This window comes from Rhinolophus sinicus, linkage group LG01 (genome assembly GCF_036562045.2).
Source record: "Rhinolophus sinicus isolate RSC01 linkage group LG01, ASM3656204v1, whole genome shotgun sequence".
NCBI classification, from domain to species: domain Eukaryota; kingdom Metazoa; phylum Chordata; class Mammalia; order Chiroptera; family Rhinolophidae; genus Rhinolophus; species Rhinolophus sinicus.
The window spans coordinates 157,036,441-157,108,529 of NC_133751.1; the positions used below are offsets into that span (position 1 = coordinate 157,036,441).

Here is a 72,089-nt window from a genome sequence, read left to right on the forward strand (position 1 = left end):
TCTTTTCAGTTATTGCCTCTGCCTTATTCTCTCTCCCCTTTCCTTCTAGAACTTTATTAGATACTTATTAGACCTCATCCACCTATCTTCTATATTTCTAAATCTTTCACATATTATCTTTTTGTCTCTGTACTGCATTTCTTTAGTACTATCTTCTAATACACAAATTTTCTCTTCTTGACCTGCCACTAGTATTTCTAGGACCTTGGGAAAGAGTACAAAAGGAAGGTTATATGGTATATGGATATATTTAAAAGTTAGAAATCAAGCTAACAAATAATTAAATAAAGCATATTCCATCCTCCTATCCTGACAAATACCATGTTTGAATTTAAAATTCTTGGATACCTAGAGCACTTCCTTATCATATAGTGGCACAGGGACAGCTACCCCCTAACTGCGAGGCCCAAACCCCTGTTTGTATCCTCAGCTCCATACCACACTGCAAGGGACAACAAGTATACACATCTAGACACCCAACCTACAAATCCATCCATAGCCCCACAAGAGCATTTCTTGGCCACCCTTGAAAGCTCAGTCTACCCTTAGGAGAAAAGACCTGGGAAAGAGGTCTGCGTAAGGAATTGGAAGCAGGCTTGGGACCATTGGAGCTGGGAATTTCAGGGTCCCTGCTACCAGAGTTATGATCTAGAAGGGGGCATGTAGACGCCACATAACCACTTATATCCTTAACCATGCAGGTTCCTTGTGATTAGATGAAGGCCAGAACGAACTCCAAAGTACAGGGCCCAAGCCCGTATCTGAGGGAGCTACTGTACTACTCTCTTTAGCTATGTTAAGCCCATTTATTGAGTTTTTTATTTCAGGTACTGTATTATTAATTTCTAGAAGTTCTACTTGGTTCTTTTGACAATCTTCTGTTTTAGTCATATGTTCTGTTCCTTTTATTTTTTTCTACATGTTAACCATTTTTATTTTATAGCCTGTGTCTGATGATTCTAATATCTGAAGTCTTTGTGGATCTTATTCTGCTGTTGTTTTGGTTGATTGGCTCTTGCTTTTGGTGCCTTCTTTTTTTGTGTTTTGTGATTTTTGAGCCCATATTTTCTGAAATTTATCTATGTGGAGTTTCTCAAAGCCTGGAATAAGGATAGGTTCCTACAAAAAGCTCCATATTTGCTCCTCCCAGGCACCTGAGTATATAACAAGTCTGAGACAACCTTAAATCAAATTTTCAGTCTATATTTTTATAAACCATTCAGATAATGAAATTTCAGGCTGAAAAATCCATGTTAAGGCCCACTTGTGACTGAACATTCTCAGAGGAGATTTGTCTCCTCGTTCCCATCCCACTCAGTGCCAAAGTTATTGGGTAATTTTCCGGGAGTGGAGGTGGATTTCTTACATCCAGGATTTATTGGGAAGTTATTCAAAATCCCAGTCTAGAGTAGACTTTTGGCTTTGTCTCTTGTGATTTGACTCCTATAAGGCTGTGAAAATTCACCAGATTAGGCAACTGTCCTCTAAGTTTCCACCTTCTTTTGTCTTAAGTATTCCTTACTTTCTTGCCAGTTCATTGAATCAAGAAGAAAGGTATTTTATTCTGCATTTTTAGTTGTTTTCAGTGGGCAGATCAGTTGGGGTACCTGCTTTGTTATGAAAGTCTTACACTATCTTAACATTTCTCCAATCTATTTTTCTTAATTCTCACTGCTAATGTGTTGGTTCATTCATATGTAATTTCTGGCTCCATCCAAAAGCCTTGTAATGGCATTCCCTGCATCTAGTCTCTACCCTGCCTCTTCTCTCCATCTCCCATTCCTCCAACCAAGTTGTATTAGTAAGGGTCTCAGCAGGAATCAGATTTCACCCAAATAGCTCAAATGAAGATACTTTAATGAAAGGACCAGTTACAGAAGGGCTAGCAGAGATAAGGAAGTAAATAAGAGTTGACGATGCACTTAGAAACTAGCTACAAAGGAGATGTGTTGTGCAGGAGACCCTGCTCGCAGTGCCATTTTTCAGGCGGGGCGGCCTGCGGGGTCTCTGCTCCCGCTCCCCACACAAGAACGCAGGATATGGTGAGGCCGAAAAGGAACACCCATGGAGCCATAGGTAGGGGAGTCATACCACTATGGTCTCACTGGAAGCTGGGTTCACCGGACATGCAACCTGCCGTCAGCCTTTCCGCCAACCGACCGACCGACGACTCTCCTCCGCTCTCTCGACTCTGTTCCTCTCCTCTCTTCCCCTCTCTTCGGCTCTCCTCTTCCGCTGTCCTCGGCTCTGCTCGGCTCTTCGGCAATCCTCGGCAGTCCTCGGCTCTCCTCCGTAGCCACAGCAGTTATACCAGCGGCCAATCGGCTAACCGGCCACAGCCGACAGCCAATGAGCCACAGCCGAGCCAGCACCTTTCCACGTGAGGCCGAGAGCCTGCAAACTACTCTCTGGGGCTCTGTCCCCACAAGATGCTAAGAGACAAAGAGAGAAAATAAAGTTTCCAGAGCCCAGTGAAAGGTAGAGTCATGGAGGAGGGGCCACCCGGCAGAAGCTGTAATCAATAGAGGGATGAAGCTGCTGCTAGAGATGTAACATCAAAGGAGAGAAGGAGTAGGGAAGACATGCCCCATTTCCTTTCCCACCTACCTTCTGATAACTTTGCCTAGGCCTCTCTTCAGTCAAACCTAACCACAAGGCAGTCTTCAGAGAAGCTGAGATCAATCCTCAGAGGCATAGAACTTGAGAAGGGAGGGCAGAAAATCAGTCTGATGGCCAAAAAATACCAGCACATCAGCCTTTTGCAGACCACTTTAAAAGGTCAGTGGTCTAACACGCTAACCGTATCATACTATCCTCCTACTTAAAAGTCTCTCAATGGAATTACACCACCTTCAGGACTAAATCCAAACTGGGATATGTGATTTTGCCCCTACTTATGGCTTCATTCCACAGTCCTTGTCTTAGCCTGCAGCCGTTCTGAATAATGGACAGATTCTCCTGTAGTCCATGCTCTCACACCTTTGTACATTGGCCACATTCTTTCCTCTTCTTTTTTTTTTTTTTTAAATTTTATTTTATTAAATTTATTGGGGTGACAATTGTTAGTAAAATTACATAGATTTCAGGTGTACAATTCTGTATTACATCATCTATAAATCCCATTGTGTGTTCATCACCCAGAGTCAGTTCTCCTTCCATCACCATATATTCGATCCTCCTTACCCTCATCTCCCACCCCCCACCCTCTTTCCTCTTCTTAAGGCACCTTTCTGCATCTTCTTTGCTTGGTTAATTTCTACTAAACCTTCCAGAATCAAAGACTTAGCTCTGGAATCCTGAAAATTTTCTTTTCCAAAGTGTTTCGATCATTTCCCTACTTAATTAGATCATAATACTTAGTTGAACTGAATATCCCTTCTATCTCTCTTCAGAACAGAGATATGCATTTTAGCTTGTACATATAGCACCCACCACATTCCTGGTACATCATAGGCAATCAATAACAATTTTTCAAATTAATACTGTGTTTCTCCAAAAATAAGACTGGGTCTTATACTAATTTTTGCTCCAAAAGACGCATTAGGGCTTATGTTCAGGGGATGTCATCCTGAAAAATCATGCTAGGGCTTATTTTCAGGTTAGGTCTTTGTGGGGACAGAGTCCCAGAGAGCAGTTTCCAGGCTCTCGGCCTCACGTGGAAAGGTGCTGGCTCAGGTAGTAGATGGCTATCAGCTGTGACTGGTTGGCCATCAGCTGTAACCAGTTAGCCATTAGCCACTGATATAACTGTCGTGGCTGCATTGGTTGGTTGGCAGGCAGACAACTGGGTGGCGGATTGCAGATCATGTGGATTCTGCTTTCTGTGTCTCGCCCGGCTGCCAACGAGACTGGGGTGCAGGAAGACCCCTTGTTGGGGTACTGGCGGATGTTTGCTCCCTGTATCTCCAACCCAGCTGCCAGCAAGAATATAGTGGTATGACTCCCCTATCTATGGCTCTGTTGGTGTTCCTTTGGGCCTCACCATATCCTGCGTTCTTGTGCGGGGAGCAGGACCAGAGTCCCTGCATGACAGTCTTATTTTCGGGGAAACAAGGTAAATGAAAACTAAGTGTTAGGAAAGAAAGAAGAAATAAACAAAAAGGTAGTACAGGAATACCTCGTTTTATTTTACTTGTTTTTATTGTGCTCCACAGATGTTGAGTTTTTTAACAAATTGAAGGCAAGACTTTCCACCAGCAAAAAGATTATGACTCACGTTATTGTGATACTCATTTTATTTCTGTGATCTGGAACCAATCCTGCAATATCTCCGAGATATATCTGTATAGGTATAAAGTTCTCTGAAATTTTAGATTATGGGGAAAAGTCTCAGAATTTGAAGGATTTTCTTTCTCAAATTTCTTTCTGAGCTATTGATCTTGTATATAGGCAGAGCAAGCTAAGTAAAAGACTAGGCACAGGCCCAAGGACTTAAATTTGAATCCTGAAGTTTAATCCTAGACTTGGGCAATGTCCTTCTGGAATATAAAAAAGACACTGCTTTGGTGTTAGCTTTAATTCTTGCCAAATGATGCTTTAGTTTTAAAAAATATGTATCAACCCATAAATTTTTGGTAAATTCATATTCCAATAACTTTTGCTTTCTTTGTATATTAAATAACTCAACAACTGTGGAAACCATTTTTGCTTGGTTTAGATTTCAATAGTATAAAATGCTTTCTTTTCACAAATTCTTTGAGAGAAAATTTAAATGCTACCGACCGCAACAAAGTACTGGAGAATTATTTACTATGCTGATTAATATAGTCTTATTTATTTATTTATTATTTTTTCCAACGGTATTTTATTTATAGGCTCAAATGAATATTCCATATGCACATGATGAAATTTAGGAGGAAATATAGGAATCAGAAGTTTTTATTACTAATTTTCAAAACTTTACTACTCCAGCTAAGCAAGTTTACAACAACGAATACTAGTAAAAACTAAGTAAAGGTTTACAAATCTTTTCCTAATTCAAGACCATTTCTCACATTTTTTGACAGAATGGGTTTACACTACATTTTCAAAATTTAGATTTTTGCCTAAGATGCCACATGTAACCTCTATAAGTAATTTTTTTTTTTTTTTTTTTTAAGGAGGGCGCAGCTCACAGTAGCCCATTCGGGCTTAAACAGGCAACCTTGGTGTTATTAGCACCACGCTCTAACCAACTGAGCTAACCGGCCACCCATACAAGTAATTTTTTAAAAAAACTGGTAAATATACCCTAAAAAGTATTCTTTACCAAAATGTGCAGTGCAATATATAAAGTCACCACCTGCTTAAAATGGTGGTCCAATGGTGAGTCAAAGATTTTAAGATGTAATGTACACCATTGTCAACACCCATCAAAAAACGGAAAATAGAAGTGCTGGAAGCTTCCCACTGGAATTTTGAAGGAAGAAGGCCTCCAAGCGGGGAAGCACAAGACTATGAAACTACATGTCCCAGCATAGTTTGCGAGTACTATTGACCACAACTCCCAGAATGCACTGCTCCCCGCACGTAGGTTTTCCTTGGAGCTGGGGCTTGTAGTTCTGCTGGGTCGTGTCTGCCGTGCAGCGTATGCAGTGTGCAGGTTGCTTACTATCCAGAGGATATTAGCAATAATCTCCCACTGTTTGGCAAAGTGGAAACACTTCGGTTCCCCGGGCCGGCTGTCTTCTTTTGTCTCATCTGTTCGATTCTGTTTTACACAGGTAAGTCTCGGAGGGGCTACATTCCCGGCAGCAGGGCCCCACCCCTTCTTCCTGGGAGCGACCTCGTTCTGATGAAGCCTTTTGTCTCTAAGCTCTCGCCGTAGCAGCCGCCGCCCATCCCTCTTTGTGTGCTCCGGGAAGCCGAGGAGCTTAGTAGCGGTGACTGTTGGTGTCGGGAGTGAACGAAAGGGACGGTACCGGGAGCTTGCAGGCGGGAGGACTCTTCCTCATCCCGCCACCTGACAGGTGGGTTGACTGTTCTTTCCTCCAGGCCCGCCTGTCTGCTGTGTCTCACGTTAGGACTCAAAAGGGCGGCTTGGGAGTTCCTACTGACATTGCCGCCAGGCCTGGCTCCGGGAAGGGAGGCCGGGAGAGTGAGATGTGGTGACTCAGGAAGGCCAGGGCGATGAGTTCCCTTCTTGACCCTCTGGAGGTGGTTCGAAGAGCCTCAAGACTGGTCGGGCGCCCAGCGGCCCCTCCCCTGGACGCACTGTGCTGGTCGGCGCCCTCTTGGCCGTGACGCCAGGGGAGGAGTGCCTCCTTATCGCCTTGCTCCATTTTACACATAGAAATCAGTACTACTTGCATTGCGTTTTCCTTCACTGTTTGTGTGTTGGAAAGTACCCGAACGCGGAGGTTGTATCACAAAATTCCAGGGACGTTCCCTTCCTGGGAGTTTTAAGAAAGTGAATGTGTCAGTCATTGAGGCTCCGCCTTCTGTGAGGATGAGCGGGCTGGTCAGCTGTCTGTATAATAGTTAAGCCGGTCAAACTTTGTTACTGGGCTTTGACTAAAAGTATATTTACTTTAAGTATATTTGATAGCAAATGATGGTTATTTCTGTGTTTCGTTTGTGCACAGTATTACTAGTACATGGCTCTTTTAGAATTGACAGGAATTTTGTGTCCGACCGCATATTGTTTTTATCAGATTGCGAGGAATGAATACAAAACTCTGGTAATAGATTTGATCTGTATGGTATAACCTAAGTTAAGGTTCTTAATGCGAACCAGTGTCTTTTGTTTTAAGAGCCAGAGACATGTTACATTTGGGCGTGTGAACATTAAAAAGCTATGTGCTAGCTACTGTGCTCAACTCTAAATAATATCTATTATAAACGTTTGTTTTTCAAGTCTTAGTAATTGATATGCTTCCATTATTTAAAAATTACAGCTTATGTATTCTCTTTACATAGCATTGAACTTCATAGCCTCTTGAGACGATTCTCTTCTTGAAGACAAAATTTTTAAGAGCGCTGCTTTTACCAATGTAATGGTGATTCTGAATGTTTATATGCTTCTTAAGGTCACAAACATGTCGGACAAAAGTGAATTAAAGGCAGAGTTGGAACGAAAGAAGCAGCGGTTGGCCCAAATCAGAGAGGAAAAGAAGAGAAAAGAAGAAGAAAGGAAAAAAAAGGAAGTATGTTTGATTTTAAAAAAATAAGTTTAATATAAAGTAATTGAATTTTATTTCAAGTACTTATACCTGTGTATAGTACTTCCAGAATAGTTAAAATATCCAGCAGTTGCGACTGCAAATTATAGCACTATAGGTGATTCTTATTTTAAAGAAGCCAGGTATTTGAAAATGACAAAATAGTAAGTTAAACTATGATGTTTTTACTGAATAAAAATATTTCATATAGATTGATGTATTTCTATATTTATAAAAGATCAATTTACATATTTAGTCTTTTAGGAATATGTTTATTATATAAAGGGGCATCTGTTCATAAAATGTGGCATATGTATGTCATAACTTAGTTTGGATTTTGAACTTATCTTAATATTTTAATTAGTCTGAACTGCTAATAATTTGTCAGAGTAGGTAGTATTAATGACAGAAATATGTAATAGAGTATTTAATTGATGAGGTGATTTGTTATTTTCTTTATCATGAGTTAGTCTTTGAAATAATTTAACCAAGTAATGGGTTTGATGGCATCATAAAGGTGGACCAGGTAATTTATGTCTTCTGATTTTTGTTATTACCATTTATTTACTCATGTACAGGAAGTATACATTAACCATGAGCTGGAGATATTTTACTTGCTCCTATGTTGAAAGGTACATTTATCCATACAGAAACTTTCTAGACAGATTTGTGTACTTTCATCACAGATGTTTTGAATGGCCAGTGTAAGAGAATTTGTCCTAAGTGTGACATTAGTATCCAGTTTTTCTATGTGATAGCTTAAACAATAGCCAAAACTTGTAGAAATCTCTTAGGAAAAAAGAAAAATCAAAGATAAGATTTATGTGCAGCATTGGTATGACGCCGTAAAGGCCTGTAATTAAAGACTTTTCTGGTTTATTCTGACTCTTTCTGTGATACATTATTATAAGAGGTTTGGAGCTTTAAGTTATTTATTTCATTAAAAGCTAACTGGTAGAAGCATAAGTCAGACTTGGAGAACCGTTACAATGTAATATCTATAGCCTTAAACCCTTCAGTGTTGAGAGCAAATTTAATTTTTGTTTTATAAGGATGGCCATAAGTGACCTCTAAGGATTTTCTGTTGCATGGTTTATATCTAATTTAAAGTTTATAAAACATTACAAGAGATAATAGTATTAAACAACGAGTTTACAAATATATTCTTATGTATAGATAAACTGTCAATTTGATAGTATAGTCTTCTTGGCTATTTTGATGAAAATTTCTGATGCGTTTTCTTAAGTTAAAATGGTATCATAGAATATCATGACTAATGAAATTCACTGCAGATAGTTGTGTGAGTAATAGTTGTTCAGTCAGAATAGGCATTTAAGATGCACAGTAGTCCCTCCTTATCTGCAAAGGATATGTTCCCAAGACCTCCGGTAGATGCCTGAAATCACGGCTAGTATCAAACCCTATATATACCATGTTTTTTCTTGTACATACATACCTATGATAAAGGTTAATTTATACATTTGGCACAGTAAGAGATTAAAAACAATAATACCATTATGCACCACTTAATGACATGTATGTGTTTTGAGATGAATGTGTTCTGAAAAATGTGTCATTAGGTGATTTCATTGTATGAACATCACAGAATGTGTACTTACACACATTAGATGATATAGCCTACTACCCACCTAGGCTACAAAGGTTATATGGTGTAGCCTGTTGCTCCTAAGACTACAAACCTGTACAGCATGTTACTTACAAAACAATATGACATTAAATCAGCGTGGTACATACGTGTAAACACATGGGAAATGAGATGTACACATATGTGGCTGCTGCTGGCATAACTGTTATGTGTGCTGTTTTACGGCACATTTATTTTTTATAAATAGAAAGAGTACACTCTAAAATGATGTTAAAGTATAGTATGGTAAATATATAAAGCAATAATAGTCATTTATTATTATCAAATATTAAGTACTGTCCATAATTGTATGTGCTATCCATTTATACAACTGGTATCTTTATTTACACCAGCATCGCACAAACACGTGAGCAATGTGTTGTGCTACAACATCACTAGGTGATAGGAATTTTTCAGCTCCCTTATAATCTTATGGGGCAACCGCCGTATTTCTAGTCCATCGTTGACCAAAATGTTATGTAGCACATGACTGTAATGAAATGGAAAAATTATAATGTACTGTAATAAAAGTTATGTGAATGTGGTCTCTCAGCAAGCTAGCATAAATTTATTTTTCCCTCTTTACAATTACACGGATAGAATATTCTTACCATAGATCTTAGCAACCTCAGCATACAATTTCTTTTTCTTATTAAGTCAAGAATTTTCACCTTTTCACTTAAAGGATACACTTTATGGCTTCTCTTTGGCATATCCTATATCTTCGGCTTTGGGGCATTATTAAGTAAAATAAGGATTCCATGAATACACGCACTGTAATACCACGATAATTGATCTGATAATCTAGATGGCTGCTAAGTGACTTATGGGCGGGTATCATATACAGCATTAATATGCTGGACAAAGGGGTCAGTCACATCCTAGGCTGGCCGTAGTGGGACAGAGATTTCCTCACGATACTCACAACAGCGTGCACTTTAAAATGTACAGATTATTTATTTCTGAAAATTTCCACTGAATAGTTTCAGGCTGAGATTGACCATAGGTAACTAAAGTCACGGACAGCAAATCTGCAGATAAGGTGGGACTACTATATATATGAAACTTTCCTTGAAGGCTTAAATTTCACTTGGGATGTTTGGGATGATCTGAGAGTATTGATGCTCATCTAGTTTAACTGGAAGATTTTGCTAACACTAAATGGCTAAAATAAAAGCTGGCAAGAATTCCATTTTAAAATGTTTTGTGATTTCACTGATATGTGGTATATAAACCAAAAACAACAAAAGAACAAGACAAACAAATGAGAAACAGAAACTCATAGACACAGACAATAGATTAGTGGTTGCCAGAGGGTAAGGGGGGGTGGGGAGTGGGGGGTGGGAGATGAGGGTAAGGGGGATCGAATATATGGTGATGGAAGGAGAACTGACTCTGGGTGATGAACACACAATGGGATTTATAGATGATGTAATACAGAATTGTGCACCTGAAATCTATGTAATTTTACTAACAATTGTCACCCCAATAAATTTAATTAAATAAATAAATAAATAAATAAAATAAAATAAAAAAATGTTTTGTGCTATGCAAAAGTGAATTTTACCAAACCCAACCATGTTTTTATCATAAAAATAAAACCTATAGTTTATAAAATGAAAATACTTTTGTCTAGATGCATTTGTGACAAGCATCCTTACCTAAAGTTGCATAAATACAATGAAACTGCCTATAGAAGTTTGAGGTACTCGTACTTTTTCAACAAATTGAATTGCCTGTTAACTTAAAATTGTTATCTTTTAAATAATTCCATTTTTTTCATAGAGTTATAATATTTATATCTAAGATTTTGTGCCATTGGGGCACAAAATTCCTGACTCTGGATAGCAATTGAAAACTGTAGATAATTACAAGTTGACAATACTTTTAGAATTTATCTGTTGGGAAAATTTTTGTGGGAACTCTTTGATTACATACAAAAATGGATCAATTTAGTACATACCTGTAGTTTGGAGATTACTTATTAGAACTCTGTTATGAAAGATTTTCATTTAAGGACTATGTGTATTCAAAACTAAGTCTACCCCTAAAAGTATACAGTGTTAGCACATTTTTAATATATTTTTTGCAAATATTGCATACTATACATAAACTTACGTTTTTAACTTAAAAAATTTAGACTGATCAGAAGAAGGAAGCAGTTGCTCCTGTGCAAGAAGAATCAGATCTTGAAAAAAAGAGAAGAGAAGCTGAAGCATTGCTTCAAAGCATGGGGCTAACTCCAGAATCCCCCATTGGTAAGGATAAGAATATATCCATTTATAAGAGATAGATGTATTATCTGTTCAGCTCAGATGTACCTGGATAAGTTAGTTCACTTAATAAATTTACATATTTTTCCTATTTGTGTCTCTTAAATATTATTAACCTTATAATTTATTTGGAATTGTCTGTTTTCATATGTGCTAATACATGGTTATTTTGTTTGTTCAAAAGAGCTGCAAGATTATGTTTATTAACATATACTGAACCACCAGTTTACTTTTCTTGTTAAATCAGTAATTTATTTCAACAAATATTTGTTGAACAAGTTTTCTCTGCATACTGTATTAAGCTCAAAGATGACTGATTCCTGATCTTAACTCTATTTTCCTGTCTGTAGGTTAGACAGGTATAATCAACCAAAGTTCTAAAAGTATATTAGTGTTCAAAGGTGTAGGAGGGGAACGAGAAGCTTATGGCCTTCTGCTTTCAATACTAATATGGAAATAATATTGGTAGCTAATTTTGACAGTGATTGACTTAATCCTATTCTTTTTTTGTGTTACTTCATTTTGATAGCAGTGCTAGACCAAAAAGCTGAAATAGTAGAGATATTGAAGACAGGTTCATATCCGAAAGCATTAAATATGTTTACTTAAAACAATTTTGAGCTGGGTGTTGTTACATTGTACTTTAGTTTGAAATGGCTGTTGTCCTTTAGGAACCTAAAATTTCAGGGGTAGCTTGTGGGCTAATTCTGTCTAGTGCAGGGAACAAATACTAGAGATGGTAACTGCTGTATCCCTGTTGTGAAACTGCAACATGACTGTCCTTAGAGCTGTCCTTATTTCTAAAAGGTTTCAAAATGAAAAATCTCGTTATTCTTATGGTCGTCTTGTTATTTCTTTCAGTTCATTTGCCTTTTCTTTATTGGTAGAGTTTGAAGATTGAAATATATTAATTTTTATATCTTTATTTAGTAAGCTTATGTTGCATATTGCAGTTTTAAAACTAAATGAGTCAGAACACTATTATCTCGTTTTAAAAAAATACCAAGTTGCTTGTTAGTTGTATAAGTCTTCGAGTGATTATTTTTTCCAAGCCTTTGGCTTTTGTTTTACTCCTGTAGGATTTTTTCCTTTTCTGTTCTTTTCAGGACATCAGTTTCACTGAATTCACTTGCTCCTATTTCTTAATTCATAGCCCACCTCCATCCTCGATTCTTGAAAGATCATTCTTTAGTTGTGTATATGTGTTTGTGTGTGTTTTTCCCTTATTCCCCATCTCCAATTTCATTCTTCTTTCCAGTCTTACATTAAATACTTACTCTTGCATTTTTAACTTACGCCCTTTTGATCTGTCCTACATGTGTTTACATTTTTCAAGGTTTTTATATATGTGTGTTGTTTTATATACATAAATGACATTGTGCAGTATGTCTCATTCTGTTTATTTTTTTCCTGTCAGGCAGTATTATATTTGAGATCTATCCATGTTGCTGTATACAAATCTAGTTATTGATTTCTGACTCATGCACAATATTCTGTCATATACTGCGCCATATTTTACTTACCTGTTGCCAAGTGATAGGCACTTAGATTGCTTCTATCTCTTTGCTTTGCTGTCACAAACAACACTGCAAAGAATATAATCTTTCCCTTAAGGACTGTAGAAGAGTTTCTGTGGGGTGAATGCCCAAGAATTGACTTGCTGTGTTATTGTGTGTAGGATTACTTAAATCGATTAAGTTCTGCATACCACTCTCAAGTTTACCCTCCCACTACCAGTGCATGAGAAAGGAACTGTTTCACCATATTCACATTATTACTTGATATGATCCAATTTTATCCAACTTTCTAATTTTTGTCAACTTGATTGTGTGTAATGCCAAAATGTTTTAATATTCATTTATCTGATTACAGCAAGGTTGACCATTTCTTCATATATCTATTAAGTATTCAGATTTTTCCCTCAATGAATTCCATATTTATGTTCTTTTCCCCCTTACCATTGGGGTTCTTTATCTTGCTGACTTGTAGGAGTTACTTGTATATTTTTGAGAGGACTTCTATGTTTTAGGCTTTTCAAAAATACCTTCTCACAGTCTATTACCTGTTAACTCTGTTTATAGTATCCTTCATTGAACAGAATCCTTCATTTTGATTTGTTCAAATCCTTCACTTTGATATAGTCAAATCTACCAATTACAACTTTTTCTGTGCTTTTTGGTTTTCTTAAAAAAAAATTCCTTTCCTACTTTGAAGAAATAAATACATTATTTTACATTTTTCTGTTAGGTTTTATAGTTTTAGCCTTTACCTTTAGATATTTGGGTCACATTTTTAAATATAGTATGAGATAGGGATCTAAGCTAATTTTTCTCTATATCGTTAGCTGATTTTCTCAAAACTGTTTATTATATAGTCCATCTTTTCCTCCACTGATACCTGGTGCCAACTTTGCCATATAATCAGTTCCCATATACTTACGGGCATTTTTGGGCTCTGTATTTTCACTGTTGATCTATTTGTCTGATTTTATAGTGTTAACCCACAGTTTAAATCCTATGGCTGTGTTATATCCTAGTTTCTGATATAGAAAGTCACCCTCTCCTTTTCTCTTTTTTCAAAATAGCCCTAGCTTCATAAACGTTTTTCTTTCCCTCAAAAAAATTTAGCTTAAGTTTCCCCCAAAATCTTGCTGCACCATACACTGCATTTAGTACATGTTCTCAGTCTTTCTAAATCTAGAAGATCTTCTACACACGCACTACTTTTTGACCCAAGTTAGTGACTTGTTAAAGAGAGTGGGCCAACTGGTCTCTAGAAGAGCCCACCTTCTGATGATTTTCTCACATTTAGCTTTATTTCTCCTTTGATTTCCTCTTAACTGGAAATTAGAGCATAAACCTTGATTAGCTTCAGGTTGAACATCTTTTGGAAAGAATGTCTCACAGAGGAAGCTATGTACTTTATGTTGCATCACATCAGTAGCATATATGTCTGGATGTTGAGCTTTTAGTGATACCAAGATTGATTACTGGGGTACGATTATGATAACCAGGTTTCCATATCATAGTTACATGTTTTTTCTTCTTGCAATTAGGAAGTAATATCTGGAGGTGATACTTTGGCACCGTATGAATATTTATTTCTCCATCAACTTTTCACCAAATAGTTTTAATACTTACTGATGATCGTTATCTAAATCAGTCTTAATTAGAAGTTGCAGAATTATTTTTGCAATTTCATCATTTCTTCTATATTTATTTATTGGCTGAAGTTCTTCTGTAAAGGGGAGCTTCCCCTCCATAACTAGGGCTATTTGGTTACTTTAAAGGTATTTCCTATTAGAAAAAACAGGAGATGCTTAATTTTTTTCACTTTAATTACTAATAATCACCTCCAGAGGTGGCAGGTGAGGTTTTTTTGTGTATTTGTAAAATAGATTAGTTAATGTTTTATTCAGGATTTTTGTATATGTAGTAATAAATGAAATTTGCCTGTGATTTTCTTGTACTGACCATGTTCAGTGGCCATCTGGTTATGGTTTTAAAATAAATCAGATAGCTTTCCCTTTTGCTATTTTATAGAACAACTTGTAAAAGATAGGTATTACCTGTTCCTTAAAAACTTGATTAAATTGAACTGTAAAGCTGCCTGGGATTATGGCACTTACCCCCCAGGGGGTAGTGGAGAGCAGGGGTTTTTTTGTTTTGTTTTTTAACCATTTTAAGATATTTTGTTGTTTATTTTTTATGGTTATAGTCAATTCAAGTTTTCTGTTTCTTCTTGTATCAGGTTTTTTTTTGTTTTTGTTTTTTAATAATAAACATTTATTATCTCACAATTTCTGCCAGTCAGGAATTTAGTAGTGGCTTAGCCAAGTGGTTCTGGTCCAGGGTCTCTAATGAGGTAGAAGTCAAGATGTTAGTCAGAGTTGTAGTCATATGAAGTCTTGACTTGGGCTAGAGGATTTGCTTTCAAGGGGGCTCTTTCCTATGGCTGGCAAGTTGGTGTTGGTTGTTAGTGGGAGGGCTGAGTTCTCTCCATGTGAGAACTCAAGAGAGTTCTTGAGTATCCTTTTCCAAGTCAAGTTGTTGTCCTTTCAATCTTAGTTGTGGAGGTGCCGTTCAGCTTTAAGTTGTTGTCCTTTCAGTCTTAGTTGTGGAGGGCGCAGCTCAGCTCCAGGTCCAGTTGCCGTTGTTAGTTGCAGGGGGCGCAGCCCACCATCCCTTGCGGGAGTTGAACCGGCAACGTTGTGGTTGAGAGGACACACTCCAACCAACTGAGCCATCTGGGAGCTCAGTGACAGCTTCAGCTCAAGGTGCTGTGTTCAATCTTAGTTGCAGGTGGTGCTGCCCACCATCCCTTGCGGGACTCGAAGAATTGAACTGGCAACCTTGTGGTTGAGAGCCCACTGGCCCATGTGGGAATCGAACCTGCAGCCTTCGGTGTTAGGAGCATGGAGCTCTAACTGCCTGAGCCACCGGGCCGGCCCAAAGCCATTCTACTTTAAAAGCAACAACAAGATCTTATTGTTTAAATTTTAGGAAAATGCATAGTGGAAACAAATTTGAATACTTCATAAAAGAGGTATGACTTGATTTTTTTTTTTTTTTTTTTAACAATTAAGAGGCCAGTCTTAGGAAAGTTAATTTCAGACACAACATTCAAGACATGTATCAAATTTGGAGTTCTAAACATTGATGATTGAAAAAAATAAAGTGAATTTTTTTGTATGTGTAACTACTCTTTTCACTATCTTGAAAAGAGAGAAAACATATTGTCAATTACTCTGTAGCCTGAGTCATATCAATTTGGTAGAGTACTTTGATTAATGTGATAGTTTATTATCTGGATTTTCTTTATTAGGAAAAAACAAGAAATTTACTAGTCAAAATATGTATTGCTTCATTTTTTCCCTCCCTCTCTCCTTGTAAATTTTCAATATTTTAAATTTGATTGTTAGATAGAATGCTTTCCATGTACCAGGTCATTTTTCAAGTCATTTTTAATCTAATTTTAACAAATAGTTCTTATAGTACTTTAATACTATAAAATTTTATTTTTATTAATTTCTTTAAAAAATTTATGTGATGCTCTGGAGATTAGTGGAGGAGAAACTTCATTATCAGGAAAAAGGGACATAGAAAAGGGAGAAATTAATCGTATTTCAGAGAGTTAAGGTTTAAAGCAACATCTTTCAGGACAAAAAGAGTAAGGTATAAAATTATTTTAAATATTGATATTCCAAGCTGGCAGCACTTGTATCCACAAGGAGGCGTTATTGTAACACAGTCTATGTTTGAATACTAAGTATCATAGAAGTGACCTCACAACTTTGCAGTTATCTCTGAAGCTCATTCCGTCCACTTCACTGTTTTCTACCAACACTTCCATTCCTTGCATTCTTGACTGTCCGCCTTTCTAGGCCTTTCTTTCTGGCAAAGCCCCTTCTTGACAGAGGCTTTCTTCTACTTGAAAAATAATTGGGCTATGTACCATCCTTCATCTCTGAGACTTCTGTGTAGTTCTGAATCGTTGACTCAAATTTAATTCTAATTCTAAATCTAGGTGCATTCCCAAGTCCTTTGTGCTTAAAAAATATTCTAGTTGTTTCTTCACAGACCAAAAGGCAGCAATGTTAGTTTTATATCTGTTGAAGGCCAAAATCTAAGGTGGCAGGAAAGGCCTTCTCAATTGGCTTTTTGTCCTAGAGCATTAGGAGTCACAGCCTGTCAGTATTACTTACATGATCAATCAATGAATGTGGTATAGATTTGGTTTTCAGTTTATATTTCTCCTTCGGTTCTCAAAGAAGGAAAATAGGTATCTTTGCTCTAAACTTCTAAGAAACTTAAATTTATTTACTCACATATGTTAATATTAAATCTTTTATTTTGTACCATTGAAGGCCTGTTTTAGGCTATTTTATTTACAGAAGTGTGGAGTAAGGTAATCCGACTGAATCACTGTTCTTACTAAGCACATCATATTTTACATATTTGGCAAAAGCTAATTATTAGTAGCTTATGTTATTTTCAAAGCTGATTGGACTCTTAAATCATCTTTAAAAATGAATTCTGGAATTGAGTCTCTTCTGAGATTTGAGAGGCAGTGAGTTGTTTAGTTTTTTAAATCTCCCTGAATGCATGCTTGTATTTGTTCTCAGGGGTCATTTGTTGGAGTCCAGGAGTATACTGGCATTGCCTTATTATGCAATTACACTATTCTTTGATTTTTCTAGACTAATTGAGTTAAAATATGATAGTCAGCAAATGATGATATCATTCCCTTTTTTTCCTATTGACATTCTCATTTTTCAGTAATAGTAATTTTATTTTATTTATGTTTGTTCCTTCTGTGGTATACATTATTTATTATGGCAAGATAAAGTTGAACCCTTAATAAGTCCTCTTCATCATTTGACTTGAAAACTATTTTCTGACAGAGAGAATATAGTTCTGGGATAGAGATTTTTATCTAATTACAAATTTGAAGTTATGGTGATTTACTTTGCTTCTGGCTGAGAAATTGTGATATTTTGGTAGCATCACCCCCGTGATTTTGTTTTTATTTCTGAAACTTTTATTTCAGAATTGGCTAGTATATTTATTTATGTATGTGTAATTACTATTTAACATGTTTCCATAAAGAATTTGGGGTAACATTTCTTTTTAATATGGTCTTAACCAAGTCAGATACTGTTGAGTGGAGTCATTGATACTTGAAGTCACCAGAAAGGGGAAAAAATATATTAAACTGGAAAATAATTTTATAGTTCATCACAAATCATTAGATTGAGAGGAATATTACTATTTCCCTACAATCTTCCTAATAGGTTACTTAGAAAAATTATTTCCTAAGCGTGAAGTTAAGCATATAATTTAAAGAATACGGGTTTTCTTCTTTGAAAATCTTTAATATGAATAACACGTATTTATGCTTATAGCACAGTAGGCAAACCACTGTTAGATATTACTCTTTATTCCTATACATTAGGAACTTAGACTAAGGGAAGCTTCACAGTGAGAGATAGACAAAAAGATGAGGAAACGTAACCTAAGAGAGGTTGGGGGATATTACTATTCTTTTACTTCAGATATAAGTCATTTTGAGCTCCTTTGAGTTATACATGAGCACCTAGCACAGTGCCATCCACCGTGAACTGTATGAAGGCAATCTGGGTTAATCATGTTTCTGAGAGATTTAATCACAGAATTAGAAACATTTGATTATGTTTTTATAGTTCTTTGGAATTTACGTAATAACTACAGTATCTAAGGAAACATTGTAGCTATGATTTTTTGTTTTCTAATCTTACTGATGACCAATAGAATTTGCCACTGAAAAAATAAGAATGATCAGTTGTGTACCTATGTTTAAGATGTAATTCATCATACAAACCTTGTACATTTCGTGAGATTAGCAAACCCACTATTTCTACTGCAGCATGTATAAATATTTAAACGTAATTTTAAGGGTTTAGTGAATGTGACAATTTCAAAAACACGTATTTTTAATTAAATACGTATTTAGTTCCTATATAACTGGGAACTTACCTTCTTTTGAGTAGACTATTAAAAGAAGGGCTTGCAGCTCAACATAAAAGTATTAGTCACTTAATACTGTACATGGAAAAATTACTTTAAAAAGATAGTTGGGCTTGGGGACAATTATGGTAAAATTTAACCAGAAGATGGCAGTGATGATCCTCCTATACTCTCTGCAATGGTAATCAAGTTTTACAAATGTAATAGCATGAAATATGCACGTTCAACTGTTGGTATAGAATGTTAAAATTAACAAATTAAGGGAAAGCATTTGCTGTTTGTTTTATATACTATGAAAAATGTGTATTTTTCTATAAGAAGGGATTAAGAATATTTTGGGTGTCTGTATCTTTGTCTGTACACTTCAGTTTTTTCTGAATACTGGGGTAAGGAAGTTACCATAAGTCTTGCCTTGTTTCAGTTGCATGCATCACTTTATGTTATGCATCATGTCCAGAATGCATGCTGTTTTATGGCCTGTTTGCATTTTTCACCCAAATTGCTGGAAACTAACGGAAATTTTAAAGGAGCCATTCCTTTAGCAAGTCATTTCTCTGAATTGCCCCCCACCCCATTTTTTTTTTTTGGTGGAGGAAAAATTAAATAATTTAAGATGTTTATATTTGAAACAAAAAATTGTTAGACAAAAATTAACATTAAAAAATAAATGTCTGAAAACCTGAGAGTCAAATGACTTTTGAAGCATACTTCAGAGTTTTGATTTTGACAGCAGTTATAAATAATATTTATAATCTGGTCATCTTAAAAGTGAGAAGTTAAAGAGAGGAGAAGGAATGCTCTCCTTTGAAAATTAGTGCCCACATTTGGTGTTGGCTGAGATGAAGATGCATCCATCTATAATCTTGCTTTTTTTTTTTTTTTAATATAAAGCCCAAATGCATTTTGCCAGAGAAATTGCATGAATTGTCAGCATGCATTGTTAATTTTGTCTTTCTCCTCTTCTTTCTACTGTTCATTTTCATTCGTGTATTTTTGTTTTTTTTGGTTTGCCATTTTTTCTTTTTTGTTAATTACTTCATATTAAATTGCTTTTGAAACGTCATAAGCTGAGCAACCTCTCCGTGTAGTAACAGCGGATACCTGTCTGTTTCACTATTTAGTCCCTCCTCCTATGTCTCCATCCTCCAAATCTGTGAGCACACCAAGTGAAGCTGGAAGCCAAGACTCTGGAGATGGCGCGGTGGGATCTAGGTATAGTAATTTTCTTTTAATATTTTAATGATAGAATGCATTTAATGCCCATATACTGTCAGTGCTTTAGAGGAACTCTAAATAGTTATGTTGTTAGTTAATATTTTGAAATCTAAATGGCATAGAAATTGTTGTAAATTGAGGGAAAATTTTTACAGTTTTAACTGTCATACTTCATTAACTTAGTACTGAATAGTTAACTGATTTTATGCTAATTATTTTATATGAAAATGGAGGTGTTAATTCATTTAAACGTTTTCTATTTAAGCAATCTTTATATTGCTTATGTGACTGTTTTGGGTATAAACTGTGTAAAACCTCTTTGCTGTGCTTAATTCCCCATTCAGTAATTGAAAATCTAAGCAATCCAGTTAAACAGCCCAATTCTGTTCTATTCATTCAGTAGGTCTAATTAAGATAGACAATAATAACACATAAAATATCAAGAATAAGGAATAACTGTTAAGGAAACATTAAGTGTCTTCACTGCCTTGAGGGTATTACCCTATGTGAAATAAGAGAAAGACAAATACTGTATGATCTCATTTATATGTGGAATCTTAAAAAATAAATAAGGTCATACATAGAACAGGTTGGTGGTTGCCAGAGGTGTGGGACAGAGTGGGCAAAATGGGTGAAGGGGGGGGTCAAAAGGTACACACTTCCAGTTATAAAATAAGTAAGGCATGGAGATGTAATGTACAGCATGGTGATATAGTTAACAGTACTGTATTGCATATTTGAAAGTTGCTAAGAGTAGATCTTAAAAGTTCTCATCACAAGAAAAAGAAATTTGTAACTGTGTGTGGTGATGATATTAACTAGACTTATTGTGGTGATTATTTCACAGTATGTACAATATGGAATCCTTATGTTGTTGAACACCTGAAATTAATAGAATGTTAGGTGTCAGTTATACCTCAATTAAAAATGAAGAGTGTTTCCTGCCAAGTTTTCCTGAATTCACATCTTTCTTGTAAAACTATCTCATGTTTGTTTTAGGGTCCTACACACATGTTGGTTCTTGCTTTTCAAAAGTTCAGTAAGATTTCAGTTTCTTCCTAAAGATTGTATTGGGAAAAGTGTTAACGTATTACTTATTCCTCTTCTTCCTTTCCTCTCTCCCTCACCACATAAAACAGTAACAAGTCTTTAACAGTATCATACTTTTTGACTTTTGAAATTAAACATAACTAGTTAAAATCTTTATTCAGAATCCTTATTTTGGACCAGGAAGTTACATGTCCTTCTTAATACACCTTTTAATAAGAAATAAATTGAGAAGTGTTATGTTTTTTGTGCCTGATCCCCTCTGATTGGAGTTACAAACAAGTAATGAGTATCTAAAAACAGAGCAAGAAAAAAGAAGAGTGAGGGAGCTAGATAATCCATAGACTTAGTACTTTAATCAGTTCCTGAATAATCAGGTTATCGTTAATAATTAGAAGGCACAAAAGGTTCAGTTTGAATTTGAGATGTGCTTTCCAAAACTGTTCTGTATATAGAACCAAAATTGCAAGTCTAAGCAATACTGTCAATAGAGATAAATGACAACTCTTTATCATTTAAAAAAAAAATTTCTTTTTAGTAATAATGTTACTTTATAAAATAGTATGTATTATAGATTATTTAGTCTACATTTATCTTTAAGGCTAAATTTATTTTTTTTTAAATTCATACCTCTGTGTTTTTATACAAATACATTAGTATTCCTTTGCTAGTAAGCAAATGGTATTTTCAAGTGAAGGGTTTTTTTGTTTTTTTTTCATTCTACAACATTACCATAGTAAAAATATTTTCCCAAATAGAAAAAAGCTATTATATTTATTAAATTTCTTTATTTGATAGTGTACATTATTTTGTGTATATAATATACTGTGTTCATTCTGAGCTCCCGTTTTCTTGATTTTGAATAAAAGTAGAAAGATTATTTTAATGCAATATTAGCAGGTTTGCTTTAAAAAATATTATATAACATCTACTTGGTTTTAATAATATGAATTAAAACATGTCCTGAGTTTCACTGGGGAACCTAGAGATTAAAGACCCACTGGAGTATAGTAAATTGGTAGAGGGAGTAAATACTGTTAAGAAAATATTTGTATATGGAACACATACTCATCGAATTGTCAATTTAACGTTAAATACTATGTAGGTTACTATAGCACATAAAGTGTTCATGGCCCTTGCCTTCATGGAACTTACTCTAGTGATTATGTCATTGATTTACGGGAGAAGATAGTCACAAATGATATATCCAATAAGGGTTTAATATCCAAAATATATAAAGAACACATATAATTCAACATCAAAAAACAAACCAGTTAAAAAGTGGGCAGAGGACTTGAATAGAGACGTAATACACACACACACACACACACACACACACACACACACACACACAGTGGAATATTACTTAGCCATAAAAAAGAAAGATCTTGCCATTTGTGACAACATGGATGGACTTAGAGGGTATTATGCTAAGTGATATAAGTCAGACTGATAAAGACATACCAAATAATCGCATTTGCATGTGGAATCTAAAAAACAAAGCATACAAACAAAACAGACAGACTCATAGATGTAGAGAACAAATTGATGATTGCCACAGAGAAGGGGAATGTGAATGGGCAAAAAAGGTGAAGGGGAATAAGACGTACAAACTTCCAGTTATAAAATAAGTCATGGGGATGTAATGTTCAGGTAGGGAATATAGTTAATAGTATCATAATAACTGTTCAGGGACAGATGTTTACTAGATTTATTGCAGTGATCACTTCATAAGGTATGTAAATGTTGAATAACTATGTTGTACACCTGAAACTCAGGATGTTGTATGTCAACTATACTTTAATTTTTAAAAATTAAGAATGTTGTTTACTGTATTGAAAAGGTCTAATGATAGTGTGCTAACTTGTGTTTGGTTTCAAGTGTAGATTTTTAATGATAAGTTGTAAAACAAGAAAATAGGTATTTAAATATCTTTAGTAGTATTTGTTCTTATTGGAGAATGAATGCAAAATTAGTTTCTTCTAAGTTTAACAGGACAGGAAAAAAATCCTTTTTGAATGAGGCGATATATCTTTTTAATCTTAATACATATATTCTCTTCTTTGAACTCACTTTAAACATTAGTAGAGAGCTGAGTATGTTCATTACACACACACACACAAACACACACACACACACGAGTAGAAAACTATGAATTCCACTAAATCATCTCAAGATTTCATAGTAGGAAGATAATTAATGTTGATTAATTGGTGCCATTGGCAATAAAATAATAACATTTCTAAATATATGACTTTGAAAAATAATACTAGGGTCTGAGAATGAAACAATGCACTCAAATTGTAGGCATGATGGTAATGAAAGAATAAAGAGAAAAAGAAGAAATATCATAGGAAAATGCATGAAGATGTGTGAAATAGCCAGAATAGTCTAAGATTAGTATACTAGGAGAGAGGAAAGAGATATATTAGCCATTACCAAATATGATATCGAAATACATCAAAATCACTATTTCTAAATGCCAAAAATTTCTATTGGGCCTGGTGGTAATTTATGAAAAAAATGAAAGGTCTTGAAAAGTGATATTTCTCTAACTTTGAGAATAGGAAGCTTGTCTATGGCCATACCACCCTGAACGCGCCCGATCTCGTCTGATCTTGGAAGCTACGCAGGGTCGGGCCTGGTTAGTACTTGGATGGGAGAATAGGAAGCTACATTTCATTAGGATTCTAGTTCACTTTCTCAATCGCTTCTGTTATCTCTAAAATTTAGGTGGTGGCTGTTATTTAATTGGGAAATCCATGCCTCTTATTCCTTTTTTCCATTCTTGACCAGTTTATCTCTCAGGCTTTTGGATTATATTGGAATTTTACTTTATATGTCTACAGATGCCTTTAATAAATGTAATCCCATATGTTGTGCAGTGTGTTTTCTGTACTGACTATATTTTGCAGCAAAGTTTTACTTGATTTTAGACTAAAATGACATCCTCCACAAGGAGCTCTACGTAATTGATAACAGCTAGAGCTCTCATATAATGTAAAGGCTGTTGACAGAACATTCCTTGGAGAGAAATGTTCTCATACAACCGCTTCTGGTTTCACAAAGCCTAAGTTTGTTGCTGTTCATTGCTTTGACAAAGTAAATCTTCACTGTGGCCTCTTCTTTCTTTACATACACACAGTACTGTTTAAGTCCCAAGATGTTTATAGTTTTAAAATGAAGAATTCCTCTAATTCAAGTCATCAGATTGTTTTTGTTGATAAATTGTATAGGCAAATAAAGTATAGAAATCATTTGTTGTACCCTGTCTCCCCGAAAACAAGACCTAGCTAGATCATCAGCTCTAATGTGTGTTCTGAAGCAAAAATTAATATAAAACCCAGTCTTATGTTAGATAAGACCGGGTTTTATATTATAGTAAAATAAGGCTGGGTCTTATATTAATTTTTGCTCCAGAACACGCATTAGAGCTGATGGTCCAGCTAGGTCTTATTTTCGGGGAAACACGGTATGTAAATATTATAGCAGTTTTAGTTGTACGTAACTAATATGAGTGAGAAACGTATTTTGACAAAATGGTAGCTCTGAACGTATTATGCTTAACTTTTTAATAAAGACTATGAGCATCATGCGGTACTGTATATAATTATGTATTGCTAACCTATAAGAATGCCAGTGTGATAAAGTACCTTTTGTTCTAGTAATGACTACATTTTGTTTAAGTGAAAAAGATCCTGTGTAAGGTATTTACCCAGTAGACAAGGCTAAATAAAGTACAACTGAATATTTATTTAGGATTGATACTCTCTAAAAGTTTAGGTAAATCCTTTGAACATAAAATATTTTTTTCTGGGAAAAATCTATTTTTTCCTAGAGACAGAAATCTTCGGCTGCTTTCTAAAGCAGATGACATATAAGCCCAAGGCAGTGCTTAACCCATAAATTACGTAAGGGTCACATTTTGGAAACTTTAGCTATTTTGTATCCCAGTGGAATAGTCTTTGGCTTTCTTACCGAAAGGCTTATGTGTTGACTCATTTCCTTTAGCAATATGACAATTTCCTGCACACATTTAATGCTTTGGGCAAGATTATAACATGTTAACTAAGATGTTTTTACTAATGTTTTCTTCATTAGGAAACTTAAATTTTAAACTTTTTATAGCCTAGCTTATCATCCAAAAATAATGTATTATTTAGGTTGTTGTGTGCTTGGCTGTTCTTATCCATTATTGTGCAATATTAGTTTCCCATAATCTGAAAATACTGTCTTTTAACTATTCTGGGTTGTATGTTTGCATCTTTAACCATATTATGCTTGTTGCATGCACTAGAGCATTGAGTGGTACCTGGTGTGTTTTTGGTACTAACTAGAACATGTGGGTTTTAATTGTGAACAGTACTTTAGCTATTCATAGAGTGTATTTGCTTGACTAACTTATGGCCTTTTCTGCTAATGCTTCATGGTTGTCCTACAACCATTTAGGACGCTGCATTGGGATACAGATCCATCAGTTCTTCAGCTTCACTCAGATTCCGATTTGGGGTATTGAATAGATTTATTACCTTCCCTCTTTTATAATTAATTTGATTCTTTGTGAAACTGTCCTAATTTTATTTTGCTTAAATTTCTAATATGCAGTATATAGTTAGGAAAAGAGTTATATTTTACTGTGACACCTCATTTATCCTCTAAAATTCAGTGAAAGAAATAGTCTATGTGTGTGATTTTCCAAGTACCCTAAGTCTACCTATTTAAGTGTCCAGATTCCTTTTATTATTTCTATATTTTTGATGTAAGTTTTTCTAAGATGTATTACAAACTTCCCAGACTTTTAAAAATACATATTCTACATGTAACTCAACTTTTTCTGGGTTACTCAATATGAATATTAATTTATTTCCCTATATTAAAATTCACTGATGATTTCTAAGGTTTTGAGTGGAACAGAGCTGTTGGTCTCTACACTATGGCCCCAGATTGCTGTTGATTTATTCATTTATTCACTCATTTATTTAGTCTCCAGTGCAAAATACTTTTGCTGCTGCCGTTGTGCCTGACTGAGATAGCTATTTTCCCTTCATAATTTGCAGCTTCTAAAACATACGACCAATACCTTTGGAATGATGTCTAAAGTAAGAGTAAATATGCCTTGTATTAGGGCAGATAAGGAAAGTACAAGAGCTTCTTGTACATTAACTAAAAAGCCTCTCTATTGGCTGCCCTGAGGCTCCCCGAACCCCAATTGTTTCCTATTCTCAGTTAAACTAGCTTTTGGATAAGTAAGGTATTACCTCCCTACCCTTCTACCTTTAAATCTTAGACTATTTTGTTTGTTCTAATATTGTGATTTTTTTTAACCTATGAAACCTTATATATATTCAAGTTAGTAACTTGTTCATAATATTGTTGGCATGACCATTTTCCCTAGATATGTGAGTGATTTGCTTTTCATATGGTTTACATCTTAAAAATCAGAATATAATGTTTCTTATTTCAAATTTTATTCTTAGAATATTAGATTATTTTAAATGTACTTAAATTTTCCCACTTAATTCTTTGATTATGGCTGGGTTTTTTTTTCTTTTTTTAAGGCTAAGATATTCCTAACACATTAAAACTTTCTCATGGCCCGCATTTAGGACGTTTAGAGAAAATCAGTTTTTTAAATCTACTAATTTTATTATCCTTTTTTGTACAGGATTCTAAAAGGATGTTTATATAAGAAAAAAGTTATAATACCAATGATATGTATGTAAATTTCAGATATCCTGCTTGATATTCTGGAAGTCACAACAATGTCTTTATTAGATATCCTTTTAAGACAGCTCCATAATTGAGAACTTCTTTGGGAGTTTGAATGCATACTTTATTTGGTTTAGAATTTAAACATCTAGTATGATAACCAAGATAAGATCCCCCAAATATCTAATAGTATCTTTGGTCCATTTTCCTCAGCCACAACTCTTCTGTTTACCAAAAAAGAATGTTTCCCCTCTGAAGATAGAAGTCACTTTAGTAGTTTTATGGTACTCAAAAGATCTGTTGCTTTAGTTTAGGTATAAAATACCTGCACTGTAGTTTGTCCATACTTGGATTGAGGACAGTATGGGCCATGCAGAGATAAGCGATTTAAGTTTAAATATTTCATTTTAAAATCTAAATTGTATGATTCTCAATTTCTGTAAAATATATGTAGGAAAAAAAGGTTTTCCATAGAAACCCATTTTTCAGTCTTAAAGCTGAAGTCTCCTAATAGTGACGATATCTGAGTGAGGGCCATGTTATCTGACTCTTCAAAAACATCCAGAATGAGATCTCTGCCAAAACCAACCATAGTCCATAACCAACCATATTCAGCAGACCACTTGGAAATTTCTATTCTCTTCCTCTATTATTGCCCACACATTTGCTCCAAGAAACTAAATTGTTTGCCTTTTTAAAGTGAAAAAGAAACACCTTGAATGATTCAGAAATATCTTTTGGTTTTGCTACCTTCTAATTCTTTTGTTAAGATAAAGCTAATTCATTGTTCACCTAAAATATCTTGAGTAAAACAGGGATTTAAATTACAGTGTTGGGTACACAATGTTTAATTCTTACTTTTCCAAAATAACATGGTTTGATGTGTTTAAGTGTATTATTTGTTGTATTTAAAAAATTTGTGTTCACTTTATTCAGACGAGGACCTATTAAACTTGGAATGGCTAAAATTACACAAGTTGACTTTCCTCCTCGAGAAATCGTGACATATACAAAGGAAACTCAGACTCCAGTTATGGCTCAACCCAAAGAAGGTGAATATCTGTCCTTAATATGATTGTCATTAAGCCCCCATGTTTAATAAGTGGATTGTTTTTTTATTTTTCTGCATTTTTTGTTTTTGTTTTTTGGCATATTTTCTTAGGGAAGCATATTTATGTATTCGTTTTTCAGAGTTTTAAAACTTTTTCTTTTAAAAGTTAATAAAGTATAAGCTATACACATGATTATTAATTTTCTTGACATAAGTTTAAGTCGTTCAATTTTTATTTTGTCCTGTTTTAGAAGCAGAAGAGCTTAGGAATGTTCTATTTCTGTGTCACTGAGCATAATTCTTTCCTAAAAGAGCATGTATCCACAGTGAATGAAATCATGTAAATTATTTTCTGTAGTGCATACTGTAGTCTAACATGTAATTACTATCCATATTAATGAACAAATCTAGATCTAATTCTTAAACTTTCTCTTTTATGATCTAAGGGCTCTACTATGTTGATTATATGGCAGACTTTAATTTGTATGTAATGTTGGGAAATATACACACACATATTGAATATGGAGTCCTTTCATTCTTAAACCAGAAGGAATTACCATTTTTATGTTGGGGACTGATTTTTTAAGTTTCATTAGATAGCTAAAGTTAAGATGGTTCTTGTTTTTCCCAGTGGGACTAAAATATTTGTTATACATGTCAGAGGCTTAAATAAGATCCCTAATACAGATCCACAGTTTCTTATCTGAAACCTTTGGTGATATCTATGTATTTGAAATTAGAATTTTTTAGATTTCAGAAAAGTAGTAAAGTATATTTTCTATATGTAAACACTCCATTAGCATCTTAGGTATTAATATTAATCTTTTGGCAGCAAAAGTTTATTCAGAGTGAGATAAGTAATGATTATAATAGCTTTACCTTTGGTTATGTCAGGGTTTACCACTAAATAAGTTACGGATTTTAGAGTTGTTGATATTTTGGAATTGTGGGCCCATAAGTTATCCTTTTAGGAACATTTTTTTCTCCTTGACCAGGAAAATTTATTCCTACTTAATCATAGAATAGCAAACATAAAAACTATTTATCAAATGTTTAAATTAATTTATTTTTAAAATTTCAGTTAAATTACCATGTTTCTCCATTAAAGAGAAACAAAAGTAATATTCATTGCAGAAAGCCCAGAAAACAGATAAGCAAAAGGGGGAAATCCTGAAATCCCTGGCTATTACCAAAGGAAATCTTTAGATTTTTATGTTTATAGATACTTCAAAAGAAAATTAATATTACAACTATTTAATTTTGACTAGATTATCACATGCACTTTTAACAGTTCTTTTCAGCCCACTGAGGGAAATGAAATAAATACCTTAAATTTTTCTTTTCACTTTCATCTTCTTCTCAGAGGAGTTGACATTATCATATATACAATTACGCTTTGAAAATTTTGAGGAAATCAGGATAGCATTTTTATCCAAGTATTTTTTCACTTGACCATGTAAATATTCATTTCTGTGGATACATTTTTTTCATTCCCGCTCCTCCATTGATTGGTAAGATAGCTTCCACAGGTACAAAATCCTCATCTTAGCAGAAAAAAAAACCAACCCATGATGGCAAACTTGTTTGAGATACAAGCAACTTAAAAGAGAAAAGATAAAGTGTTAAACTATCAGTATGAAAAATACTAACACTGCAGGATCTATAATTTCCAGGAAATATTATTTTATTAATTAGTATATTAATTCAAGCATTATAATGTCTGCCTTTTTGGAGCTATATTATTAGATAAGTTAATATCTAATATATTTTGCTCAGAGAGTGAGCAAAATTGTCAAAATGAGGTATCATGACTCATTTAAAAAATAAATTAGGCTTTTTTTCTTCTAATAATCTGGAGATTTATTGTTAGTTATACCATCATACTTACAAAATGCATTTTGGATTGTTTGAAATGTAAAGTGTTCTGACGCTATTTTGGGTAATGCCTATTGTAACATATCTATAGTTATATTCAGTTTAAGTGAAAACTTCGATTTTTTAAAAATAATTTTTTCTAGTTTTTATAGTTGTATATCACAGAGAATAGAAAATACAGAAAGGATATAAAGAGGAAATATCTATGATGCTACTGTGTAATAACCATTGTTAATATTTTGTTTTCAGTTTTCTGATACATTTTTTCAGAAATTATATACACATATGGTTTTATATCCTACTTGAAATTTGCATTTTTAAATGCTTAGTTTTGAGATGCATATAAATTTTAAAATGTGAACATGTAAAGTTATTGCCTTTGAACTAATTTGAATATATAGCTACATAATGTAAGACTGGTGTTTTTCAAAAAATTCTTTTTTCCGTTTTTATTTTGTAAGTAATTAAAAAATTAAAACAATCATGATTTGTTAGATAAGCTGATGACCCAGAAGCACAAAGTAAACTGTATTCTTTTCCGTTTGAAATTATTTGGGGCAAGGCTTCTAGCGTCATCATACTTCAGCTTCTTTGCCAAATTTTCCCTGAGAATAAGGACTGTTGCTTCTTCATTGCTGTTAATGTCTAGACTGAGTAGTGCCTGGCCTATAGTAAGTACTCAATAAATATTTGGGGAAGGAATTAATTGCTTTTACCTCCTCAGGAGAATGATTTTGCTTGCTTGGGATATTTATTTTCATGTGTTTATTCTGGAACTAACTACTGAGAAAATAGGTTATTTTCCAGTGTTGATGCTACAATATAATTATTGATGAAATTGGGTGAAAAAGTATGATTAGTTTCAGTTCTTGATTTTAATGACTATATATATCCTAATAATTATTTGCTCTTAGATACATAAATGAAACCATTATAGATTTTCCTTTATAGTCCTTTTGAATTCCACGATGACATACTATGTAGATGGAAATGTGCTGTTATTTTGTGTTCTATATATCCCTCTGAATGCTTTGAACAAAATTGAACCTCTTAGCATCTTTCCAATATATTATTTTAGCTATTCCTTTGTAATAGTTCCTCACACTTCATGTTTAAATTGATAACTGAAAATTTTAGCAGCAAGAGTGCCTACTACATATCAGGTACAGTGTGAAACTATTTACCTCTAATTCTCTCACCAAAACCTTGAATGTTAAGGATTGGTTCTGTTTGCACATGAAGAAGCTGAAGGTGAACAAGATCATTTATCAAAGGTCACATAGCTAGTAGCAAAGATTCTAAAGCAAGTCTGACTGATCCAAGGTGTTCTCTCTCTCTCATACTGCCACTGTAGCAGCACTTGCATGCTTGTATGATAGTATGTTAAGAAATTCAATTAATCTTATAATACTGTACAAACATAGATAGAGATGTATAACTGAAACAAGAATTTTATGAAATAGCACCTTCCTTTCTCTTAATATATTTCATTTTTTTAAATGTTGACCAGGGTGTACTAAATTTATTGCTTTAGACCTATAGCTTGAAAAACACTTTATTAAAGGATAACATGGTTTAGTTACCTTATTTATTGGTATATCTGCATCAGGATAATATCACTTTATAATGATTGCCTAAGAATAATACATAAACAGTTTTTATCTTCATGGTCTTAAACAGAATTTTTCTTCACTGATGGAAGGTGAAAGTGACAGGATAGGTGAACTGAGCCCAGTTTTTAATGGGTATGCCTGCATCAGCACCACTATCTTTAAATTTTTCCCGAGTAGACTAGACATAGATGTTAATTTTATAAAGGTCCGTGTTTATTCATTTGCAACCTAACAAGTATTCATTGATTCTACAAGTTTACTGAGTGTGTGCTATATATGAAAGTGCTAGATTATTCTTTCTTTGGTTCTCTTAGTTTCAGGTTGAGTGAAGGAGAGTGAAAAATGTATCCAAATGCCATGAGGCCATCCTTAGCCTTTGGAAGTACTTATAAAAATGAGATACAATATTGAATGTCAACCATAACTAAATATGTAGGTATATATAGTCACGGGATGTGGAGTACCACATAGGGAAGATAGTCGATGGTATTGTAACAACTATAGAAGATGTCAGAGCGGTAGTAGCTCGGCATGGGTTATCACTTTATGAGGAGTTTAAATGTCTAATTACGTTACTTTGTACACCCAAAACTAATTTTAAAAAAAGATCATTTCCTTTATATATCATTACAGTTATTTTCATGTTGGGGGCTCTTACATTAAGTTTCTTTTCCCAATTTTGTGCAAGTTTTCAGAAAGAGGGAAAGAAAAAACACTGAAATTAAAGTTTTATAATGAAAACACTTTGTGCTTAACTATACTTGTACTTATCCATTGCTTTAATACAGTGGTTCTCAAACTAAGCCTCGCTGGTTCCCGTTTAAGAATATGTAACAAATTCCAAAACTCACCATGAGACAAAATTGCCAGAATCACAATTTGAGTATAACAGACAGTAAATTAAACTTGGGTAGGCAGTGTAATCAGTGCAGAAGTAATGTGAGTTACCAAATTGGAGATAAAAATTGGTCTTAGATTTAACTCTTCCATTTTAAAAAAAATGGTTGAATCTATTGTTTTAAAAAGCAGTTTGTATTCTGCGTTGTTTTTCTTTCCCCCTGTTCTAGCCATCTTCTTGCTTTCACATTTACTCTGTAAGTTGGTAGTACTGTTTCTGAACTGAGGTTCTTTGCTGTTTTAAAGTGCCTACTGTGAATGAAATTGATAAGGAACATGCGACCTCAGTCAATTTTGTTCTCCGCAGGTAAAAAGCTTCACATGGCAGGAGTGTGGTGCCCACAGATACACTCCTGGAAAAGTTACATTCTTCCCAAGTTTTCAACTCTTTTGAAAAATCATTATTTTTTTCTTACCCACCTCTCAGTACAGAGTTTTTTTGTTTTTGCTATTTTTAGAAACAGATTTTTAAAGAGGAAGAAATCATGTTACCTAATCTAATCTTGTTTACACCTGAGGATACTGAGGCCCCGGGAAGTTAATTGATGAACATGTGTTAACAGTGTGGGAGAACATCAGGGCTTCAACCAGAACCTGCCTTTTGAGTTTTAGTGAAATGCTGTTTTCCTTACACCATTCCCCTTTCTCATATGTGTGTGTTTTGTGATTATTTTTGGTATTGGTTTAGTAGCAGATATTTTTATTCAGGTACATGATGATTAGTATTTATAAGGTGTAGGAAACTATTATATGTAAATAGCTCTTAATTTTTTATTGTATGATCTTAACATCTGGAATCCATGCTTCCCAAGTTAGACTAAATTTGTGGGTCTTCTGGTTAATATTACGCTTGTCTAAAATGTATTTTTGAAAAATTCAGGAATAAATAACACACTAAGTTAGCTTTAACCCTCACAGAATCTATGAGAATATAAATATAATTGAAAATTGAAGCATTTGTTCTTAATCTTGCTTGAAAGACTTTAATCAGCATATCTGAATTTATGGCCTCTGAAAAATGTAACATGAGATCACCGATAACAGGATCTATGTAAAATGACGCCAATACTGCCTGAATAAAATCTGAATTTTATATATAAAAAGACCATGTAGAGAGAGAAATTCTGTGTTAAAGTAAATAGTGTAATTAATTACTCCTTTCTTATATGTCCCCCAAATTAGCATTAGATCTGTATTCAAAATATTTTCTGATTAAAAAGTCTGCTATATATTTTCCTTGTTGACGATCTGAATTATTAAGGAAATTCAAGTGATCTTGCATCTAACTATAGATGTTTAAAAAATAAAAGGAATGGATTCCTTTAATGTATTCATGAAGCTTTCTCCCAATATAAATTCTCTTAATATTGATTTTAAAGAGTAAGGTGTAAGAAGATAGAATTAAGGACAAAAGGATTGAAAATGAAGTGATTCAAAATGATGTTGATCCAGAAAAGAAAGGGTTATTTTGAAAATACTAAAGGAAAAATCATTCATATCCAACCTGTATTTTTAAAGTAATGATTGAAGCATTTTCCTTTAATATTCATTTTTCTGGAAAGTGCTTATGAAGTTATTCACATTGAATTTTTGTAAATTAAATAATATTTTATATGCAAAACATTTCCTGATTTTTAGAACAGAGTGTCAACTCCTTTGTACCATAAATAATTGGACTACTTTTTAAATTCGGAATTCTTCATAAGATATTAAACTATCTTAAAATAGGGTACATCAGTATAATGAAACTACATAACAAACTGATAGACAAAAATGTATTTCCTAAACAAAATTAATACACTAATGATAGGATTTGCTTTTCACTTCATATTGAGATTAATTGTGATAAGTGATAGATTAAAAAGTATCATTGTTTAGTGAGGATTTCCTGGGATCTTATATATTACCTGTTAAATGAGTTGTAATATTTTAAATAATTCAAAGTGTACTTTGAGGTTTATTAGCTTAGATGTCTCTTAACTAATATGACATACAGATGAGAAAACTTGCTCGGAAGACTCCTTTCTTCACTTTAACAAAAGCCACCCATTTCACAGATGATTTAACTTTGATTAACCCACTCCATTTTAACAGATTATTCCGACAACTGGAATTTCATTCTGTGGTGTTACTTCAAGGTGCATCTTAATTTACAGAACAGCTTTTCTTTCCATCTCACCAAAATACATCACAATTTTGATGTTAACTCAAAGTAAAAATTCAATGGTTCATTAAACCTAGTCTTAGCATTCATTGACAAGAGATTTGTCATTTTAAAAGTAACTGCTACTTTTATGCATTCTTTACTGCTCAGTTTATAACCTTAGATTCCCTGTCAGAGAAAGCATGGAGTTAACCACTTAGCATATTGCAATGAATATTCATCAATAAATTGATGTGACATGGCAGTCCCATTTTTCAGTCTTCCTGCTCTGTTGCAGTCGTTTTCACTTTTAAATATATTATAGCTTACCATGTAAGAGGGACTAGCTTAGCAGATCTTTAGAATTTTCTAAATACTATATTTTTGGGAGTATTAATAGTCCTTTAGTAGCTATTGTATTAGTTTTTAACAAGAGTCGTATAATATATTTGTTTCAGAGGAACATTCTCTAATCTGCTGTTAGGCATTTTTACCAAATATATATAGATAATTGCTTAAGATCAACTTTGTAATAAAAGTATTATGTTGTGTAGTTTTTAGGAATAACAAATCATTTGTTTTTATGTTCCTTGAAATTTTATTTAGCTTAATCATTTTTACAAAGTTTGGGTTTAAATATCTATCATAGTTTTAAAATCAGTTTTGAATCCATGTAGAAAGGGAGGTATGTGCATTCATTCTAAAATAAAATCCTGAAAACATGTATTTAAATAGTTGATACTCATCATTCAGCTACAACTGAAATAATCTATATAGGCAAATAGACACGGCAGTTGCCGTATAGTAGATCACTGTCTAACATACTTCATCTACATTTTAAATTTTGAAAGGAAAAGAGTGTCTGTAAACAAGATCTTTTCTGTTAAATATGTAGATTATGAGGTCACTTAGCACTAAAGTACTGACCATGTGCATTATGACAAGAATTTGACACCTGTCATTGGAAATGGTACTTAGAGGCCGTATAATGCAACAAAGTTGAGGGAGGAGAATATGATGTGGGTAGGAGGCTGTAATTTATAATTCACAATGCTCAACAATGACCTGTTCAGGGTGGCACAAAATCCGTCTTTGATTTTAGGATTTATATACAGAACCCTACTAGTGAACAAAATTGATCAGGATAGCTGATGGTATTAGCAGGAAATGGAAAAAATACATGTATTCTCAGACTTAATTTTTAATTGATGTAAATATCCTATTCTAAAAGGCAACTTTTAATTTGAATGTAATTTATTACGTTACACTTGCAGGTGACTTTATGGTAGTATTTCATTCATTTGAGCAATGTAGAATTGTTACCAGTTACACTGTTTTGAGATTAATAATCCGTTGTATATGAGAATTCATCTAAAAAGGAGCACTGTCTTTCTGTTTCTCTGTGTGATTATTTTGTCCAAAAAAAGCTTTCATTTTTTAAGTAGCACAAAAGCTGTAATTGGCATGCTTTGTAAGGAAGTGTCAATGTGCAAGAGAGTGGCGATCACTAAGAATTCTTTTACGTGTTCTTTCCCCTTTGCACTACCGCCTCCTCAGCGGGGTCACTGAGATCACTAGCTTTTCTTGAAATGGCCATTTTCACTGGCAGGTGCATTATACCCTGTATTTTCAGATTGTTTTTCCATTCTGAATGTTTGGCAGGTTGATTGCTCTGGCTGCATTGACGGAGAAAGGGCTGACAAATGCGGTTGGGCTGGCTGAAAAGACAGTGATTACTGTTTTCCTTTGTGGCTGATTGAGGCCCTTGAAAGGAAAAATTTTAACCTTCACCATTTGGTTCAAAAGTATGAGCATATATTGAAATCATTCGTGCCATTTATCCTAGTTCTGTAAACTTGTCAGAACGTAAAAATCGCTCAATTTCAAGTAATGTAGGATTGGCATACGTCATTATCATTTTGATTAAGTTGGAGGTTGTATCATTGTGTGCATTATACAGTGTCATTTAAAGCTTTCTTTCCTACAGGTACGGTTATATTTTTATTGCTTATACTATAGAGATAGAAAGATTTTCATAGCTCTCCAAACCTAACACTATGTGTGTGGTTTGGCAGCTGGTGTGGCCTACAAGCTACATTTTGTTTGCAGGGAAAAGGCTTATCTGTAGGCCTCCTGGAGTGTGGGTAATTGCACAGGCTCGCCATTGGGGAGAGACAGGATTGGAAGCAGTCAAGCGGAAGAATGTTATGCCATCCCATTGCCACCTTGTAGCAGAAAGACACAGTCCCAGCAGTGCCATCTGGTTGTTACTATCTAGTCAGCTGGCCTGGCTGCTGGGACCATGACTTAGCAGCTGGTTCCCATCCTTGACCATTCTTTTGTGTACGTCGTATGTATGTGTGTTTTAAATAATTTTGAACATGGGTCAGGGAAATGACATAACTAACAAGTAAAGTTCCCTTATTGAATAGGCTCTCATTACTTGAGATGCACTCTGCTGTAGACGCCTGCTGCCATTCCCGTATAGACAAATGACATATCTGTTTAGGCAATAAAAATAAACATTTTCTCCATAAAAATCCATCTCGGAATGTAGTGAAAGAGAAGGTAGGCAGAGCTGTATGTTCTATAACATTTTCAAATGTTATTTTAAGTTATTTCCTGGTTTGGGAATATAAGAGGAGATTTAATAATAAAAAATGTCTTATAAACATTGTATATTATCTCAATATATATTTTATTCAAGTTAAGAAAACAGTTTCAGGTACTTACTGTCACATTATATAACAGTAGATAATGAGACTTGCATTTAAAATGACAGAATAGAAAATGTGGTCTCATAGCTATTATCTTTAAAATCTGCCTCTCAAATAGCAACCTGAGAGTTAATGTAAGCCGTTTATGCCATAGGAAGACCCATTAGACACACTGATGGTTTCAGATCACAAGTAAGCAGCCAGCTCTGTAGGCTATTTTAGACATTTGATTTTCTTCATTCTACAGCATTAAAGTGTCAGCGTGCTACATAAAACTATGCAGGAGTTGCGTGTTGTTCTGTCTAGAATGATAAATGCTTGCAAGCTTTTAGAGATTTCTGTGAGGAATTCATCCTAGTTGCTTATATATCTTATTTCAGTTTATGTAGCTACAGAATTTGGTATGACTACTGATGAGGTACCACGTAGGTAGGTATAAAAACCAGGAGGTTCCACTTAATTCTTTAAAATTGTGTTGACAAAATTCGTATTATTTGTACTTGTTCTGTCGTATCAGTGGTTTACTTTTGCTTTTATGTAAAGAGATGTGATACCTTCTGAATACTACAAAAATTATCAATTATTTTCATAAAAATAATTTTAGTGTTATTCTGCTTTTTCAGATGAAGAGGAAGAAGATGATGTAGTGACTCCTAAACCTCCTATTGAACCTGAAGAAGAGAAAACTTTAAAGAAAGATGAGGAAAATGATAGTAAAGGTATCTTACAGAATTTAACTTTAAAAATTTTGTTGATTCCTATTAAGATTTCTAATATTATTTATGTATTAAAGTAGAATAAAATGCTCTAAATCAAAGAGGTGAATCTGATTGAAAAGAATGTCTGCCATTCATTGATCCAAACTGTAACAGTGAGTTGACTTGATTTGACTGATATAAATCAGACTTTAGAAAAACATTTGTTTTCTAGCCCCCCCTCATGAACTGACTGAAGAAGAAAAGCAACAAATCTTGCACTCCGAGGAATTTTTAAGTTTCTTTGACCATTCTACAAGAATTGTAGAAAGAGCTCTTTCTGAGCAGATTAACATCTTCTTTGACTACAGTGGAAGAGATTTGGAAGACAAAGAAGGGTAATGCTTAATTGCTAAAATTATGGGTACAGCAGTGTTAAATCCTTTAAGATTAAGAGGGAGAAGTTTAACACTTTTTTTTTGTGTTTGGTCTTTTCTGTAGAGAGATTCAAGCAGGTGCTAAACTGTCATTAAATCGACAATTTTTTGACGAACGTTGGTCAAAGCATCGGGTTGTTAGTTGTTTGGATTGGTCATCTCAGGTAAATTACAACAAAACTGGTTGCTATTAACTCATTTTTGAATTGGGTAGTTTTAGTTTTAGAAACTGTTTAAATCAGTATGTAATTTAAAATAATAATGATGGTTCTGATGCTATCGTATTCATTTTGCCTCATGTACTATGGAAGAAAGGATTGCAAACATTCTTTGTACTTAAAACTCAAGATTTTATTCATGCCACAACCCAGTTTTACTTATGTCAATTGCTCGCCAATCCTTTGGATAAAATTGCAACACATGCTTTAACTAACTGTACTAGTTTAAAGTTCTAATGTTCCAGTGAGCATAACTCTATAGAGATATCTTTTTTGGTGAGGGTTAGGTATTATATTTTCAGAATAATTTGATAAAGACTGTTGAGTAACTGGAATGTAAAACAGTTCTTATTATCATAGCATTTTGTTTTCCACTTGATTTCTGCGAGCAGTATCCAGAGTTACTTGTGGCTTCCTATAACAACAATGAAGATGCTCCTCATGAGCCTGACGGTGTGGCCCTTGTATGGAATATGAAATACAAAAAAACGACCCCAGAATACGTGTTTCACTGCCAGGTAAGATGGTCTTTTGCCATTCTTCCTCACGTTTAAGAATTCATTAATGAATTTAGACAAGTACCTTTTCTCTTTTCTTGTCAACATAATGATTTCATTGGATTGGCATTTACTAAACCACCCCATGTTTGCAAACAGATGTGAACAGAAAACTGAAGACGTCTCAGTTCAACATGATCTGTCTTTTGTAGCTTTTCTGACATCTCTTATAATGTTTAATCACACCTAAAGTCCTTTACAGTTGTGATTTTCTGTTATTGTGATTGATTGTATAAAAGAACTCTTTTATAAAATGTCTTTTCTACAGGGAGTTTCTCAGGAACTTATTTGCTGAATATACAATTAGACTGTTGGCCCACTGAATTACTTATACATGGCCTGAGGAGTTGGAACTAGATAGTTTTAAGTAGAAACATATGTTTGAAGTAGGAAACAGATGCAGAGTTTTAAAGTGGATTTAGTGGAAGGTTAGAATTTGCAAGCCTTTTTTGGTTGCATAAGTTATAATCTTTTAATAATGTCCTAATTCTAAAAAAACACGTACCTAAATCAAAACTAGCATATTCTCTGTTGTCAGATGACTGTCGGAGGCCCGTGCTGAGCCAGTTATCTTTTGATTTAATACTGTAATCAAATGAAATACTTTTTTGCTTTCTTTGATAAGTTGCTGAAACATATTTATATAAATAATCATTCCATTTGACTTTTAAGCAAAAACTTTTCTAAAGATAAATTTTTGTATTCTGAAACAAAATGAAAATTTTTAATGAATTTATTTATTTTTATAACCTCTAATACCTTACAATAAAGGGGAAAATGTTTTAGATATAGATTTATTTTTATAATTTGTCAGGCTTCTTCCATTTGAATCTGGAATATAAAAATCTTACTTATTTGCAGTCAGCTGTGATGTCTGCTACCTTTGCAAAATTTCATCCAAACCTGGTTGTTGGTGGTACATATTCAGGCCAAATTGTGCTGTGGGATAACCGTAGCAATAAAAGAACTCCAGTGCAAAGAACTCCACTGTCAGCTGCTGCACACACAGTAAGTAAAAAGATTATTTCCATTAGACTTCTGTGCTCCTTCACCATTAAATACTTAGGAGTGTCCATCAGAGTAGTCTCAGAATCTGTTTCCTTTGATGTATGAATTCCTCATCATTTAGTAACCAAGAACAAAGGCCTTTTTTGGTGGGGGCTAATCTGTCTTACTAGAAACTCATCTCTCTTCCTAGACAACCTTTTGTTAATCAACAGAATAGCATCAAACTTCACATTAAAAATGCCCTCAAGATATGAAACTTTTCATATGAAACAGAATACCTGTGATTATGCAGTAAAAATTGTTTCATTTTTTGGTAAAATAATCCCAGAAAACTTTCTTTAATATCTCTTTCTTCAGCATCCTGTATATTGTGTTAATGTCGTTGGAACTCAAAATGCTCACAATCTGATTAGCATCTCTACTGATGGAAAAATTTGTTCATGGAGCCTGGACATGCTTTCCCATCCACAGGTAGGTTCAACTTGAAAAACTCTGAAATTTTGAGGCAGACGTTGTTTTTCAAGTCTGTATAAACCCCAGCTTATGTTTTTCATGAATGTTTCATAATAACATTTTATTATAATGGTTTATAAACCTAAACATGTGTTAAATAGTTTGTTGTGTATATACTTTATTTTCGAACCTGATTCATTTAATCAAAGTCAATTTATGTAAGTAGTAAAGAAATTGTTTACAAACCAATTAAAACTAGAAATTTTTCTTAAAAAATTAAAAATTGCAAGTTTACAAAATAACTTTAATTCTTTTCTATGTAGGATAGCATGGAATTGGTTCATAAACAGTCAAAGGCAGTCGCTGTGACATCTATGTCCTTCCCTGTTGGAGATGTCAACAACTTTGTTGTTGGGAGTGAAGAAGGTTCTGTATACACAGCGTGCCGCCATGGCAGGTAAATCTAAACTGGAATTTGTCATTTCAAATTCTCCTTTGAATCTGATTAAAACAGATTGTCCCCCTTTTAAGTAGAAATCTGTCCTCGAGCCACTCCTCATTAATGACAAATTATTTGAGGTCAGGTATATAAAATTAAAACAAGTACTTTTTAAAAATAAAAGGTGATTTTGGATCACAATGTGTTCCAGATTTTGAGGGTTGTGGTATATTTTGGTTTTGTATGTGTGTGTGTGCTCATAGAAGTTAGTGGCGGGAGGTAACATTCAGCAATTACAAATGCAATATGCACATGCCATATACTGACCTTTAAAATTGTAAAGGAGATTTTCAGTCATTTTCCCATTTTATTTGGACTTTGAGCTTTGGTTCAGTTCTAATAATTGTACAGTAATGGCACGTACACATTTTAAATTGACTAGTATTTCACCTGCTGTTCAGTCTGTTTTGAAATTGTCTAGTTGTCTATACCTTATCAGTTGCTTCCTGAAAAAAAACTTGAGTGTCCAGTTTTCCTCTCAAATACAGATCACCTTCACTTCAAAGCTTTTGATTTAAAAGTAGCCCGGATTTTCTCTCCTACATGTAGTGTCCCTTTGTCTCTATTTCACCCAATCAGATACTGGATTTTTGAATTCTGTCGTCAGCAGCATGATGTTCAAAAATGTACTTATTGCTTTAGTTATCAAATCTAGTCCAATTATCAAATCTGGATAGAATGATACTCAAGTTATTCTGATGTATTATGAGCACAGAGTTAAGTTTGTTGAACTATGTCAAGCTTATATATTTAGAAGTGGTCAACTTACAAAAGAAACTTACAAAATTTCCTTAACATTCTCACTTTTATGAAATAGCAAAGCTGGAATCAGTGAGATGTTTGAGGGACATCAAGGACCCATCACTGGCATCCATTGTCATGCAGCTGTTGGAGCAGTAGACTTCTCACATCTTTTTGTCACTTCATCATTTGACTGGACAGTAAAACTTTGGACAACTAAGGTATCTTTAAAACAGATGTTTGCTCGTGTGCTCAGGTTTCTAACACAAGGTGGTGCTCTAATACACAGGAAAGATGAAAAGCTTTCTGATAGTTTAGAATGATTAACTGATAGATTGAACCTGATAAGAAGTTAAACAGAACATGAGTGAGCTACTAGATGTAGTTTTCAGAAAAGTGTGCTGACAAATATGGTAGCCCCACATACAGCCAAAGAGGAGTCTTTCCACCACTTCAGGCGTTTTAAGTGCTGAATTATCTACACTGAACAGAGTTGGGGAAAAAGCCCCTGAGTATCTTGCATAGCACCTCACAGAGCTGTCATACAGCCCGGCACAAAAGCCATACAGTTTCTCTTTGTAGAATTTTAGAGGCTTGTTAGAACTACAGTGACTCACAGAGCTGATGGAAAATGGAGAAAAGACGGATAAAACTGATGTACAATAAGTCCTATATGATAAGGCTACACATCATAAATTTGAATCATTAAGAAAGTATTGTATAAAAGGCATGGATGCATATGTATTTTCGTTTTCCATAATAAATAATTTAAATAGTTTTTTTATTTTAATAAGTTATTTTTATTTTCATTTATTCAAAAAAACCAATTATGTTATAAAGTGCTTCCTGATTCTCCAGCAATTCTAAATAAAGGTGAGCTGGCCCTGCATCATTGAAAGCCTCAAGGCCAATCCGGGTAGGGAATGTTACTTTCTGTGATAGGCCTTGTATTAATAGTTTCATTTGGCCTCATTTTAAAACTTAAATGCCTTGACTTTGCTGTCTAGCTTTTCTGTTTTGCATTGTTGCTGGCAAAACTGCATACTCAGAATATCAGATTCTATTTAAGTTCAATTTTAAGCTATATTTTTTTATGTTTCCATCTGCTGTTTCCATCCTTATCCTAAATGTTGACCTTTTGAGTAACTCATCATGACACAAAGTTTAGAGTCCTGTTTTGGTTCTTCAGTTTTTTTTTAGGAAAACCTAGTGGTCTTAACAAATGTTCTTTGCTATTACAGTGAACTCATTTATTTATTAAATACTGGCTTCAGAAATCGAGGATGAACTCGCTGTTCATTCTTGTCCTTTCTTGATGCTTCCTTTCAGTCTAATATGAAGTGAATTAGAAAACTTTGCCTCTAAAAGCTTGCCTTTTAAAATTAAGCATTTTCAGGTTTGGCATTAGCAGGTAGAAAAATCGCACTTACTATAAGTCTAATGAAGGGAAAATATAGAAAAGTGCTTAACACAGTGTCTAGCATGTACCGGACACTTAACAATGTTCAGTTCCTCCTTTGTCCCTTCATGCAGATCAGACAGAGCCTGAATGCATTTAGTCACTGATCTGTTTTCTTTCTTGGATTGTTATTGAATTTTTATTCTTTTAATGAGATTGATATAGTGGAAAAAGGAAGAAGATTCCCACAAACATAAGCAAAGAAATGCATAATCTAGCTAGTAAAACCAAAGCAAGATGCAGAATTGGAAAGAAGAAGCCAACTATTTCTCTCTAGGCTGCAGGCAACATTGTAAGTGGCTAGAATTCTGGGTGTGCTTTCACCTTAGTAATCCTTTATATAGACACAGAAGACATTACATCTTTGTTAGATTTTTGGCCAGCTTCCTCTTTCAGGAATTGAAAAGATTCTGTATCTTTGTAGATTTATTATTATTTTTTAATATCTAAGGGCTTCAGTTTGCTAGCCTTAAATTTGAGGCTTCCATCCTTACACATGTTACTAACAGGATTGGAAAACGAGGAGTTTGTCTTGCCTAAATAAGAACAGAACTTATGTCTGTGAAAGACTAATTGATGCTTGTTTTTGTGTTACTACACATTTGGTCGATTAGTGGTTGATATTTTTTGTTCTTGTATTTTGCTGTATTTCAACATACAACTGCTTCTGAATAAGAATGACAGACAGGTATGTCTCTGCTAATTGGGCTAGATGTTTCTTCTGAGAGCTTCACTGTAGAAGCCTCATTTATTTATTCAACTATGATACATGCTTCTCCCCTCTTCCCCACACATACATAACCTCTCAAATGTTAGTGGCCAAAGGATGAGCCAACATAGAACAGGGTGTTTTTATACATGCCAAGCACCCTCTAAAACTTTATCAGAAGAATAACCTTTCAGTCTAACTTTTCTGCACACAAGCAGTTCTACTGTTTGAAGGACAGAACAGCAACAGTCTGCTGAGTAAATATTTTTTATTTGGCAATAGCATGGCTCTCAATGTCATTGTTTTGATCTTAGATTTATACTTCATTATTAATTGTGTTGCTGGGATTTATTTCTACCCTGCCAAACAACTTGACAGAGCCCTGTGCGCTCTCCAGCACAGTGGTAATGAATAATAGGCAGGCAAGGTTTTTAAATAATCTCTTTTTAAAAACTTTGTTCCAATTCCATTTTAAGCCTTTTAAACAAGGATGAATCATTAGATATTGCCATATCTTTGTGTCCTTTTAAGATCTGGCTCTGCCCCAGTAGCAAAATAAGAGTCCTTTTTCTCCTTTTCTGTAAGTCCTCTCAAAAATCCTTAGCAATCTCAATTTGGCACTGCCTCAATTTAATTTAAAGTAGTCTACTTCTGTAATCACCTAAATTTTGCTTATTCCAGAATTTATAATACAATGCAGTGACAGAGTTCTGGGTCATCAAATTGTTTTCATTACCTTTTGGAACTCAGTTATATTTAGTACAAAAAAGAGATAGAGGATTTTCCACATTTTGGTGAAGTTTAAACCAACCAAGACATTGCTTCTAATACATTTTTAGGATACTGTTACCTTTTCAAAATACCAAATTTGAAAATTCACAACTGAAGGCACTTTGGCAGGCTTGAAAAATAATTACAAAGAGTATGTGAGGAGTAAAAGTTTCTTGAAAGTAACCTGAGGATTCCCTAAGAGCTCGACTTGGGGTAAATCAAGAGGTAGACCTGTTGAATTAGTTTAATGTTCCAGTACATTTAACAATACTTATTACAGATGACTCTTAAAATATGAGTTATTTATTTGGGGGACAAAATGTTTTAATGTATATTCTAGCCTCGGAACAATGTCTGTCAGAACCATATTGACCATAAAGTAACAAAATTAAGATTGTTAATGTATTAATTTCTTAGCATTGGTAGTTTTCAGACTTTTGTAGCCCATACACACCTTAACATTTTTTTACAGTCTCTGATGTCTTAAATCCCGTCTTTATTTTCACTGCTTACCTATTTAACTCTCAGAGAATACCAGCATTTAAACGGGGTTAAAGAGATTTTACTAACACTTGGAGTAGCAACTGTGTACATATTAGAGAAGTTACAATGAAAAAATGCTTTGAGGTTGGGGTGTTTCTTGGGGAAGTCTATTGACCATCAGGACCCAGTCCTCCATGGTGGCCGCATTTACCATAGTAACTTGCTGCTGGCCAGTGTTCAGCCTGTCCTTTGCATATTTAAAAACTCGGTTTTCTCAGTCTGCTAGTGTTGATTAGCTAACTGGAACACGCTCCTAAGACACATATACATTGGAGAAGGTCAATTTACTAATTTATAATGAGAAACTGCCAGAAGACCCAGATACTCATGCTGGCCTGACCAGCTCATTGTTTCCCTGTAGACAACCTACATGGGAAGCCAAATTATAATCAGAAGATTGCTTGGTGAGCAAGGAATTGGAACAAAAGAAGTTTTCTGATTTGAATGTTTAATGGCATCAAGGAAAGATAGCCTGATTCATTCATCTTCACATAGAGATAGCCTTGCCATGGGTGGTAAATTCTCAGAATCCATTGCTGAGACTCTCTCCTAAACAATGCTTGAATTGGGTACTATTGTCATTTTTCTTGTAAGACTCTGCTTCTTTGTATTTCCATTGTTTTTAATAGACAGATTCCTTCTCAGAAAGGTCATATCTTCAGTCATGTTATTAGGAAGGTATTTCTGATCTTGGAATCTTTTTTTTTTTTTTTTTTTACAGAGGATCTATTTCTATTCTGTTCTAGGTGAGGACATACTTATTTCCCAGTCCTCTGGAGAGCACGTCACTCATGTATTTACTGCAGGGACTCTTTCATTACTAATCTAGAACTCCCCAGTTAAACTGCAGAAAAATACAGAATTACTGTATTAGCTTCCTAGGGATGCCGTAACAAATTGCCACAAACTACGTGGCTTTAAAACAGTAGGAATTTACACACAGTTCTGGAGGCTAGAAGTCCAAAATCAAGGTGTTGACAAGGTTGGTTACTTTTGGAGGCTCTCAGGGAGAATCCATTCCTGTGTTCCATGCCTCTTTCCCAGCTGCTGCCCTTCGCCAGCCATCTTGGTGCTTCTTGGCTTGCTTGTGTCTTGGCGCTGCATCACTCCGCTCTCTGCCTCTGTCATCACATGGTGTTCTTTCTGTTGGTCTCTGTCTACATTTTTCTCTTCTTTTAAGACAAACAGTCATGCTAGATTTAGGGCCAGCCCAAACACAGTATAACCTCAGCTGAACTTGATTATTTCTGCAAAGACCCTGATTCCGAATATCATCACATTTATAGGTTCCAGGTGGACATGAATTTGGGCGGAGATTATTCAACCCAACCCGTCACCATAAAGAACTCAGAAAAAATATGGCTTGTCCTTTGACCATACAGTATTTATTGTCACCACTGTTCCAGAATGAGCTACCTTTGCTTATTTAAATGCTATCTATCATTCAAAGAAGATCTTTGCTTTGATTCATTCTTTTAGCAAAATATATTGGCATACCTTTTCTTTGTAAGCATTTTAGAGCTCCAGTGACCTTTAGACATTATCTAGGTCAGTGGTTCTCAGTTTTGGTTGCATTAGAATCACCTGGGCAATTTTTAAACCTTTTAGTGCTCACCTGGCACCCCAAAGTAATTAAATCAGAATATTTCGAAAAGGGGAGACCCAGGCAACAGCATGTTTTTTTAAATTCTCAGGGTTAGGGGGATTACAATGTACAGTCAAGGTTCGGAATCACTGATACAAAACCTTTGTGTTATATGAATAGTGCTGCTATGAGCATAGTTGTAGATGACTTCTGTAGACACAAGCACTCATTTCCATTAGGCATAGACCCAGGAGTGAAATACTTCGCCATAGGATATGCATAATTCCACTTTAGTAGGTACTGCCAGGCAATTTTCCAAAATGGTTTTACCAGTCTATAATTCACTGGTAGCATGTGAAAGTTCCCTTGCTCTGCATCCTTGCCAGCATTTGGTATTTTCTGCCTTTTTTCATTTGAATCATTCCCAAGGAGAAGGATTGTTGGGTCATATGTTAACTCTAATTAGCATTTTGCGGAACTGCCAAACTTTTTCAAAGCAGCTATACCAGTTTACATTCCCACCAGCAATGTATGAAGGTTCTGATTTCTTACATCCTCACCACCAACAATTGCTATTGTCTGTCCTTTTCATTATAGCCATTCTAGTGGTGTAAAGTGATACCTCATTGTGGTTTTGATATGCAGTCCCCGATGGACAGTAATGTGGAGCATCTTTTCAAGTGCTTATTTGCTATTTGTAGATCTTCTCTGGAGAAATCTGTTCAAATCCTGCCCAATTTTTAATTGGGTTATTTGCCTTTTTGTTAATGGGTTGTAGGAGTTCTAAGTACAAGTCACTTGTCAGATACATGATTTTCAAATATTTCTCCCATTGTGTAAGTTGTCTTTTCGCTTTCTTAAGGATATTGTTTGAAGCACAAGAGTATTTAATTTTGATGTAGCCTAATTTATCTATCTTTTGTTGCTTGTGCTTTTGGTTTTCTATCTAAAAAACTATGGTCGAGTCCAAGGTCACAATTTACTCCTATGCTTTCTCCTAAGAGTTTTATAGTTTTACCTCTGATACCTAAATCTGTGATACATTTTAAGTTAATTTCTGTGTATGGTGTTTGTGTGTGCATATCCAGTTGTCCCACCGTCATTTGTTGAAAAGACTGTTCTTTTCTCATTTAATTGTCATGACACCCTTGTTGAAGATCTGCCATAGTAACTTTGTGTGGGATTTGACTAAGATCCTTTTTGTTGTTTATTGTCTACTAGTGAAATGAGTTTTTCTCTGCTTTTAGGAGGGAGGGAATGGGCAAGGATAGCTTTCCTAGTTTTGCGGTCTAGGATAAAGCTCTTTCTTGTGTTTTTTTGCAAAGTGGATCTGTTTATCTATCTTGTACTTTCTGAGTTGCTCCTTTTCTGTTCCTCTTCACCACTTGTATCTGTACCTTCTCTTTCCTTTGTCCCTTTGGGCTGTATGCCATGACTTGGAGTTTACTCCCAACCCTTTCTCTTTGGTGAGACTTTGTCTTGAAAAGGAGCTTTGGTTTGTTAATTTTGAGAGTTTACAGGGCTCAAACTGTACCATTAGCCCTTACTTATATGACATTGGAGTCTGCTAGCATTTATTTATCAATGAAATCTGCTGCTATTCTCAGACTGGCCCCCAAGCCGTCCACTGAGCACCTGCCATCGCCTGTGAGGCACTTGACTTCTGTGCTCCAACTTCGGAAGCCCTCGTGCCTTCCCACACATCTTCCCTCACGTGCTCGCACAGTGCAGGTCTTAAAGTTACCAGAGGTTTGTTTCCACCTGCTTTCGTTTGGAGCTTTGTCTCCTGATTTTGTTGTGGATGTTGTCTGTGGATCTTTGGTTTTGCTATCCTTGTTGCTTTGTCTGGCTTTATGCAGAGAATTAGAGATTGAAAAAGTGCAGGGCCATTGCTGTCATCTTCCCAGAATCCTCTCATTGACAAATGTTTTTAAAGCACATTCTATTATATCCTTTTTAAAAACAGCAAGGTGTCTATAGGTTAAAAAGAAAATGCGATCCAATAGTCAATTCTTAGTTCGTAACTCCAGATAATTCTATAGTGAAATTATAGGAACTTTTTCTAGACTGAATTAAATGTCATAAAGTGTTGTTATACCTGTTGAATGTATGTCGTCTTTTGACTGTGCTAAGAATCAACTTTTCCCTTTCAGAATAACAAGCCTTTGTACTCATTTGAAGATAATTCAGACTACGTTTATGATGTTATGTGGTCACCCACCCACCCAGCTCTCTTTGCTTGTGTGGATGGCATGGGGAGGCTGGATTTGTGGAATCTCAATAATGACACAGAGGTGAGCTGGAAAATAACAAAAATTGCACTGAAAAATAGAAAATTGGAGATTTATTGAATAATTTGTGAAATTCTTTTTATCCCAAGGAATGTAAAAGGGCTCTGTGATTGTAGCATCATCACAAAGAAACCAAATAAGCTTTGTACCCTAAATAATAAACAGCATGCTGTGCGGAACTGAAGGGAGAAACAGTGTTGCCAAGAGCACTAGGGCATCTCCTTTTACTTCTGAAAAGCACTATCGTGTCTCTAATGTCCTGGCAAAATATCACTCTTTAGGCAACTGCAATATTTTTCATTCAGAGACTAGAAAGCAGAGTTTCAGACTGTTGAAGTATGTTAACCTTAATTCTGACTTGCTAAATTATCTCTTAGCCTTGATCGAATTGTGTATCATCCATAAACATTAGTCTTAGCCTGACTTCTTTGAATAAAGGAAAAATGTATTTTGACTATTTGTTCCATGCAGGAGTGAAAACACTTTACTTTGAACTATGAAATGAACATAGAAACCATCAAATTTCCTAATTGCTATACTAAAATCAATTATTGGCAGTGAAATTTAACTGCAGCTATTATTTATTTTAAGCCACGTGTAGATTTTGTTCTTAGAATTCTGCGTTGCTCTGCGGTGGTAATGTTAGCAGTTCTGTCAGTAACGGTTGTTGAGGAGAAAGTCCCTGGGCACCTCCCCCACGTCCCACTCGCTCACATCTCTTCATATTTCTAGTGGCGTGTGTCCAAATCCCTTGAAGTGAAATCGTTGGTTATACAGGGCAAGGAAGTTATACGTTGGAAATGTAAGAATTTTAACATTATGTTAGCTACTGGTTTAGTAGTTTGAGGGGGAACATTCAAATACTGCTAGGGAAAGGTATTGCACCCTTCCTAGATGATTGGACTAGATTACACTCGTACGTTCTAGTTACCTAGATTGGTAGCGATTTTCTTAATTTGGGTTTTGGTGTTAGAGATCTGTGGTTACAGTTAAGTTGGAATCTCTCCTATAATTGTTAACTCAAAGAATATATCTAAATAATTTTTCTCTATAACAAGTTTAGCATTCTAGGGGGTTAAATTGGTGATAACTGATGTCAGTTAGAAGGATTATTTTTAATCATATTTCAAATTTTTAAAAAATGTATTGTGCTCCTGCTCTGAGTCAAACATTGAATGTTTGCTCTGTGTGTGGCAAATAAATGTCTTTTCCTTGGCATAGGAGAGATACACAGTCATATTCTATGGGGAAGGTACCATGTGTTGGTGCCATCATTCTCCCTGCTCCAGACAGTTCATGGGAACAAGGGGCTTTGGAAAGACCCATACTCTACCTTCAGTAGAAAACTGTTTCTAGGAACTGTGGATCAAAGCACAGGTTTCAGCTGACAGATACAAGCTACAAAAGTAATTCCCGTCCTCTAAAATTGAACCGTAATCTGTTTATTAAGGCTTTTGAAATGTTTCTTTAAAATGGGGTTTTGGCCATCTGTTTTCAAACAGCTTGACTTCTTAAATAAGTTAAAACAACAACAAAGAATGCTTTATTAAAGAGAAGATCTTTCAAAATGATGTATCATTTTTTCCCAAACCATTTTCAAGGATTGACTATAATGTCATTCATAATGTGTCACTGAACAGAAAGAAAGTTGGGAAAATTCTTTATCTATTTTCATCTTTGTCTTTAAAAATGTAGCCAGGTTGGAAGAAAAAAGAATTACTGTTTTACATGTTTATAGAAATCTTGATGAGACTTTTAACACTGCACTGTATTTTAAATGACTTTAGGTACCAACTGCCAGCATTTCTGTGGAGGGTAATCCTGCTCTTAATCGTGTAAGATGGACCCATTCTGGAAGAGAGATTGCCGTGGGTGATTCTGAAGGACAGATTGTCATATATGATGTGGGAGAGGTACGGGGCTCACTGCCTATAATTTTGACACATTTATTTAGCTTTCACAGCATTGTAGTAACAATATCTTCATGGCTAAAGCTAGTCTTTAAGGTTCATGAATTGTATAAACTGAGGCTGTAAAGATAAAACTTACTTTCCATCACAGAAATAACTCCTGAGATTAATTTTCTTTCTAAACTGGAAGTCCTCTGTGTCCATACACAGGACTTTTGAGGGTAATATCATATGTTGGAAGTACCTTGTTTCTTGAAGCATGCATTGCTGGAATTAGAAATTCTTGAGGCAAAAGAAGACAGTTGGATTATAGTTGGACTTTGAGGCTTTACAGAATTGATACTGAGATAAGATTTTATTTTTCTGTATTCATAGATTTGTTTGGGCCAGGTAGTAGGAATCAGGAGTAATACTCTTTGAGAGTTACCTGATGACATTGTGAAATGTGAATCTTGACTCTTGAGCCTTGTTGCAAAGCCACTGTCATTGAATCCAACGAGATGAGTTGCAGCTCTCTCATCTTTAGTGCTTGGGTTGGCCGTACACAATGCCCAGGAGTAAAGATTTCCTTTTTTGAGTCCTCGCTAGCACCTTATTATTCCTTCTTTTACTGTCCCTTAAGATTCCTGTCCTCTCTGGACACCCACAGCCTCTAGCAATTGGATCCAGAGGGAGGTAGATTGAATCATTTGGAACAGCCAGTAGAACCATCTGCATGGTAAAATTGCTCTGTGTCTGCAGTCCAATATGGTAACCACTAGCCACATATGGCTACGGAACACTTAGGTGTGGCTTGTACAACTGAATACATTCATTTTAAATTTAATTTTAAATCATTTAAATGTAAGTAGTCATGTGGCTGGTAGCTACCATTTTGGGTTGGATCAGTGTCAGATGTAACCTAATATAATCTAATATGGTAGATTTAGAAACAGACACATCCATTCACCACAGTGAATGGCTTATGCCCTAATATGGCAGTGTGACATTCTTCTAATATTAGAATAACAATTACCAAAAATGTTTGGTTATTGGAGTGCTTCAGTGAGGCAGAAACATCACAAGCTTCTTTTCCCTTTTTGCTATTGGTACATCAAAAAAGCAGAAAGAAGTAGCACACCTGATGAGGGATTAAGATACCAAGAAAGGTTATCTTATGCTCCAAACAAAAATAAATAATTATAAGAAACCAGCTCTTTTGAACCATGCTTTAGAAAGTATTTCATACTAGGGATGGTGCAAGAAGTAAAAAAATTTAAGGTGTTCCTCCCCACCAGGAAAATCCATGAGATCGTGTGCAGGAGTTAGTTACAGAGCACCATTGTTATTTTCTCTCGCACTGTTGGTGGTAACAGCAAAGTCATTTCGGAGGCTGTCAAAACACACTTCACAAACACTGTCTTTTGTTTCAGAATGTTGTAAATCATTGTTATAGTCCCTGTAATTATGGAAAGGCCATTCAGGTCAATTATTACTTTTTAATGGAAAATTTGAAAACAAATTGAATAATAGGGGTAAGATAATCTTTTATTTCAGTATACATAAAATGCTGTCTTTCAACAGCAGATTGCTGTCCCCCGAAATGATGAATGGGCACGATTCGGCCGAACACTTGCAGAAATTAATGCAAACCGAGCAGATGCAGAGGAGGAGGCCGCCACCCGAATACCCGCCTAGCTCCTGAAAGGGGTTATGCAGCTGTAGTGGATTTGGGGAAACTAAGTAGATCCTAAGACTGTTTGCATGCTTCTGTCTAAATGATAATTAAAACGAAATTTTGTGGATTAAACCATGGATTTAATGCAGCAAGCAAATCTTACAATGTCCTTTTTTATATATAACATGCATCTTGTTTTGGATTTGTGTCATTTTTAATACAACTGATTGACTTTATTGAATGCAGTCTTTTTTGGATTCATATACACAGGTGTATATTTGGTATTAGTTATTCTTTTGAATTCTTTTCAACTTAACACTATATACAGTTATTTCTAAAGCACAAATTAAATAAGTTCTGCATATTTTTAAATAATCATAATCCCATTATACTGATAATGTTCTCACTCACCATAATATGTAGGAACATTGTTTATTCTTAGCCATAGCATGCTTACATCTATCCAGGTTACATTCTGATATCCTTTTGTTTCTTTATAATTCATGTGATAGCTACATATAAATAAAAAACAAATATGGTTTAACTTTTCAAATTTTCATTTATTTTACTAATTGTAATTTTAATTTTTCTGTCTCTTATAAAGTATCTTTTTTCATATCTTTAAGTTCTTGTTGTAAGCAGCCGCTTCAACTCTTGTAAAGCTTTGTGCCTTAAATATACCATACAGTATTTCTTAGCTCTCTCAGTGCATTATGAACTGATGCTGAGATAATCTGTCAGTGAAAAAATTTGTCCTATGTTAACTTTTGCTTTATTCCCTGATTTTCTTTCCATTTAAGATATATTTAGTTTAAAGAATAAACAAAAAGATGTCTACTATTTTCACTGATTGAGATTACTATGTACATGAGCTCTCTGTGACTAAAACCTCCTTTGAGAGAAACTGACTTCATGGTTGCAGTGGTCATGAAGGGAAAGTGCTCAAATTAACTTTGTCATTGAATCAACTCCACATTCTAGGTCTGGTACTACAACCTTGTCTACAAGTCTGAAAGGTAAGTGACAAATATTTAAGAATTAGTGTTGAAATCAACCATTTCAAGACTAGAAGAAAGGATCATGATGAGAGCTTGATTTTATCCCCTTTAAATTGTCCATTTCCTTAATCTTGACCTTTTGTCCTTCTCAAGTTCATCATTTATTCAACAGAACATGAAGTAGGAAGAATAGAAATCAGAATTTGAACACTTTTGTTATGTTTGATTTTTAAAAAAATAATTCTAATGACGATCTGTTGGGATAAATTTCCAAATGAAACTTTTAAATTATGAGTATTGTATAAGGAATAATTGACCAGGAATATTAAACCTAACTGGTTCTAACTCTAGCACTCATGAGAAGTGTGATTTTAGCCAAGTTTTTCCATCCGTCTGTGCCTCACTCTTTTTATCTTCTAATTAAATTTGGATTAGGTGATTTCTAAATTGCCTTCTAGCTCTAAAATTATTAATTGTAATTACTCAGGAAATTCTTCATTTTTATATATTTTTGTAAATTGACACCCCATAATTATCTATTGTATACCAAAGATAAGTTTTTTATATCAGCAGGCAAACATCTTAAGTTACCTCATGATAGCAATGCCTGTGAGTCAAAAGTTCTATTTCAACAGGGTCACACTGTCTTGTATGTAAAATTCATTTAATCACTGTAGTAATTATTACATTTTGCCTTCAGTTTGTAAAAATGACTAGAAAAAGGGAAAACATAATTATGACTAAGGTTGGAAAACGAGGTATGGCAAATCAGACGCTCATTGGACTCAAGTAGATGTGTCCAATTGTGAAAGAATAAAATTGGTAAGTATTTGTAAAATACCACCCCAGAGTTTTTGCTTTGGAGGAGTGACGTCTTCTACTTCCCTCCCCAAAATTCATTGTGGACCTTTGCCCATTTAACTTTAGTTTACATTTTTAGGAACACATGAATTTAATGTGAGGAATTGCTTTTTAAGGTTGACTAGATAACAGCAGAAGGGAAAGGACTGAGACTGTCAATATTGATGTAAAATCTTCTGACAGATTAAGTTGACTAGAAAAAGTGTAACACAGCTCTTTATACTATTAGAAATGAAAACTTTATGATTTTGAAAAATAGCCAGTTATAGAAATGGACCTTATTTTTTACCAGTTATGTTTATTTTTCTCTGAGTGGGAAACAAGCTATAGCTTTCTGGCTAATTTCATATTTTGTGTTTATTGTTTGGTTATTCTCTTTCTGAATGGGAAAAAAGATGATTGGTTACCCTTGTTTGTGTTGAGGAAGAATACTCAGTTTTGCAGACGATAATTAACTTGCAATAACTCTCAGAAACAATCATTTTTTTGGTGTCATTTAAACTAAAAATGTATTGGCACAAGCTATCTTCCTGTTTATAGATCCAGTTCCCTACAAAGTTATAAAAATCTAGATATAAAATATTGCAATAATGCTGGACTACTGCATCTTGAAAGACTGGATGACCTAAAATTTAGGGGGAACTAAAGGAAAGTCGTGTTAGGGATGTTCCTTGTCTTTCAATATTATGAAAATGTTGATTCAATTTTGTACTGGTCCTGATAGACTGTAACCTTTACCACTTGAATCATATGGAAAGGAAAGGCCTAAATTAATGAATGAATCAATCAATCAAAATCTGGTGTGAAGCATGATTTTTTTATTCCCATTCTATTGGGCAGTGCATTTTTAAATGTCTTTTCTACAACCCCTGTATTTCAACATTGTCACTGTGAAATTTTCTAAATAGAAAAAGCTGTACAATTAGGTGCATATCGAGAGAATAGAGCTTCAATCTCAGCTTCGGCTGCTCAATGGCTGTGAAAACAGTTATTTAAAACATGACACAGCATCCAAGGTGTTAGTGTCATGTCTGAACCTTAGGCCTGAGTCTTGGGTAAAAAGCCATCAGTTTTGCCTCGTTTGATGATTTAGTAATGGGAGTCCCACTGAGGTTTTTTTCTTTTTCCCAAGCTACATAGAAGCAAGAAAGGAATTTGCTTTTCTGCGTTCATCTTGCTGATTGCTAGGCAACTAGGCATCTTGCAGGTTTGGAAAAAATACCTGGAAATCATTTCTGACTCATTAAAAAATGCTGGAAAATTATTTACAGATCTGGTTTATAGATTCTGGGGCTTATAGTGCTACCAGGGAACTGGAAAGTTACTCAAAGGCAAGAATAAAACACCCATATTTGGTATTTCTTTTGCAGTAGAGGATTACAATTAAGAACATTCATTTAACCAATTTCTTCAATCTTATTGCCCTTATAAGGTAATAATTTGCTTGTACCTAGCGTATTTTTTAAAATCCTTTGCACATATAAGAAATACATTTTAGAAAAAGATGCTATAATCCCAACCAGAAGGCCAACTGGAAGACTTTGGATACTCATATAATTGTAATGTTTTTCTCAATAGACCGACACTCTCAGACCTTTTGTTGGACTTTAGGTTTACAGATTCTCTTTCTGCCTACCACGTTCACAATTCCCCAGCTTCTTAAAGTTCGAATGGATTTCAAGTATTTAAGTTTTCAGAATGTAGCTCCTAGATACTGATAATTTCAACAGAGCCAATCAGCAATCTTTTACAAACTTTTCTAAAATTACAGTACTTTGCGTTGTTAGTTTCATAGCAGGAAGCTCAGTTTTGGCTTCTTAATATTCCATTACCAGTTCCAAGTCAGAGGATGGAACAGCTTGTGCTCAGGTAAGCTTTCAGAAAGGTCTGTTTCACTTTGTGAGGTCATTTATTCGGGTCTCTGGTAATGTATTATCCTGCTTCTGTTCTAATGTACTTGATTTGGTCAGGAAGCTGTGGGGCAGCGATTGTGTAGGGTGTAGGACGCTCCTATGTGGTGCTGCACAAGCAGAGACCTGACTCCGTGACTCCAGAAATCAGGTGTGCCCCCAGTAAGGCTTTGATGGCAAGTAATTTTATCTTTTGTGAACTTTTGTACTAGATTTAAAAAGAAGAAAAAAAATTTTTTCTGAACAAAGTAATGGAAATGCTTTGGAACCAAAATTTCTTATACTTAAGGGTGAGAAACAGAACACTGGGCTCAAAAGACCCAAGTTCTGTTTTCCTGATCTCCCCATTAACAGAAATGTCATCTGGGACAAAGAGCAGTATTTTCATCCGTTACATGAGGAAAATGCTTATTTTCTGTGAAGATTACATAAGATGTATGTGAAGACTTGTAAATTATAAAGTACCACACAAATGGGGATATTTTCTTTTTTATTTCGTATTTTTAAAAAATACTAGAATGGAGAGAGACCGTTTTGTGTAGCGATCTGTACAATGTAACAAGATCTCATCTTCTAAGGATTAAGTGGGTTGATATTCAAGAAAAAATTTTTTTAATTCTAAGAAATAATATCACAATTTGAAATCAGAAATTTAGGAGTAGCAGTAAACTGAGAGGGAAATATTAATTGCTCTTAAGGAAATTTTCCTAGGAATGTTTTCTCTTATTCTATGGTCAAATTACAAATTATGCTAATAGAAAAAAATGACCCTCACCGAATGTCCAGCCTATACTAAGCTGTTGTTCTTATGTTAGTTACATGTAAAACGTGGATTGTGGTATCTGGAGCCTTAGAAAAGAGGAAGTGGAACCTCCTTTTCAAAACAAGAAGAAAACAAATTTGATTCTAGACTAACTCAGCTATTATAGTAGCAGAACTGGAATAGTCACTTCCACAAAAATCTGGGGAATGCCAGTTACTTAATTGTCACAACTTATGCAGTGCTCTTCATTCTTCCCTAGAGTCAGTCCCCTTGGAACTACCGTGTCTTCCCGAAAATAAGACCTAGCCGGACAATCAGCTCTAATGCGTCTTTTGGAGCAAAAATTGATATAAGATGGGGTCTTACAGATTTCTAATCTATAAGACTGGGTCTTACATTGTAGTAAAATAAGACGGGGTCATATATAAAATATAAGACCAGGTCTTATGGTAAAATAAGACGGGGTCTTATATTAATTTTTGCTCCAAAAGACGCCTTAGAGCTGATTGTCCGGCTAGGTCTTATTTTCGGGGAAACACAGTAACGTGTTTATTGTAGGAGGATGATCACTAGAAGGAGAGCTTCAGTCACTGGGGACCTGTGTGTGGCTGTCAGACCTAGAGGACCGTAGGTCGGTCCTGCAGGAATAACTTTTATCTAACTCACATCTGGATTGGGAGATCTCTCTGTCTCATTGTATCTAAAGTATGATTTCCAGAAATAAGTCAAAAACCAGAGTTGTTAATGAATACCAATTTAGCAAGAAACCTAGTAAAATGATTGGGCCCTTCCTAATGGGCCTCATTTTCAGTGTTTGATACAGTCATGAATTTGTCATTAGATGGATTTGGAGGACACTCCATCCTCCAGAGGCAAAAGAAATGGCCTTAGTCTTCCTGAAACTCAGGAGCTACTTGAGTAGGATTTATATCAATTGAGAAAAAGGACTTTTGTGTTTTGTGTTGAAAATTAGCTAGTACAGTGTGATTTACAGAAGACCACCCGAGGATGTTTTGCTCCTCAGCTTTGGCTGATCCTTCATCTCTAGACCTTCATCCTCTCTGTTGTAAAATGAATGCTGCAGGGGAATAACACATCCACCCTTCACAAAAATTAACTCAAAATGGAACTCAACCTAAAACACAATTATAAAACTCCTAAAGGTAAAGGAGAACACCTAAGTGATGTGGTGACTTTTAACACACGAGTACAACACAATCCATGAAAGAAATAACTGATAAGCTGGACTTTGTTAAAATGAAAAACTTCTGCTTTGTGAAAAACAATGTCAAAAGACTCAGAAGACAAGCCATAGAATGGGAAAAAATATTTGTAAAAGCCACATCTGACAAAGGACTTATCCAAAATACTAGGGCTGCCAAAAAAATGTACACAAGTGGACACTTTGGTCAGCGTTGCTCAAGCAGTAGTTCACCGCAATCACAAGTGTCTGGACGCTGATGGTAACCAATCTGAGCACCTCTTGTAATTGCAGAAGTCAAATGTGACTTGTATTCATCTTTTGTTATCGGTATATATTGAGTATTACAATTTTAATAGTTTTCCTTTCTTAAAATGTGTATGTTTTTGGCACCTACTGTATACAAGAAACTCTTGAAACTCAACAATAACAATTGATTAAAAAATGGTCCAAAGACCTTAAAAAACACCTCGCCAAAGAGGATATACAGATGGCAAGTAAACATGTGAAAAGGTGCTCCATATCATATGTCATCAGGGAAATGCAGATTAAAACAACAAGATACCACTACGTAGCTATTAGGGCCAAACTCTGAACACTGACAACACCAAATGCTGATGAGGACATGGGGTAACAGGAACTGTCATTCTTTGCTGGTGGGAATGCAAAATAGTACAGCCACTTGGAAGACAGTTGGGTAGTCACTTATAAAACAAAACATACTCACCATATGATCCAGCAAATCCACTCCATAGTATATACTCAAAGGAGCTGAAAATGTATGCACATACAAAAACCTGCCCTTGGGTGTTTACAGCAGCTTTAGTCATAACTGCCAAAAGTTGGAGGCAACCAAGATGTCCTTAGTAGATGAATGATCAATAAACTGATACATCCAGACAATGGAATATTATTCAGCACTGAAAAGAAATGAGCTCTGAAGCCATGAAAAAACATGGAGGAATTTCAATTGTATATTATTAAGTGAACCATGCCAATCTGAAAAGGCTACATACTATATGATGCCAAATACATGACATTCTGGAAAAGGCAAAACTATGGAAACAACAACATCAGTGTTTGTCAGGTGTTGCAGGGAAGGGGATGGATAAATGGGTGGAGCACAGAGGATTTTTAGGGCAGTGAAAATACTTGATACCATAATGACAGATACATGTCAATAGACATTTGTCCAAATCCATAGAATGCCTTAAAACTGGACTGGGTGATTCTGATGTGCTAATGTTGGGTCATCGAGTGTAACAAATGCACCACTATGGTAGGGGATGGTGATAATGGGCGAGGCTGTGCACGTGTGGGGGCAGGGGCTAGCTGGGAAATCTCTGCCTCTTAATTTTGCTGTGAATCTAAAACTGCTCTTGAAAAAAAGTATTTTTAAAAATAGAAACAGAGGAATTGAAATGGTATACTACCACATGTCAATTTTACACAAAGCAGTAAAGGAGGAAGAGAGGAACATATTGATCTTGTGTCCTACAACCTTGCTGAACTCATTAGTTTGGATAGTTGGGTTTTGTTTTTAATACGAAATGAGACATATTAAAAACAAAACCCAACTATCCAAACTAATGAGTTCAGCAAGGTTGTAGGATACAAGATCAATGTAGAAAAATCAGTTGTATTTCTGTATACTAACTGAACAGCCTAAAAATACAATTAAGAAATAATTCCATTCATAAAAATATCGTAAACAATAAAACACTTAGGAATAAATGTAATGAAAGAAGTACCAGACCTCTACAAAGCATGGCTGAAATTTTAAATGAGCTAAAAAATAGAGATTCCAAGTTCAAGGATTGGAAGACATGATTGTTAAGATAGCAGTTCACCCCAAATTGATCTATAGATTCAACAAACTATCAAAATACCAACTGACTTTTTTAAGAAACTGAAAAACTAATCTGAAATTTATATGGAAATTCAAAAGATCGAGCCAAAATGTTAAAAAGAACAAAGGTGGAAGATTTATACTTTCCTATTTAAAAACTTAATATGAAGCTACAGTAATCAAGACAGTGTGGTACTGGCACAAGTACAGTCCCGTGGATGAAGTGAACAACCGAAAGTCTGCTATAAACCCTTACATGTGTAGTCAATTCATTTTTGCAAAAGTGACAAAGTAATTCACGGGGAAATAATTATTTTCAATAAATGGTGCTGAGAAAATGGATAGCCACATGAAAAAAGATGAATTTAGACCCTTCACACCATACACATAAATTAACTCAAAATAGATCATAAATCTAAATATAAAAGTTAAAATATAATTTTTTTCAAAGAAAACATTGGTTTAGGCAGAGTTTTTAGATGACACCAAAAGTGTGATCCATAAAATTGATAATCAAAATTTAATCACAATTTAAAACTTTTGTGTTTCAAAATACACCATTAAGGAAACAGACTGGGAGAAAGTAATTTCAAATCTGATATAGGACTCATACAGAATCTATAAAGAACAATTCCAGCTCAATAATAAAAGGGCAAACCCCAATTTAAAAATAGGTAAAAGACTTAAACACAAATGTCTAAGCACATGAAAAGATGCCCAACATCGTTAGTCATTGGGGAAATGCAAATTAAAACCACAATGTAGTCTCACTTCACAACCACTGAATAACTATAATAAAAGAGACAAAAATATAGTGTTGATGAAGATGTGGGGAAGTGGTAACATTCATACAATAGTAACAGTGATTGATTTTACATTTGGGGAGGTGATGGAAATGTACTAAAATTGGACTGTGATAATGGTTTTATAGCTCTGTAAAGAAGACCTCAGTAAAGCTATTAAAAAGAAAATGTAACTGTACCACTAGACTAACTTCCTGTTTATAGTATTGAGACAAGTCAGACACCACCACAAGGACACAGATAACAATGTGGGACAGTCTGTAAAACAAATGACTTAAATGTTAAGGACAAACAAACATAAAAAAGCAGGGGACTATTCCAGGATTAAGACACCCAATCTAATCAACCTTGATTAGATTCTGTATCCAATAAAAAAAGAGAGAGAGACATTTCTGGAGTAGTTGGGCAAGTTTGAATTTAAAATGAATATTAGATGATAATACAAAGTTATTGATATGTGTGATGATATTGACTGGTTACAGAATGTCCTTATTCTTAGGAGATGTATGCTGAACTATTTAGGGATGAAATACCATGGTGTCTGCAACATTCTTTCAGAAAAAAAATTATAAAAATAAAGCAAATATGAAAAAATCTAAGTGAATCTAGTTGAATCTAGTTTTACCAAATATGGAAAAATCTAAGTGAATCTAGTTTTACCTCTTCAAACTTTTCTGTACGTGTGATATTTTTGAAAATAAAGGGGAAAAAACTCAATTATATTCCTGTATATCAGGAATTACATTTTTAAAGAGATGTAATTTATAATAGTATCTAAGTATATAACATACCTAGGAATGAATGTACACAGGCTGCCAAAACATGTGTACACATTTTAAGAAAGGAAAAAAACGGTATTAAAATTATGCTGATGGTAACCACTTTGAGCACCTCTTGTAATTGCAGAAGTCAAACGTGATTCACATTCACCTTTTTTTAGATCTATATTGAGTATTACAGTTTTAATACATTTTCCTTTCTTAAAATGTGTACTTTTTTGGGGCATCCTCGTATGTGCACACACATACACACAATGTACAAGACCTCTTTGATTATTGTAACATTTTACTAAGACATTAAAAAGATTTAAATAAGAGATATATAATGTTCCTGGATGAGAAGGCCCAATATGATGTAAATTCTCCATCATTATAGAGTCATTGCAACTCCAATCAAAATCTCAGTGGGTTTGGTTTGTTTAGTTTTGGGGAAGAAACTGACAAACAGTTTCTAAAATTGATAAGAAGAGCAAAGAATCAAGAACCACAGGTGCTTAAAAAACAACGGTGAAAGAATTTGTTACACTATATACCAAAACTTTTTTTTTTAAGCTAGTGTAATGAAAAGAGTGTATATTGGCACAGGGAAAGACCAATTAAAAAATAAAAAGTCCAGAAATAGGTCTTTGCATAAATCACCCTTAATATCTAACAGGAGAGGCACTTCAAAGCAGTAGGGAAAGGAAGGTCATTTCAATAAACAGTACTGGGACAACAAAGTAACCACGTAAAGAAACAAAAGTATTACCTCATATGACAGGCCAAAGATAGTTCCACGTAGGATGAAACCTCAGTGTGAGAGGCAAAACTATAAAGCATTTAAGAAGAAAATATCAACCATATTCACGACCTGGAGAGAGTAAGAAATTTTTTAAATGAAATATAAAACATGCTGATCATAAGGGGAAAATTGATATATTTGAACATATTAAAATTAAAATGTTAATATATCAACATTGTGAAAAGACAAGCCACAAACTGGGAAAAGATTTTTCAACACAACTCATAAAGGAGTAGTATCCAGAATATATAAAGAACCCCTTGCCAGTTGAGAAAAATGAACAAGAGACTTTAACACATACTTCACTCACCAAAGATGGAATCCAAGTAGCCAATAAACATTGACATTGTCAGGTGCCATCAATAGCAAAGTGAATGAATGTCTTTCTGAAGAACAATGTGTATATGAATATATGAAAGGTGTTCAGCCTCATTTAATGGAAAATGCTAATTAAAGCCACATGAAATAATATATATACCTTTGGGAGAATATAAATCCGTGCGAGAATCTCTGGCAAGTAGTTTGGCATGATCACGCAAAGTTGAATCTAACAACCCCTGTACCTTTGTGGTTCTGCTCTTAGATATATTTCCTTTTAAAAATGCATTCTCCAAAATATACATCAAAAAATACAGAGCAACGCTGTTTGTAATATCCCCAAATTGGAAACAACCCAGGTGTCCAGAGTTAAGTGGAAAAATAAATTGTAATATATTCATAAAATGAAATAAGCAAACTATAGCTACATACAATTGTATGGCTGAATCTTATAAACATAATGTTTAGCAAAAGAAACAAGTCTCAAAAGTATACAATATAATTTGATTCATATAAATTTCAAAGCCAGGAACTAATAGTGTTTAGGAATGCACACACACAAACACATACATATATACTCATATACACACACATATGGTAAAACTGAAAAATAACAAAGACATGAAGAGTAGAGATGGTACTAAAGAAGAGAGAGGGTTATGACGGGGAGGATCATATGGGGGAACATACAAGGTGTTAGAAATATTCTGTTTATTGACCTGGATGGTTACAAGGCTGTTCGCTTTATGACTATTTGTTTAAAATGTACATGTGTATGTGTGTATGTATACACACATACGTGTTTCATGTACTTTCTATACCACAAGAATATACAAATGGCCAGTAAATATGAAAAGACATTCAACCTCACTAGTAATTAGTAAAATGAAAATCGTAACAGTAATCACGTATCATGATTTGCCTAAAATGTAAGACTGATAATAGCCATTTTTGCTGAGGTTGCAAAGAAGTAGGCATTTTCATGTGCTGTCAGTAGGAAAGTAAATTAGTAAAGACTTTTTGAAGAATAATGTAGCAATATAGTTTAAAAAATGTAAAACCCGTATGTTGTGAATTATCAATTCTAAGTTTAAATATCCTAATGAAATACTAGCACATGTACTCATAATGTGTGTACAAAAATGGTTACTGTTCACTACAGCATTGTTTGCAATAGTGAAAAAATGAGTAAATGTCAATAAGGGAGAATATCACAACGCATACAATGGAATACTATGCAACTATTGAAACAGTAAATCTGTATGAATGGACATGGAAGATCTCAAAGACATTAAGTGAACAAAAGTGAGTCACAGAACGACACATACATAGATTTAGAAACAATCCTGTTTTAAAAATAAAAATATATATTTATATAGAGAGATGTATGAAAAACAGACTACAAATTTATGTTCTAACCTGTTAGCAGTGACAACATCTGGGGCAGGGAGTCATGAAGGGAGACGCAGGGTAAAGAGGGTACTTTCACATCTTACTCTATATACATATATAGTATTATATGAATCTTTTATAAAAACATATCCATGGACTACTTGCATATTTTTAACAGGTGATAATAGCAAAACAACTATTATTGCTATTTATTCCATTCCAATGAGAACTGAAAACTTTGCTTTCAAAGCTAATTCCTTTGTTCCTTGAGAGAGCCTACAGTTGTTTCAGTGCTGTCAGCCATCAATTGATGAGCGCTGTGTGGGATACTAAGTGATTTGGTCCATCTCCAGGCTTGCCCCTTGAAAATATTTGCATACATTCTCGTATCCTGGCTCATTGGCAGTAGCAATGATGTTTTCCCAAAGCACTTTGCTAAAGTAAATAAATTCTTATGCTCCACATCAGATCACAACCATGGTGAAGCAGTACATGTGGCTGTCAAGACGCATGTTGAGATCTAAATTAGTAATCACACCCTCGGTGAATGACTTGGAATAAGTAGTTTGTATTTGGATTCGTAAGGAAGAACCTAGACCCCACTAAATCACAAGATAGAGCTTTTCTCTTTCTTCTTCCTCCCCTCATTCCACCACAGCCCTTTCCAAATCAAACTGTTTCCTATAAAAGTGGGAGAGAGGAAAACTTGATCGAGTTATTTAGAATCGGTAGTGAATCAAAATAAAAAGCACTATCAGTATATTTATGAAGGAAAATCCAACTACATGCATATATTTGGTGTGTATTTTATTTTTGATTGGAGTCATATCCATAGGAAGGAAAATTGCCGAAGTATCCTTTACTCTTGAAAGCTAGGCCCTTGCCTTGCTGTGTCAGAGGAAGGCAAAACTAAGCTTGCAATGCTGGAGACATCCCTCTTTCCATATGCACACTGACAGGAGAGCTGTCTAGGAAATGCCTTTTGACTGATGAACAGAGAAGGATCTACACACACGTTAAGTACAAATGGAAACACATCAGCACACGTAAGTCATCAGCCTGGCCCTCTGGCATCCACTGGCAGGCATCTTTCTCAAAGGATCTCTGATTCAATCGTGTCAACAACTGGTCTTGTTATACCTCTTACCAGCAAATACCTTTTGATTCCAGAATGGAAAACAAGCTAGGAATTAAATACATCCAATATTGATGATTCATTTCCATAAGTCACCAATAAGAGAATGAATTTAATTGTTAATACATTTATTTTTGTGTGATTCTTAATAAAACACTTTCAAAACATTCTGTACATTTCAAGCCACTCAGAACTGCTTTACATTCTATAAATGTGATTTGTTGGGATGAGTTGCCAAGATGTCTCTGTACAAAGATGTACAATATGTACAGTCACTCTAAGTGCAAGCTGTGCAAAGCAGGCTAGAACACTAATTCATGCCAAGGCTTAGAAAACATCTCAACACGTAAGACTAAAGCTTGAAACTGCACTGTTTTTTTTTTTTCCTGGGCAAATGGTTACTTTATAAACAAATATATGTATATGTCATATAGAAAGAATAGTTTGACTCCCCAGCTCAGCCAGCATCATGCAGCTGACTGGATACATTACAGGGCTGCTTTCCTAGGCCTCTCTCTCCAGGGTGCCATTTGGCCACACTCAAGGTCGTCTCATCACTGAGCTGCTGTTGCTGCCTTGGACTGAGCCACTGGAACACTAGGAGATTTAAATTTGGGGAGATAAAGGCCAAACTTGTTTTCAATGCCAGCAAAAGTGGCTGTGGCGAGTCTGTATCCACCGATGTGATCGGGATTGGCAGGAGGAAGGTCTGCGATGCGTGATTTAGGTGTTGGTTCTGAGCCAGAGGGTTTGCTGTTGATGGGAAAAAGCAAATGGTCAGCATGCTCAAGACTGGCGAGGATGCCGTACAACTGAACATTTTTAGTCTGGTCCGTGTGTGACAAAGAAGAGTGGTTTGTCCAACTATTTCCTTGTCATCTACGCTGCATTAGTCATGATTTATAGGAGCTTTGAAAACAACACATTCACATATTTGATTTAGAAGACAAATGGTCTCAATTTCTGCTTCTATACATATATAGAGAGATCCATAGAAAAGTATCAGAAAAAAATACACTCGAATATTTACACTCTCCGGGAAGTAGTCTTATGAAGGATTTTCTTTTATACTTTCTTGTTTTCCAAATTTTCTGCATTAAGCATAAATTAATCATTAAAAGTTTGCATTTTTCTTTGGACAGTTTAAAAAGCTAACTTTTAAAATAGACCTATGAAAGTTATCCCTAAAATTATTTAAAGAGAAACAGATATAATTCTTCCTTTTGTGGAACGTGAAAGCATAGAAAAGCCTGGAATAGTAAAATTGCCGTTCTTATTTTCTTTGTCTAAGTCCCTCTACTTCATTCAGCAGCTAATTCCCAATTTGGTTTTGAGCAACAAAAGAGTTTATAGGTTTATGAGGTAAAGATTCAGATGTGGGATTTGATCTTATGCTGAAAAACTGATAATTCCTTCCTTTGGGTATAACCTTCCCCACCCAGCAAATTCAACAAGTACTTTCTCTTCTCTCCAGAGCAAGCACCAAGCACTAAGCTTCCAGAGGCCCAATTTCTGGCCTATATCTCACCCGTGATTATGTCCCTAGGCATAATCTCTCCTTGAACCTTTTTTTGTTTTGTTTTGTTGGCAATAAATTAGTTCTAAAGAACATCTATACCTATTCTAATAAGAAATGATGGTGAATAATGAAGTCTTGGAGGTGTAAACAGCCTGGACTAACTATGAAAGACTGCATGTGAATTAGTCATACGGGTGACTAATTCAAATTTACATTACTTCTGGTAAAAAGGCCATATAATAAAATCAAAATAAGGACCTACATCCACAAAAGCTCAGTATTTGCTTACATTGAAAAAGGTAAGTATTCACATATCCTTTTAATTTGCTGCCTCCCTAAACTTCCTCCAGACAGCTGCTTAAAATGCTGTGTGTGACGTCACCCTGCCAACGTCCTCCTCCCCTAACTCAAGCTTCTCAAGCCCACTGTGTGACTTAAATGCATTGGTCCTATAGAATTCTTTGTCCTGTCAGCTTCTCAGAGTCCCAGAAATGCCTTTGCAGGCTGAACACAAATGTGTTTTGGTTTGGTTGCTTTTCTTTACAAAGGTGTTTCAAAGCTGCACTTACAGGCCTCCAAAATCAATGTAAAACCACCGCTGGAGAAGTTCATAGGTGACCAAGGTAACACCAAACTGGGGAGAAGATCGAAACACTCGAGCTGAAAAAGAGAGACGGGAGTTGGGGGCACTTCACACCAGGATGACTGGCAAAGACGACCTGTGAGTATTGGGGGGTAGGCCCCCCAGGCCAGGCGTTCCATAAGGCCCGATCCTACCTGCAGTCCCTTTCCAAAATGCTGAGGGCCCTTCTTCCCGGAGTATCTTCCTGAAACAGTCGATGACACCACTGTATGTCGTCTGGCCAGCGCGGGCAGCCACTTGCAGTCTTGTCTTGATGACATCGGCAGGGGTCACCAGGGAAGCGGCAGGCACACCTTTCAGGAGAAAGCCACGTTTAATTCATCCAAAGTACCTTATAAAGGAGAGAAATAATGCTCGCAGCTAACAATACAATTAGCAACGTGAACTGCTTTAACTCAGAGCTTCTTAAACAGATGCCTGGGCACACTAATGGAAAAAGGATATAAATGCTTATTATATCCTTATTATATCGGTGTGGTCAGGGTAAAATTCTTTTTTCTTTTCTGAATTAGGAAAATCACTCCACACTGCATGATCGCAAAGAACTGAGAGGGGAAAATGGAGCAATATTACTAGGACAATGCCCAAGTGTTCTCTTTCAGCTTTCAATTATTTTTATCTCCTTTTTTTTCCCTAAATAAGATACAAGTATTTTCGTGTATATAAGAAATGAGGATAATGTCCATTTAATAAGCTGTTAAATATATCAGACTGTAGTGTTTTTTGCTGCTTCTTGTCACCTTACTGTGTGAGGTGAATAGCAATACTCATGGCCACTCCCCTGTTTTGATGGACTAATGTGAAGTTGACTGTGACCCCTTTCAGACATGCTTACATGACAGAAGTCATTACAACAGGAGCGGAGGAGGCAGGGGACCAGTTAAGGAACAGAAGGGGAACTCGTCACAGAAAAGCCTGACCCACCCCCGTGCCCGAGCTCCCTGGGATCATGTTGAGCTAGATCCGGGGGACACAGAACATGGATTTCACAATCACACCTTTTCCTTATAAAACAAAAAGGGGAAGAAAGGAGGAAGATCACCTTCCCCAGGGGGACGAAATTCAATTGGGCATGAATGTCACCGAATCGTCCCTAAGCAGATGGAGCTGGTGGACTTGTGGGGGCTTTGTCAGAGAACGATGCAAATACCTGCCGCTGCGTGGCCCCACACCTTATACAGGTGAAACTAGATAAATTGCCTACATTTGGCCTGTTCTAAATCCTGAATATTCTCAGCCTTCCAGCAAAGCTTTATGGGTAAAAAAAACCAGATGAATTCATCTCTCATTCTGAAAATTGACATCAAATTTCTGTGGGCAAGAAGTTGGTGCTGACAGTTCCACGGAAATGTTTACTTGGTTCCATCAAGCACTGGCAAAACGCCTGTTCACAAGGACTGTTCTTTGGCTGTTTTTGGCTGCTGACTGGAAAGCACAGAGCAAAGACTTGCGGGAAAGTCCACCGGCCCCCTTTGAAACTGGGAGACTTTGGCGAGTACCAGAAGGGGCTGCACGAGACTCAGTGCCAAGGCTCACAGGTAGCTTTACTGGCTTTCACGTGTGCATGCAATTGACTCAAGTGACAAATGCCAAAAAAGAAGGGGTTTGCTGGACCCCAAATAAGGGCTCGTAGCTCCCTGGGAGAGTTTCTTAATCATCACAAGTCATTCCCTGTCATCATGGTCCACCCCAAGGGCTCCGGCCACACGCCACACTTCAGGAAGCGTTCAGGCTGTCCTGCCATGTTTAGCCAGGGCACTAGAGGAGAATGAATCCCGTGAGAGCGCCACAGGCCGTGACCCCAGGCAGGCAGCGCTACACTGATCATTTGAGGACAGTGTTTGGGTTTGTGTTCGCCCTTCACGTTTCTTTCCCTGACCAGCTATACTGGGGAGCAAACACGCCCTTTCCTTCCTCTCATTCCTGAGCACTGATGCAACTGAGGACGCCCGCACCTCCCCTTCTATCCCAAGTCAGCTCCTTCCCAACTAAAGAGGAAGCGTGTACACCCGGGAGAGCAGAAGGAAGCCCCTGAGTACCTTCCAGCATTGTTTAGATTCCTTTCAGATGGAATCTCTTCTGGGCCTAATTTGGTATCTCAGACCAGATGAAGCATTTCGTTTGTTCCAGTGATACTTATTGATGGGCATTTATCCTATTACTACTATGCTGGCCACAGAGGGGAGGCAAGGACGAACAGAATGAAACCCCTGCCCTCAAGGAGCTCCCAGCCTAGTACAGAAGCTGTACTGATGCAAACAACCATCAATAAAAGAAAGTATTAAAGGACAGGGAAGCGATGCCAGTCACGTACAGGGTGGTTGGCGGGGGAAGTGCTGCTTACTTTGGTCTAAGTACGACGGTAGAAGGAACAAGGACAGCTTCATGAAAAAGTGCAGTTTTGAGCCGAAGTCTACAGATTCCAATACCCAGAAATAGAAAGTGAGCGCACGCGAGACCTGTGCATCAGCGTGAGGTACAACAAAGAACTGATTTGATGAAGAACTTTTCCACCTTAATGCTTAGCTTGGCTACACCCGAACTAAGCATTAGCTCAGGGGCACGGGAGGCTAAGAAACACGGTAATGATGCAAGCTCGATTTAGACGGGCAGATCTAATTGGGCTCCAAGTTGCTGAGCTGCATTAAGCTGTTTATCCACATTATGCAAATGTAATTAACTCTCATCAGAATTACAGCACATCCCACAAAGGAGAAGTGATCACATTTAAACTCAGTCAGATACAAACAATAACCCTTCCAGAAATAAAAGGGGAAAGTACACAGAGATTCTGTACTTCTTAAAGAAAGTGGGGGGAGGGTGCTTTTGGTTTAAAAAAAAATACTGTACTTACCTGCCATGGCTCCAGCTGCAAGGAGATTGAAACCTCCCACGCGTCCATTTTCATCAGCCAGCTGTAGTTTGCAATGAGCATAAACAGGAAAATAGATCGCAGAGAAGGGAATGTCTCGGAGGAAACACGCTTTGGCACCCTGTCACATAGTGAGGAAATAGTGCAAAACAGTTGTGTAAACAGGGTGTGAATGCCCATGAGGGACCCCAGGTGACAAGCCTGAGGTGTCCCTCAAACAACAGTGGGACTGATGTGGAAGGGAAATGGGGAACTAGGAGGACACGGAAATATACATGGTTCAAAGCTCGAGAAAGCCTAGTGGATCCTGGAGTCCTAAAGTTAGTTAACTGGGCAATGGTGTTATTCTGACAACTAAGAATTTTCTGGCATTTTCAGTACAGAGTCAGTGTTTAAGGTTAATAAAAACTCAATTGTCAAACCTCCAGGCTGCTTGCTGTTTGGCTTTGATGAGTGTGTGTGGAGGGAGGGGGACAGACTTGGAAACCCAGTATTAATAGCTCAATTCCCAAGCAACCAGCAAAGGCAGCCCCAAAACTAACCAAATGCCAATTCAATCCACATCAGCTGGAGCACCTGATGTGCCAGGTAAGAAGCGATAGGTAGGGGCAGTAGAAAAAGAGGGGGAAAGAAACCACCAGTCTTCCCCATGTCCTACAGGGCAGAGGACTGGCGGGAACCTACACAGAATATCTTAGCAGGAGGTTTCCAGGGAGGAGAAAACCACCCAGGGACAGCTTGTCTCAATGACTGAGGTCCCAATGAACGCCTTCCTCAGCTTGGTCAGCAGTCCACACTGTTCTACTGCCCAGGGCTTTCCCTAGCTAGGCCAGTACTCCATCTTGGGCACATGTTTCCCTAATAGTGTTTTTAAGAGATATACATTAAAGAAAAAAAAATTCCAGGGACTCTCTAAAGGATGACACAGAGAGAAACAATACTAATAAATTCAGTCTCAAAGGCAATTCCAAAAAGTATGGAAACTGGGGGTGGAAAGGAGGGAATGTGTACAAGACAAGCATCACTGGTTTGCCGGTCTCCTAAGAGACCTGGAGCTGTGTGATTCTAATCTAGGGAATTCTAATTTCTAATTTGCTGCTACAGAAGCCAATTTATACATTTCTACAGTGATGGATCTACAAATAAATCAGATGCCGTGGAAACCCAGTTGTCTATAGCAGCTAAATTTACGTGTTTGTCCCTTATACCAGGCAAAAGAATGGAAAGAAATACTCTTCCTTGTTTAAGAAAAATAATAGCTTCTGCTCCATTACATCTGATCTGTAATGACGGGAGTAAGTATACCTGCAGGGAAGGAATCTGTTGACTGGCATTTTGCTAAAGTACAGTACAGTCTCTTTTTTTTTTAATGGAATTCATTATTGACAAATCCCACCACTTAACTTCTTAAAGACCTGAATCCTACCGAACTCCACTACTGTTTCACTGCGGTCAAATTATTAAGACAAAGAGAAGCTCCTACTGGGAAGATAACAATAGAGATAACTCACACTCAAAATAAACATAAGACTATTTTGAAGCCCTAAACCAGCCCAAAGAACACCAAAGAAACTTTGCCCAAACCCGCCATCACCAGCAGGTCTGCAGTGTGGCCTCCCTGCTGGCAACTTCATAAAAGCCTGAAGATGAGAACAGGCGAGCATGTTTGTATCTCCCACTGCCTCTAATACAAGTGTCCTGATTTTTCCTTTTTGTTTGATTTTCTACTCCTGCGAGTACCCTGCTGGACAAGATTGCTTTTCCATTGGGGGGTTGGGGGGGGGGCTGGAAATCTGGTTTCCACATTCTTTCACATTTCCATTGAGTCCATTATAACCTCTCTACTGAGATAAGCCGAGCGACTCTACCCACCTTATACAGACCAAAAAGTCCCAGGTCGCGG

At 35.5% G+C, this 72,089-nt stretch overlaps 2 protein-coding genes across 10 annotated transcripts in view; one reads left to right on the forward strand and one right to left on the reverse strand.

Moving 5' to 3' along the window:
- The first annotated feature begins 5,536 nt into the window (after positions 1-5,536).
- Positions 5,537-53,202, forward strand: DYNC1I2 (dynein cytoplasmic 1 intermediate chain 2). Of its 7 annotated transcripts, none has more exons than XM_019727421.2 (19): positions 5,543-5,702; positions 5,795-5,948; positions 7,008-7,124; positions 10,925-11,042; positions 18,931-18,948; positions 19,684-19,774; positions 25,274-25,333; positions 27,470-27,585; positions 37,453-37,548; positions 37,760-37,922; positions 38,026-38,125; positions 38,572-38,697; positions 39,598-39,744; positions 40,102-40,215; positions 40,521-40,654; positions 41,514-41,658; positions 48,658-48,798; positions 50,583-50,708; positions 52,269-53,202. In XM_019727421.2, exons 3-19 carry the CDS (start codon positions 7,017-7,019, stop codon positions 52,380-52,382), a joined length of 1,917 nt encoding a protein of 638 aa, XP_019582980.1. In that variant the 5' UTR covers positions 5,543-5,702; positions 5,795-5,948; positions 7,008-7,016; the 3' UTR covers positions 52,383-53,202. The 7 variants fall into 7 exon arrangements, with proteins under 7 accessions (XP_019582982.1, XP_019582980.1, XP_019582981.1 ...); XM_019727422.2 differs by having other exon boundaries at positions 52,272-52,511; XM_019727423.2 differs by lacking the exon at positions 18,931-18,948 and having other exon boundaries at positions 5,537-5,702.
- An 11,605-nt stretch (positions 53,203-64,807) lies between these two features.
- The window catches only part of SLC25A12 (solute carrier family 25 member 12), a 161,142-nt gene continuing 153,860 nt past the window's right edge, over positions 64,808-72,089 (reverse strand). For all 3 annotated transcript variants that reach the window (XM_019727429.2, XM_019727430.2, XM_019727431.2), the window contains 5 exons: positions 72,059-72,089; positions 70,169-70,307; positions 67,449-67,607; positions 67,241-67,331; positions 64,808-65,905 (listed from right to left, as the gene is read on the reverse strand). The exon at positions 72,059-72,089 is cut by the window's right edge and continues 110 nt beyond it. In XM_019727429.2, the coding sequence (XP_019582988.1) occupies positions 65,707-65,905; positions 67,241-67,331; positions 67,449-67,607; positions 70,169-70,307; positions 72,059-72,089 (619 nt within the window). In that variant the 3' untranslated portion in view covers positions 64,808-65,706. The remainder of the gene's footprint in view (positions 65,906-67,240; positions 67,332-67,448; positions 67,608-70,168; positions 70,308-72,058) is intronic.

Bases quoted from the DNA above. Each gene is read 5' to 3' on its own strand.
- DYNC1I2 (XM_019727421.2), top strand. From the start codon at position 7,017: ATGTCGGACAAAAGTGAATTAAAGGCAGAGTTGGAACGAAAGAAGCAG. The intron at 25,334-27,469 runs GTATTGAATAGA...CACTTTATTCAG, and splicing joins CACTCAGATTCCGATTTGGG to ACGAGGACCTATTAAACTTG. The intron at 40,655-41,513 runs GTAAATCTAAAC...TTTATGAAATAG, and splicing joins ACAGCGTGCCGCCATGGCAG to CAAAGCTGGAATCAGTGAGA.